The following is a 72,089-nucleotide window of genomic DNA, read 5'->3' on the forward strand; positions in this document are numbered from 1 at the left end:
AAACGCTGATAATATTCAAAATGATCGCTGTCATCGTGTGCCGAGAGAGCGAGTGCTTCTGGCCCCTCGCCGTTCAACTCAGCGCTATATTTGGTCAACTCTCCTGCCGTTAAAATGACTTCACCAGTGCAATTTTAGTTAAGGGCCTGTGTATGTATATGTGTGTTTTTTTAGTCTAATTTTCAGAAAACTCTGTGATCACCTTGCAATCGCGTTCCACAGGCCTTTCACTGGCAGCACAAAGAAAAGGGTGAGAGGGGGGGCATTAGTCCACAAGAAAAGGCCCAGCTTTGGTTCCTTTAAGAAAGCAGAGGTTTAGCTCTTTCACTTCCACTGCATTGTTATGCTAAAGCCCAGCTTGGGAATAAGAGTGAACCATTAGCATCTGAAGAAGAGCCAACATCTGAGAGAAACATGTCTTTAGGCCACACAGAAAAGAATCCATGCTGTCTATCCCTCTCAATTTCTCATTCTATCACTTGTTCCTCATTCCTCTCTATTCCAACGCCCATTCTCTTTCCCCTCAATTTCTCCTGGTGGCTCTTTTGCCGCGAAGAGAGTGAAGAGCTAATGGAGGGGTGGGTGGGGGTGTATTAGGAATTCATCAACTTGAGACACATCTAGATCAGTAGTTGTCAACGTGGGGAACAGGGACCCCCATTGGTCATTGGAGGGGCTCCATTGGGTAACCAAATTATTAATTTGACTAAACTCAATTGACTGGAAATTACTTTAATGCAATACTTACACGCGCACGCAGCACGCACGCGCGCACGCACGCACGCACGCACTCACAGTGTCATCATATATGACACTGAGATTCTATTCATTCACTGATGGTTGTATTCATGCAACAGGACATGCATTGCCCACATACTGTATAGTTACTGTTGGGCCTAATGAGATATTGAGATCTCAATATTTCAACATATCATGTTTTGTTTTGAAAATTAAAGACCTACATATAGTACAGTGTCACACAAAAATAGCAAAAACAGCAGATCGATAAGCTCACAAAGTGTTGCGATGCATTGTATAATCTGATCTTTTTAAAGTGAAAGTGGTTAAGTCTATCAGTGGGTTTTATAAATATTGACTCAATGAACAAAAGTATTAACAAGCACTGGTGGGCCTGGGCCGCGGCGTGGCGGTCCTGGCTCCCTAGGCTGCAATGCCAGCCTGACAGCGTGTCGCGGGTTCGAGTCCCGATCCCAACAACCTTTGCTGCGTGTCACTCCCCATCTCTCCCCATTTCCTGTCAGTCTACTGTCCTATAAATAAAGGCATAAAAGCCCCCCCAAAAAACAAAAAAACAAGAGCTGCTGAATAATAACTACTATAACTTGGATCGATTGGAACACAGATCCTTTTTTTTTCATTTCCTACACATACATACTACAAGTACACGTTTTGGACATACAAGGTTTCCACCGACAGTGACGATATTGTGCGTGTTGAGCCAGCCCCTCATAAGAGTGTAGGTCTGTTGTAAATACTGTGGTCAGAACATTGGCCTGGTCCTGGATCAGCTGAGCTTGGCCTGCTCCTCCAGGTCCCGAGTCAGGGGGCAGCTGTGGGATGACTCACACACACACACACACACACACACACACACACACACACACACACACACACACACACACACACACACACACACACACACACACACACACACACACACACACACATGCACACGTCATCCTGGGTGGAAGCCCACAGAGGCTCACTGGACCCGAAGTAGACATGGAGTAAGTTGAATCTGAGAATACAAACACATATGCATGAGCACGCACACACGCGCGCACACACACATGCGCGCACATACACACACACACGCGCGCGCACACACACGCGCGCACACACACACACACACACACACACACACACACACACACACACACACACACACACACACACACACACACACACACACACACACACACACACACACACACACACACACACACACACACACAGAAACCTAAAAATGCTGAGTCACTGGTTTCACAAGTAAGCTGAGAAGGTTTATCATCATAACATTGCTGTCCTGGCTGTCTGACGGGGCAGTGATGGACCAACTGATAACAGCAGCCACAGCAGTGTAGATGATAGTTCAACTGACTAAAGGCTAGTTCATAATAATACTTCCCACTACCTTGTAGCTTGACCAAAATAATAGCATCTTCACTGAGCAACATGTTTATATAACAAATTATAAATCAGGCCTAAAATTGCATACAATGCGCAGACTCGTTCAGGGACGAAAACAAAGATCAAGATGTGCACCTGCCTCCACCACCACCCCCCAACCCCCACCCACCCTCTCTCTCTCTCTCATCTGTCTCTCTTCCATGCATGGTTCAGCCAGCATGGTAAGAAGAAGAAGGGCTAGAGGGTGGACGTTTCCAAGGACAGGGAAGATGTTGTGAAACAGTATTGCGCATATGGTCTGCACAGCTGCAGAGGGAGTGAATCGCTTCATGTGTAACAGGATGAGTCACCAGTAGAGTTCCTCAGAACTAGAATCACACTTTAAGCTCTCTCTCTGTCTCCCCCTCCCTCCCCTCTCTGTTTCGCTGCCTCTGTTTTCCATGCCTCGCCTCTTTTATCGCAGGTGCGAGCAGTGAAGTAAGCTGACTAGATTATACACACATGCTCACACACAAATGAGGGCTCACACACACACACACACACACACACACACACACACACACACACACACACACACACACACACACACACACACACACACACACACACACACACACACACACACACACACACACACACCTACAACCACAAACATCTGTGCGCTCACACACACACACACACACACACACACACACACACACACACACACACACACACACACACACACACACACACACACACACACACACACACACAAACACACACACGCACACACACACACACACACGCATTCCACTGCTACCACAATGAACAATGACGGATCCATCCAAAGTCTCTTCATTGGCATGAGATCATGTGACACATATAACGCACATCGCTCACACACACACTTCCTCTCTCTCCCCCACTCGCACAGGTGGCTGACTGCGGCAGCCGGCACAACATTCCTGCTCAGTTGTTAAGTGACATCTCCTCTGCAGAAGTGTCCTCATCCTTGTCCAGGAAAACGGGATGAGTCATGGAGTTTTGTGAGAAACATCAGACATCTAGATCAAGTGAAGAAAATATGGTTCTCATTGGGACTTCAATGTAGCTTCCAATAGAACTGATGCACCGTGGCGGCTGCTTGCATCAGACACATCTATGACGTTGACATAACACGCAGCATTCATTTCACTCTGCGTGTTAAAGAAAGTCCATTTGTACTATTTTTACACTGTTAGAGTTAAAGTAACACTGAGGATTTCACTGTGTAATGATAATGGGAAATTGTATTCTGGGTATCTGGGCTTCTGTGATGAATAGAACCATGTTATTTTACAAAGCACACTCTCAATCCACAAGTGAGAGAACAGGGTATTGTAATGAAGAAAACATGGTGATAATTGGGGGCCACCAACTGCCTCGTTAAGCAGAGACTACCAACATCTTTATCTGTCACAGGCTCAAGGTTATAAATGCTGAATCAACAGCATTAGACTGCATCTTTAATGCTAATAGAATAGCTAAACCCTTTGCAGAGGTGAACTGGTCTGGAGTGTCCTTTAGGGCAGCAGTGTTATCCAGGGTCCCTAAGGACCGTCCACTGTGTGGCTCTGTGTGGTCCAGCCCCCCCAGGAGAGAGGCCTGGGGTGGGGGGGGGGGCTTCTCTAACCCCTTCTACTCCTTGTCCTCCTTTGATATCAAGGAGTACTGGAATGGAGGAACCGCGCAGAGAGGGGTGCAGCAGGGTGGGGCGAGGGGGGTGGGTCTTGGTAGTTGCCAAGCGAACGCCATATGGGCAGCTCACTGGTGTTACTGGGGGCCCAGGGCAGTTCCCAGAATTCACATGATAATGAAGCCTGGGGCCATTCAGAGCAATGGCCTAAAGCTGGGTCTAAGAGCTTTTGATAGCCCCCAGCAGCCTGTAGGCCTGCCCACCCCGCGCCCAGCCAGCCTTCCTGCCAGGCCCAAACCACCTGTTTGATTTTCCCAGGGCCCTGCCATAGTAGAGAAGAGAGGAGAGGAGAGGAGAGGGGGGAGAGGAGGGAGAGGAGAGGACGAAGCAGGGGGAAAGGAGAGGGGGGCAGAGGAGAGGACGAAGCAGGGGGGAGTAACGGGGAGGACGGGAGGGGCAACGGAGGAATGTCTGCCTCTTATTTTGTCATTGAGTGTGTACTTCCCATTCACTTCCTCTTTATAATCCTACAGCGCACCCCTCACGTGCACACATGCACACATGCACGTGCGCGCGCACACACACACACACACACACACACACACACACACACACACACACACACACACACACACACACACACACACACACACACACACACATCGAGGGAGTGCAACACACACACACACACACACACACACACACACACACACACACACACACACACACACACACACACACACACACACACACACACACACACACACACACACACACACACACACACACACACACACACGCTGACCGACCCATAGCCTCTCCCCTTTTGTTAGCTCCCTGAAACAATCCCGGGGAGAAGAATGAAGTTTAAAAAGTAGGGCACCTTCTGCTGCGCACAAAGTTTCACACAGACACATTCCTGGAAGTGAAAAGCAGGCCGCTGTCTTAGCTGAGTGTTACTCAGTCAACGTGGGAACGAGAGGGGCATCGTACCTAGCAGACTGGTGGTAACAAGGCCCGGGGGGGGGGGGGGGGGGACATAACAGGAGGGATGGGAGAGAAACCAGGGGAAGGGAATGAGGCTTGTTGGGCTTGTGGGGGGTCTGTGTTTACATTCCTTTATGGTGAGAATGCTTGATGCACAGCCGTAATACATGGACAGACCAGGCAGATGGCCCCATGCTTGGCGTAAGCTTGATTTGTACTTGTGAAAAATAGCAGATCTACAAGCTCATAACGTGTCGCACACAATGCATTGTGAGCTTGGAGATCTGCTCTTTTCGTTACTTGATGATGCCCAACCTAGTGTAAATCAGGCATTATTGTATAAGCACATTTATTCATTTGTTGCATGAGTGTTGAATGGTACACCTGTATCACACTGACAAAACCCTTGGGAAAACATGTGATTTCAATGTAACAAAATCCCATGAATAGGCTATATTATATTTATATTATATACAATTTATATTATGATCAGATAATCAGCTGCATATGGGGTATTCCTCTTTAGTTCGTGGGACACTTCCTGTTGGGTAAATCACATGACCTCATTTGAAAGATGCACCACACACTTCCTGGTTTAGCACACAGGTGTGCGGGGGATCCTGCATGCTGAAAGGCCACTTCTAGTTCCCGGCGGTGAGGCGGGGCAGCGTTCCTACAGTTTAACCTGAAATGTTGCCTTGCTGAGGGCTAAACACCTGCACTCCACTCCCTGGGCTGCGGCTGTGAGAGTCGAATGGTGGGCGGAGGATTGATACGTTGGAGCTGCTTGTACTAAACCACCTCCCTCCACCGACCAGTGTCTCTGGTTACTGCAGTCCCCTGGCTGGGGCTGTTTTCTTTTTAACACTTTTATTCAGGTCAGGTGTGGGGAGGAAGTCTGCATAGAACACAAAACAATAACCTGCACTGTAGGGCCTATTGATTGTGGTCAGAACTCACTCTCTCACTCTGTCTCACACACACACACACACACACACACACACACACACACACACACACACACACACACACACACACACACACACACACACACACACACACACACACACACACAAACACACACCTATTGCACCTGTTGCACCTGCGCTGCCTTCTCAAAGACACATGAATAGAGATACAGATTCCCACACCCAAGAAAATTAACTTCCCCCTTGCAGTGGTTCCTCTTCCATACAGCTTTGATAAATAGAAACAACAAACAAGAGAGGAAACTTGAGCAGGCTCAGATCGCAACTCAGCCGCAGGAAAGAGAGTGCTAAGGTGGAATTTGGTGTCAAGAGCATCAGGAGAGAGAAACAACAACTCCCCGAGGCCCAAATAACATGATTATACCCACTGCACAATCAAAACAAAAGTGGTGGGCCCAATCTGTTCACTGTCAATGGCTGCTCTCATTTGTCAAGCCCATCCAAGAGGTTGGTTCTCAGGCGACTTGCACAATGCCCAGTGACAAACAGGAGGGCTCTCCTTTTAGCCCTGCCTGCCACCGGGAAGCCCATCTGAAGTATTAATCTTTGGGTGGAAGAGTGGAGGAGAGGGCTCAGCCTGGCCCAGCCATTGTCCCCAGGCCTAGGGCCTCTGAATGGGGCTTTGTCAGCTCCCCAGCTGCCACTGTCCAGGCTCCATCTTTAGGCTTTGGCTCCCATGTCCCCTGGCCGTGCTGACTGGACGCCTCTGTGCAGCTGTGGGGATGTGTGTGTGCGTGAGTGAGAGAGAGAGAGAGAGAGAGAGAGAGAGAGAGAGAGAGAGAGAGAGAGAGAGAGAGAGAGAGAGAGAGAGAGAGAGAGAGTGAGTGTGAGTGTGAGTGTGTGTGTGTGTGTGTGTGTGTGTGTGTGTGTGTGTGTGTGTGTGTGTGTGTGTGTGTGTGTGTGTGTGTGTGTGTGCAGCAGAACAGAGAGAGTGAGGTCAGGTGACAGACCATTCATCTCACAAACACAAATACATGGCTTTCCACGGGCCTTCACCAATCATTTCAACACAGCACATTCAGATACAGGGGGAATCTTCGCACGGCCAGAATCACTCCATATTTTTGTCATTTGAATAATTTGTTTGACTTTTTGTATAGCAGCATTTCTATTCTCACAACATACAATAAAGGAAGCTAATGTAACTGCATCTGTATACTAGCTTGAGCACAGCATAACTCAACATGGATGATGACGGTTTCCATCCAGTTGTGCTGTGCTTCACGAGGCGTGTCCAAGCAGAGTGAAATCAGTGAATAATAGCATGAAGACTGCTGGAGGTGATCTGATGGTTTCACATTGTTTGTCCTCCAGGTCCCTCCCTGCTGTTGGGGCGCAGCTGGTCAGCAGCAGTGGGCCCTGTCCCCCTGTAGGCATCCACTGGCTACCAGCTGAGAACAGCTGGTCCCTCCCACCCCACCCAACCAGAGCCAGTGGAACTGGCCCCTGTTGAGCATCCTGGAGAGGCCATATATGTCTGCCACACAAGCACTATTCACAGATAGATGGGCCTGCTAATGAAGAGGCCTCATTAAGCTACATTTACAGGTTCTATAGAGGTGGACCTATTGTTGAGTCCATGACAGGAACTATAGCCATATCGCTCTCCAACACAATAGAGCACCTAATCAGGTTTTATCGCCCTGTGACGATGGCTCCAAAAACTGTCCCGCGGCGGCCTTCGGATGCTAACCTTATGTCAAGTCGCTCCTTCTGCCCTCCCCACTGTGTGAAGTCAACGCCACAATGTTACAGAAGTGAACAAGAGGAAGATACAGAGGGGAGGGGTGAGGTGGGGTTGTGGGCTGCGCAGGAAGAAGGGGGTCGATGTCCAGTGGACGGAAAAGGGGAGCCGTGTGTTATTAGATTTGCAACAAGTCGTAACACTGTCTCCCATTGTCTGTTTCACCTACCCTGCCAACCCCCCAAACCCCTGACCACAGAGAACACCACCCAACACCCCCTTTCTCGACCAGCCCCACCCCGACCCCCACACCCACACCCCCCAGCTAAAGCTCTCTCTCCAGGCAATTGCCACTGGAGTGGAAAGTATTCCAGAGCACAATGCCTATGCTCTCAATGGGTGCTTTAGCATGCCACCAGTGCGCTGTCACCAGCAGATGGGGAGCTAATTAGAAGCCATTAAAGGGCTTTGATAGTGTGTGTGGGAACCAGGCGGAGGAAGATGGCCATAGGGGTGTAAAGGAGGGGTAGTTTTGGGTCCGGTGACTGCACACACACACACACACACACACACACACACACACACACACACACACACACACACACACACACACACACACACACACACACACACACACACACACACAAGCTGTTGGTGGGGCAGAGAGAGAGCAGGCTGTCCTCATGAGGGAGAGGAGAAGCATCCGTCCTGCTGGCTGCACCAAGGACAGAGTGAAGGACACCTGTGAGGTTTCAAGGATGTCTGTGAGACTATCAGATAGAGATAGTGTTCCAGTAACCTGCCCCTGGCTCTCTCTCTCTCTCTGAGGGGAGGGCACCCACAGAGGAAGAATACCCACAGACAGCGAGGCTCCAGCAGGTCTGATGACACATCTCTGAACCGGGGCTGGGCCCGTCAGCCCACAGGATGTGACTCCCCACTGGACCACAGTCATTACAGAGGCTGGGCTCCCCCAGGCCAGGGCACAACAGTTACCACAAGGACTGGAGCCGGCCACTCACAGTAAAGCTGATGGGTGACGGCAGAGCGGACACCGGACTTGCTGCATAACCTACCCCCCCCCCCCCCCCCCTCCCCCAAAGCCCATTCCAAGACCGCAAATGGGCTTTGTTTGGACCTTAGGAACCCCAAGTGTCATAGTTCAATCATTGCAGTGCACGCGAGATACAAGCGGGGAGTGGAGGAAAAGTGTTTGTACTTGACGCCACGCCCCTCCCTGTCCCATATGAGCCTCTACACACACCTGCACACAGGTGTGATCATTATCAAGCAAACAGGAAGAGCCTGACTGGGAGCTGGAAACTAATCCCACAGCTGCAGGGAGATGGCCTGAATGTGTGTGTGTGTGTGTGTGTGTGTGTGTGTGTGTGTGTGTGTGTGTGTGTGTGTGTGTGTGTGTGTGTGTGTGTGTGTGTGTGTGTGTGTGTGTGTGTGTGTGTGTGTGTGTGTGTGTGTGTGTGTGTGTGTGCGAGAAAACTTTCATGTGGTTCACACACAACTTCTAATAAAATTCCATAGCAGCCTCTTTCAACATAATATATGAAGAATCATACTCAAGTCAAATCATCTGCCAAAGAAACAGCTTCATTAGATCCACCACTATTGTGGTTTTACGTGTGTTCAGGAAGTTGTATGAGTACAACTCATTGTCCCCCACCCCACCCCCAACCCCCGCCCCAGTAATAATAACAGCAGCAAAAGTGTGAAAGCATTACTGGAATGTCCTATTTCCTCTGAACAAAGTCCTGCACTAACTTTTCCCCCGATGCCTTCCTGTACACTGCTGTTGTGGAGCTATTTTCTATAGCGATAAAAGAACAAGAACGAGGGCGTATTAGCCAATACATTTCCTCTCCACCAACTGGCACCAAGTTCTACTGAAAACACCATTAAGGGAAGAAAAAAAGTTTTTGTGCTGGCGCAAAGATCGCCTATAGAGATATACAATGTTCTGATGGGAAAGAAAGAAAGAAAAAGGCGAGTGTTGCATTTCGTCTGTTTGATGGATGCAGGATGTTACTACATCGCTGATACAAACAGTAGCAGAATACTAGCTGGTCTTTACAGCCTGTTACAGTTGTAATCAATTTGACATTTAGGCTCCCGAGGGAAATGAATTCTATATCAGCTCCATCCACCAATGTCTGGAGAAGAAGGGGTTGTTTTGGGGATACGGGAGTGAGGGAGGGGAGGGGAGGGGAGTAGGGGGGGGGGGGGAGGTGTTGTGCCATTCTGTCAGTTAAAATCAGGAGCTAATATGTTTCACTTTTCTTTCCCCTCCTCTGTCTCTTCTCTTCCCTCTCTCTCTCTCCCCTTGCCTTGATGTGCTGTAAACAGGCTAAAAAGGGCCCAGCTGTGTGGAGTTATTGTTGGTGTCAGTAGGAAGTGCTGATAGCTTTTGCAGCTGAACAAAAGCTGGATGAGGGGAGTGGAGGGGCGCTCCAGACACTGTGGCTCCAGCCTAGATTCTCTCCCACAATCCCTGCACCGCACTCCCATTGTTCTGCCCACCCGGCCCTCCCTCCGCCCTGTCAGCTGCGACCTAGGACAGAGGGTAGAAAAAAAATCAAAGAAAAAAAAAAGAAAGTTTAAAAAAAAAAGTTTTTACAGGCTACCGCAACAGTTAGAAAGAAACAGTCCTCCATCGTAGTAAACTTTGTTACAAGAGAGCAATGCTAAAGTTATATATTATTGCAGTTATCTGTATATTCTCAAATCAGTGTAGATACATCATTATAGTTATAAGTTATAAGTCTAAGGAAACGATTATCAAAAATTGCTTTAAAGTTTTATAATTGTAATTATATTTTTTAATGTAGGCTATACAAGGATGGAAATTGCATGTTGTATGAGCCTTTGTGCATTATAATAAAAAATACCATAAGTAAAAAATATTCTGCAGAAAAAGTTGTTTTGCACAAAAGTGTATTTTTTGAAATTATAAAATAGTTTACAACAAGTAACCAGACATTGGGTGCATATAATTTGGGGTCTTGTAAAAGCAGGAAAACACACAAAAAAACATTATGATAATTGTTTATGAAGTTCTGAAAATAGTCTTGCAAACGCCAGGGGTAAGGGGAGTTTAAGATAGCCTGTGAAAATGCCATGTTCAGGAATGCAAGAATTGTCCTGCACATTTGTGTAAAAATGCGGCAGGAATAGCTTTGCCTTTTCAAAGCAGTCTCCCTCCCTCCCTCCCTCCCCATTCTTTTGGTTTAAGGACACTGTTCATGTTATAGCTGGTGACAATGGCCGTTTGCAGGTGCGCTGGGCGGTAATCTCATCAGAGTGATTTAAGGTGATAAATGAATGATGATCTCCGCAGCCAGTTTGTTCTCAGGGTCTGCGCGCTACGCAGGTGAATGGGGGAGTAGCGAGCCTCTTGTTTGAGGTCTCCATGGAGACCGCCCGCGCGGCGCCAGGCTGACAGGCGTCAAGGCTCGGATGAATGGGTGACGTCACCGCGCTGGCGCCTGCCAGTCTGCCTCGGCTTGTTTGGACAATCTGGAGGAAGATTCAGAACAGAGCAATGCAATTTCTATGTGCACACAAGGCTGAGCACACACACACACACACACACACACACGGAGAACATGTGAAGGAATCCGTGAAGTTGCTCACAGGGGCTTCGTTCACGAGAGGAAAAAGAGAGTCTGTGTTTTCAGAAAAAAGTGCAGTTTGTACGTATAAAGAGAGCTTTGAATGTAACTGTCTGGGCAGCCATATGTGAATGACAGTGCAGGAAATTGACTAAAATAATCAGCACACATTTCCTCGTGATTTTTGCAATGTTCCAAACTAATGCTTTAATAAACTGCGCTTTATTTTGTTTTGTATGCTTAGTCACAGTGTTGTTACACAACAAGTATAACAGATTAAATAAACAAAGATTGCATTTGCATTAGGACCTATACCCAGTTAAGCTAGCTTACTTTTTCCAAAACTGTTAATTACTTCTCTTAGTTTAATGTACCCATTATCACCCACACATCTGTGGTGCCATCCTTAATGGTGAGAGTCTAATCTAGGACGTGATGGTAATTATCATCAAGCATTCATCCTATTCATGCCTTCCCAGTTCCCATCCCACACACATTCACACACACAGGCTACATACCCATGCATTCACCACCCCTTGACTGTCCCCAGGCAATCTACACCTGCAGAGTCCCCAAGCCATGGACAGCTGGATTCCCACATATCAGCCGTAAAAGACACACATTTGTTTCCATTTGTAACGCCATCCCTCAAACAGATTGTAAATCTCGATAACCAGCCAGGCACTGCCATTGGCTGAGAAAACAGTTGTGAACCGCCCCACCAATACGAATGCAGCAACCCCATTGGCTCCTACCAGGCAAACAGGACGCAACCAGAACGCCCTCGAGCCTCTGCTTAACTATAAAGACGGGGAGGTTCACCCATGTGGATGTTTCAAACTGTCAACATTCCAGTATCAACATCTCCTCCGAGCGTAATAGGAGAAGACTTTGTTATCACTGTAACTTAAGCTACTTAAGGCTTCTCCCCACTATCATTTTATCCTCGGCATTCTTGGAAACTACACGTCAAGTACTCATCAAGATGAAGGTTGTTGGATCTACCTGCGCCCTGAAGAGCAACAAGGTCGGCGGCGAGGAGATGGTGCGCTGCCTGTCGGACCAGAGTCTGGCCATCACCAAGTGCAAGATCCCGCTGCTCGACGAGCAGATGACCGTCTTCCTCCAGGACATGAACAGCTGCTACAGCAAGCTGAAGGAGCTGGTGCCCACGCTGCCCACCAACAAGAAGGCGAGCAAAGTGGAAATCCTGCAGCACGTCATCGACTACATCTGGGACCTGCAGGTCGAGCTGGACGAGCCGGAGAAGAGTCGTCAGCACGCCGCGGGCAGCCTGCCTCGCACGCCGCTGACCACCCTGAACGCGGAGCTCGCCAGCATCTCAGTCGAGGTAAATATCTTCCATCAATGTATAGACTGTCTCGGTGAATTGAATTCTTAACACAACAAGTCAAGCCGGTGCCAGAAAGTTGTGCGTTAAAAGTTGCATAATGCCAGTGGTTCTCAAACTTTGTCAAGTCAAGGACCACCAAATTGATATGTATTTGGTCGCGGACCCCCATCTGAAAATGTTTTGTGTCAGGGATCCACAGAAGAGAAGATTAAAAATAAAAAATAAATGTGAGCTTGTAGATCTGCTATTTTTGAATAGCCATTGATTAATTGGTTAAAATTATTGTGATGCTGGGGATGATGATTAGCTGGGGACCCCATAACCTCCCCAAGGACCCCTGGGGGTCCCCGGACCCCACTTTGAGAACCAATGGCATATGCGTCATGCGTAACGATGGCACTGTCAGTTATGCATCCAGGCTATGCTTTGTAAACACTGTCCATGTATCGATGTCATGATGATGTTCTAAAAATCTGATGTTCTCTCTTTCCTTGCAGAATGGATGCTCGGACGACAGAATCATGTGCCGCTAGAATCCATGGAGCATCGTCTCATCATCATTCCACACAGCGAGCACTCTGAAGAAGAACGAACAAGGCTATTACCTGATGTGACTTTCAACCACATTTAAAAAAAGAACCTTGAACCGAGTATAGGGACGTTTCGAACTCCCATGCTATAGAAAATAACATTCTCTTATGGAGAGGATCTGTCACTCCAGGCCCTCGATTCATCCGAGGTCCTTTGGAGAAAAGACTGAGTGTCCAAATAGACTGGGTTAGCCGGGAGATCACGGCAGTTAGGCTTCCAGTGCAACATTATGCTTGTTGCTTGTATGTAGAGTTTCTAAAGAAAGCTAATATTTCTGCTACGTTTTTGTATCTTGTGTAAACAACCATGTAGTAAATTTTTTGAATTTTGTTAAAGGAAATTTACATTTCTCAGATTCCTGAGCGAAAGATCGTATTGTATATTACAATGTCACGTTATGTGAAAAGATATTGTTTCTTACAATGTACTTAATTGTGTTTTTATTAAAACAAGACAAAATATTTTTGAACAAGAATATTGATTCCTCTGAACTTTCTGTGTGTGTGTGTGTGTGGGGGGGGGGGGGGGGGGGGCGGTTACAGTGCAATATATATATATACATTTCTCCTCACATAAGGATTGTCCTGTTGCTTCATAGACTACAGCTATAGATGGGGTCATGGGGCTAAAGCACATAGTAAAAAATAAAAATCAATTATGGTAATGTGATTAGGCCTAATCTTGATATAAACTGCAGATTTGCCAAGTAGGCTATAGTCAATTGACTTAAGAGTGTAAAGAGGCTGTCAGCAACAGCTATAACCAAAGAATAAATGAAGCCAATTCATTGTTGCCTCATGAAACATAAAACCAAGGCTGGTGGCCCATAGTCATACCAGCTAAATTGGTAATTTGTTTTTGTATGGCTCATTAACGTATCAAATTACAAGAGGAAGTATCCGTTTAAAGTGTTTGGTCCAGAGATTTTGATAAATAGTGGAAATAATTAAAATGCCTAAACATCAAAATATGACAATTGCTATGCTTCTGCTATTCGTGACAAGTATTTATTCAAAAGGGCTACATATGACTGATAATTTATTTATATTTTTTAATGAGCCATTTTAGTTGGTGTATAAACAAAATAATGCATTTAGCGATGCACCTATACCAGCTATTGAGTTATTAGTTTAAAAGGTTGACCGTTTAGCCTATAGGCCAACTGCAAAACACTACACACATATTTGGAAATCAATGTAAATATAAAATAGCCTTAAATCAGATGCTTGAGTGGTCTTTCGGCAGGGCACGGGTTAAAATGGTTTGGAGAGGCAGCAATTCGTTCTAAGATTTATTCTGTCTCCCTGGTGCAATGTTTTTCCCATTTCCCTGCGGTGCGGTGCGATGCGCACAGCTGCAGGCCCGGCGTCGAGGCACGGCCAGTGTGTGATTGTGTTTGTGTGATAGCTTTGTGCCAAGGGCAGGGGAGGGCGGCGGGGCCCAGACTGAGCGGCGCCTCGGCACACCTGGGGAAGTTCAGGTTAAATAGCTCCACATTCCTCAACACACAGCTGATTGAAACATTAACAAACAGTAATCCACGAGCCAGGCCACAGATGGGCCGGGAACGCTGCCAAGAGAGAGAGAGAGAGACTCTTGCTCTCTGTTATAGATTCCCACACAGTACAGTAGTTATAAGCCTGCTATTAATATACTCTACACTTTTTTTCCTTAAAAAAAAGAAAAAGAAACCTAGGCTACAGTCTTTGGGTTCAACTCAGAGAAGCATAGCATATTGAAAAGCAGAAGTGTCGCATGTCATACACAATTATTTAACCTTTTTTTTATATATTTTTTTTGCTTTTCAATAAAACTTGTGTGGCATCTACAAATACATTTTACATAATATTCTGGTTGAGACATGACGTCTGTCAAATTAGGACAGGGCTACTGCGGTCTCCACACCTTAAAGTGCTATACATTTTATTACTGTTAAATCATGGTATAACGTCAGAAACATATTTTACAATTCTGCATGCCTCATTATTTTGTCTCCTTGCTGATGAATACAAGTCAATTGTATTCAAATTTCCCTTTTGTTAAATTGTTGTTGTAATGTAATGCCCCCTTGCGGCCGTTTCGAGAATTGCCATCTTCCATTGAACTAGCCTTCTTTATGGATAGCAAGGACACGCGTAGACAAGAGCGCCACCCTCTGTCTAGAGTGCCATTCGACATGTCGCTTGTAGCCTATTGAAGTCAATAGCGTTGGTCGGATCCAGAAATTAAGATTGTTGTCTCCGCCAGGCCGAAGGCGAAGGCCCCTGTCGAAGCCGCCAGGCCGAAGGCCCTTGTCCGTCAGTGTGTCAGTCCGTTCGTCTGTCAGCAGGAAAATCTCCGTCACCGTTGACCGATCGGCGTGAAACTGTGCACGCAGACTCATCCTTGGAGGCCAAGGAGAAACCTCTGCCCCACATTTGTAACATCAGCCTGTAAAATTACTCTTACAGATTTTGTCCAAACATCACGCAAATCGGTACACATTACCTCTATAGTAATTTGATCAAGAAGCATCGCTCATATTTTTCATATTCCACCGTGATTGGCTAATATTAAGCTTGCAGGATTGGCCCATTTTGAACAAAATGCCTCAAACCATGAACGCGGTGTCCGATTGCCATGAAATGTTGCACTTACATTCCCACTAGGTCAAGGATTGATTTGATTTGATTTTATTTGGATCTCTTTTAGCTGAGGCTAATCTTCCAAGAGTCCAGCAAGCAGAAATACAATACATTACATATATACGTACAGTGTACAATACTGATAACAATTACAATAAACATATTGCAACATACCATAATGTAAAAACAGTACCAATATACAGAGTTACACAATAAAAAGATGTAACTCATCTCACATACACACCTACTACTAGGCCTTAGGCCTGTTGCACCTAAGGGATGACCATGGATACCCATGGTGGACTATGCATGGCAGGGGCGTCCTCCTCCCTGAGCCAGGCCTAGACCTGACCGCATACCATTGTAAAAACTATTTATTACTATAAAAATAGGACACAGAAGAAAAAAGCACGAATCATTAAACAAACATCCAAATTATTGCAATGAGTTCCATATTTTGACCGCCCTAAAAATAAAAGATCTGCTTCCCATGATAGTTTTTATTTTAGGTATAACATAGTGGTTTTTGCATCTTGATCTTGTGTTGACCAGATGACTGTCACGAACTAATGTCAACCGATTCCTTACACTAACTGGCTTGTTAGACACATTAATCTTTGTAATCAGTGCAAAAGATTGCTGTCTCACACATTCAGATACTGTGGGCCATCCCATTATGCCTTGCAGTTCAACCGTACCAATTTCATATCCACATCTTAAGACCATTCTTGCTGCCCTGTTCAATGTGATCTGCAGTATCTTAATGTCTCCAAGAGCTGCATTGCCCCAGACTGCACAGCAGTAATTAATGTGACTATAAATCAAGCTATGAGATATTATTTTTAAAGTATCCCTAGGGAGAAGCCCTGCAATACGTACTAGGTCAAGGAAGAAATAACACTCACATTTTTCAAATCCCGGCCTCATGGTGGCGCTATAACAGGCAGATTCACACGTTTTGTCCGATTGTTGAACCATAGGTCATACAATCAAAATAATTTCCCCCTTGGATTCCATCATGACCACTCCCCAAATAAGCCACGGCCATTTCCACCTGACAAGTTTTCCGCCATGTTTTTTTTTTTTTTGCAAAACACACTTTTTGCTACAACTCCTAGTAGCCTACCGATTTTGTCCAAACCTCACTCAAATTGGTATACATTATCTCTGTAGTCATGTGATCAAGATGTATTTGTCAGAGTTTTCAGATTCTATTCCGATTGACTACTGATTGGCTTTCAAAGTTTGTTGAAGGGGCCACTTTGCACGACCTGCTAAAAGTAACATGGAAAATTGGCACACACACTCCCAGTAGGCCAAGGAAAAATCTCCACCGATCATGACACAGATTTTGTTACTTATGTGTTATCTTCAAAACACTTTTAGCTACAACTCAGATTGTCCAAAATTCACACAAATCGGTAAACATTATTTCTGGGGTCATGTGATCAAGATGTATGAGTTACATTTTTCAGATCCCATTCCAAGTGGCTATATGACCCAAAGTTTGCGGGCCCAGTGTAGGCAACCCTGGCGGAGACCTGTGCTCTGAGAAGCGCTTTCTATTTATATATCTCATATATCTATTTAAGTCTGACATTTATTAAAACAAGAACTACCAGACTGAAGAAGAATAGAGAGTAGTAGAACAATTTGATACTTGTGCATATGAGAGTTGGAGTTAGGCTACAGGTCTGACTTAACAGATTGCAATAGATACCAGATCATTTATATGTTATCTGATATAAATGTGCAACACAAATAAAAGCAAAGCACATAGCTATGTTCTGCCTTTTCTAAACAGAAAATGGTGTTAGAATTCTCAGAGAAAATTGACAAGCTACATCTCAAATTTTGTCCTGTGACATTGCACTAGTTGTCTAAAACCATGATTCTCTGGCATCTGACATTTTGTTTTAAGATGCACATATTGGTCATGGTTGGTATAGCCTCGACTTCCAGGCTTTTATTGTTTAGTTTTATGGTTGGTATGGGCGACTTGGTAGTATTAAAGAGGTTTGGCAAGAACTTAAGCCTAGTATTTGGAATCTTTAGTGGCAGTGAACAAGTAGGTCTGGCCAAAACTCGAAAAACATAATTTTGGGTGGCATGCACCTTTAAAGTCCCAATCCAGGTGACATACAGTACATAGGTTCATATTTTTGAGTTTCATTTGATGATAGTATTTGGAACAGTATTACCCCATCATACTGTATACAAGCATTAACAATAAACAACCCTACAGTCCCAAAATACATCAAATGCAGTTTGATTGGGCAGGACTTTTAAGGATTAAATACAGAACCAACAAAAGGACATTCTGGAGACAAAAGTGTTTAAATAGAAATTTGTATTTACATCAATATCAACATCGAGAGAAGAAAAACAAATCATCTGTAATATACATCCTATCCTGTAAAATGACAGCTTATCTCATTTCCAAGAAACCAAAAAACAGAGTGATCTCCAGCCTTAATATTTTTCTTTTGCACTTCATTTTGTGTCCAGATTTTGTTAACTTCAGGAAAATGAAGTTATTTCCTGAAAAATATAAAGGGATTGATTGATATGTAAAAAAAAAAAGAAAAAAAGAGAAAAGTATTTCATCCCATTGGTATTCGTCTTTCACAGCCAAAATCCTTAATTCTTCCAGATGTAGGACTTCTTACTACGTGGTTAGAGTTGACAGTCCTCATAGAACAGTACGGATAGCTTCCCACTGCCCCCCACCCCCGCATATGATATGTACCCATTTACCAGTGGCATAATATAATGTATGTAATAATATAAAATGTACACCAGCGATCTCAGAAACTATACAAAGATGTGGAAAAATATCTTTGGATTGTGCATGTTTAAAAAGGTAGATTTCTCAGTGAATTGAGAAGAACAGTCAAAGGAAAATAGAGGAAGGGTAAAAATACACTCCACAGCAACTGTTTGGTAGAGGAGGCAGAACGCTGTCAGGAACAGACCTGGCGGGATAGCCAGGAACGATGTGTTCCCATCCTCGTGGTACTGCAGACACGCACACATACACACTGCACCAACCACGTTCCAGCTCTCTCACTCACACACACACACACATCGCTGCGATGAATAAAATCCTCCATTATATTGAGGCTGTCCTGGCAGAGTTCACTTCTACAATCTATCAATATATGATAATATGAAAGCTCCAGCCTTCTATCCATCCGATACTTGTCAGTAATAAAAGTGTCTGATGAAAAGAAAAGGAGAAACCATGGTTGTTATCTTTTTTGGGACAGAAACAAAGTGTTTGAATTTACCAAACAAAAACCCAAGCGCCTGCTATATTTGTAAAGGTTAAATAAAACACAACTGAAAATCACCCAAAGCGGCATTGACCTATGAGCAAATACAACTTATACTCTGTGCAATAAAATGGGTCTATAAAAGCATGGATGATATATTTTGTAGCATATTTACAATTCATATTCACAGACAGGACATTTGTGACATCTAATACTGCAGTACCATTTCTTTGCTTGTGACAGGGATTATGTTGCTCAGTTTCAGCCTAAAAGCTGAGAGGCAAGAGTTTATTGCTCCAATCTGCATAACGTATAAACAACCTGTGTGCTTATAGCTTCCATTGACTTCTGTCAAAAATTAGGCGCATCCGAAAGGCTAAGAAGTGAAAGTGAAACCCATTGGTGTGAAGGCATTAAATCTCTAATAAGGCTGTAATATTTAAGAAATATTGCAACAATCCTTTTCCTTATAGAAGCCTCCAGGTAAAGTGCAGCCACAGCCAGTTGTACCGTAGTCCCAATCTGCTTGCAGCCACGCGGCTGAACACTGCCTGACAGTTCCATGTTGCTCACGCACAGATTATTACATGTGCACAGACATTGCCAGGGTCTTCTGTTAGTGCAGGGGTCAGAGGTCAGGCTAGTTAGTGAATCTGAGGAGGAGGGGAAGGCATCTCTTTATTTGTCCTTGTGGCCCAAGGTCTCCGAAAAGAAGCAGTCTGCTGGGTTGTCCCTGTGGTGTGATTTGGGTCTACTAGAGGTCTGGGATGGAGGGTGGGTGTGTGTTTGTTTGTTTGTTTGTTTGTGTGTGTATTTGTGTGTGTGGGTCCCCGAAACCCAGCTCGTCTCTTGCCTCACACTCCTCCGCCACAGCTGGGAAGACTCAGGATTCTACTGCCCTCTTCATAAGGACTCTTTCTGCCGTCAAGTGACACTCCTCAGCAATACTTCTGCAATGACAAATAAAGAGTGAGATACGTTTGAATAATCCTAAAAATATTCAAATGATAATATTAAATTCCTGCCAGAAATGCTGAATGTGCTGCTACCATCGCCATCCACCATGTCCATTTACTTATACATACAGATACAGTATATCTGTGATAGCCAGTATACAGTCCAATACCGGAAGGGCTCTATTTATTTGCTAGTCTGATAGTGTGACCCCTGTTGTTGCTAAGCAACAACTGAAACTCCATTTGAAGAGTGGCACTTTATAGTGATTGAAATACGTTTTATTTCTGGCACATGCACTTTGAGTAGAGAAAAGACAACAAGCTGTTGGCAAGGAACTCAAACAAATGACAATAGAATCCAATGCTCTGAAGAGATGTTTGAAGTGTTTTTCTTTCCTTTCTTTATTGTTCAGAGCAGGATTATAACATGGTGTCAAATCAATCACTGCCCATGTCCTCGTTATGTACCTGATCAGGTCCCATGGGCATTCGGCCCATTCCCATGGAGTTCATGCCCATTTGGCCCTGCATCTGTCCTGCTCCTGGCCCACTGACGGGCCCGGGACCGCCCATGGAGTTGTTCATCATCATAGATCCAAACTGGCCCTGGTTGCCCTGCTGGGGGAACTGCTGCTGGGGGTAGGCACTGGACAAAAAACAAAGAAGGTATTAGAAATACATCAGATACAGTATATCCACAAAAGAAAATATGAAGTTAATATGCATGAGGGAAGGTAATGCAGCGTAAGTATTCCAGTGCGGCAGGACTTTGTGTTTTTTGTATCCCCGCTTGGGGCGGAAGGCAAGGGATTATTTTGCTACCACTCCTACAGATTTTGTCCAAACCTCATGCGAAAACGGTACTCATTATCACTGTGGTGAAGTGATCAAGACCTATCTGTCAGATGTTTCACATTCCAGTCAGAATGGCTACGATTGGCTTCTAATGGTTCCAGCGGAGTGGGTGTTTTGCACAAAATGCCACAAATCATTAACAGTGTGTATGTGAAATTGCCGTGAACCTTTGCACGCACACTCCCACTAGGCCAAGGAAGAACTGCCACCCTGAATTATTTTAATCAGCCTCATCATGGTGGTGCGATAACTGGTCAATCCACATTTGAGCCCATTTCCGCCTACAAGATTAACAAATCCTACAGATTTGGTCCGAAACTCACCCAAATTGGTACACCTCATCTCTGCCATGTGATTAATATGTAACCGTCATATCTTTGAGATTCCATTCTGATTGCCTTTCAAATTTCCGGGGGGGGGGCTCATTTTGCACAAAATGCCACAAATCATGAGCGCAGTGTCCAGTTGGTGTGCAATTTTGCACGCAGTTAGCCAGTAGGACAAGAAAGAACTGCCACCCCACTCTCAACTTACTTGTTGCGTGGCATGCCACCCTGTGGCCATGCCACGCAACCCTGTGGCTCATTTTGCACAAAATGCCACAAATCATGAGCGCAGTGTTCAATTGGTGTGCAATTTTGCACGCAGATAGCCAGTAGGACAAGAAAGAACTGCCACCCCACTCTCAACTTACTTGTTGCGTGGCATGCCACCCTGTGGCCAGCCCTTCATCTCAGCAGACTGGTACATAGGTCCTCCCTGGGGATGGGGATTGCCCGGCATCCCTGGCATCATGGCATTCTGAGGAGGGCCTCCCATTCGCCCCGGTATCATGTTGCCTGGTGGGCTGCCTGGACCAATGAATGACGACTCCCCCTGCTGGTTCATGCCTGCACATGCACAAAGAGAGCACAGTCTTACACACTGTAACGTGGGATGAATAATTCACATGGAAATTGTACAGTACATTCTAAGGTAGGTTAATATTAAACAAAGATGTATACACCAATTAAGACACAAAAGAGGAAATATGCCATAGGTTCACACAGTCCAAGAGGTGCTCACTGGAGGCTGTTGTATCAGAATTTAGTAGATTAAAAAGCCTAAAGTATACTGAAAAAAAGTGGTGTCTTACCATAATTGCCCCCATAGTGTAAGGCCTGTTGTCCAGGCTGGTTCATTGGGGGACTACCCATGGGGTTATCCATGCCTCCTGGAGCTGTGACATTAGGTGGTGGGCTGAAGCCTCCAGCTGGCCCCTGGCCTTGCTGCTGCTGTTGCTGCTGTTGTTGTTGTTGTTGTTGTTGTTGTTGCTGCTGCTGCATCAACATCATCATTCGCTGCCTTCTTAGCTGCATAGTCATCATCTCCCTGCTGCGCTGAGCAATCATCTGGGCGTTCAGGAAACCAGGCTATGGAGGAACATGAGCAGTTCACAGATCAGCTACTTGGTAAAAAAAACATTTGACCTGTGAGACATTCAGCCGATTGTCTTTTCCAGAGCTTAACTGTAGAATAAACTTTGAAGTATTTACATCTGCTTTTACTTAAGAGTGTGTGGATGTGTATTGCATTACACATCAGGGTGTGGTGACTACATACCTGACCACCCATGCCAGGTTGTTGCATGCCAGGCTGCATGCCAGGCTGCATGCCAGGCTGCATGCCTGGGCGCATGGCAGGGTTTCCTCCAGGGGCAGTTTCCATCTTCATGCCCTGTCGAGTCTGGTTCATAAACTACAAGACAAATATACAAGGTTCAATTTGACACGTGCACTGATATTTCCCAAACAAGCATCATTTACTGATGACTTTTAAAGCCATGAATGGACAGGCTCCAAGTTATATCTCAGACATGCGGACTCCTTACGAGCTTGTGCACAGCCTTAGATCCTCAGGTAAGGCTCTCTTGGTCGTTCCCAAAGCCCGCCTCATTACAAAGGACGACGGGCCTTAAGTTCGGACTGCTAGGCGTTGGAAAAGCTCTACCTGAGGATCTACGGCTTGTAAAATCAGTGCTGTCTTTTAAATAAATTCTGAAAACTCACCTCTATGTTTATTTCACATTTCTGTGTTTTTTGTTTTAAATCATGCCATTTTATTCCCTGATCTTATGTTGTAGTGTTTGGAAATGCGCAAACAAATAAATTCATTATCAGTAGCTAACCCAGCTAACAAACAATGGATTCTGAGATCAATCACCTGCTGCCCTTGTAGTCTCTGTTGTAACTGCAGTCGGAGGGGCTTGGTGGCGTTCATCATGCGTGGTCTCATCATGTTGGCACGGGGGTTACCCATGCCGGCGATGCCTGGGAAGCCTCCCGGCTGGCCCATCATGGGGTTGAAGCCTCCAGGAGACTGGCCCTGCATTGGGCTGCCACTGTAGTTGGCCTGCATACCCATGGTGGAGCCACCAGGGGGGCCAGGGTAGCCCTGGCCATACATGGGTTTCTGGTCCATGCCCATGGAGGAGTCAGGCCCTGGAAAGGGCTCTGATGGTTGACCCCGAACCTGCGGTTGGTCCTCACGCCCCGGACTCTGTGGGTTGAAAAAGTCATGAATCAGGCCAGTTCAGTTCCACTCCCGAGTTTTAAAGTGAAAAAATGGTCTTGCATGACAATTCCTAAATGGATATGCTTTTCTGAAATGTCCTCTATTATCAATATGTACAACTACCCATTAGGTTACCTGTACTATAGAACTATATACTGTATATAGCATCGGTTTTGTCTAGTACCTGGCTCACAAGGTCAGGGATGCCCAGGGCTCTGTCGATTTCCTCCAGAGCAATGACATCAGTGTTGTTGAGCAGAGAGTCAAGTTGGTCCAGCAGCGCACGTTCGTCACTCTGACCCTCACTGGTAGACGGCGGCACCAGGAGCTCATCTAGGGGGTTCCCAAACTGGCCCCTGGAAAAAACACACATGTTAGACTGTGGGACAGTGGTTATGCAAACTGAACTCGATACTAGAAACTAAATGACGGCAAAACTCAGACCTGATCAAGGAGATCAAAGGGAAAGTGAGTAGGAGCGAATATGGGAGGACCACATGTGTTACAAGGACTCTTGCAAGGACTCAAATCACACACGTGTGATTTCTGATTATGAATCAGCAATCATAAACGCTGAGGGATGCAGATAGTTGGACTACATGGCATGCATACATCTATTCTTGAAACCCAAAATATCTAGACTAACAACATGACTACATCTAGTCTCTGATACACACAACCGTGTTGGAGAGCAGTCTGGGAAGGGACTGTTTGGAATGTTGTATGCATAACAATCCATTGTGTTTACCTGTTGGTGTTATTCTGTGGTCTGTCCATTCCTATGGCAGAGTCTGGCCAGGAGGGGGACTGAGGTGGAGGACCTTGTCCACCATAGGGACTCATACCCATATTAGCTTCATTGGGGCCTACAGAGATGGTAAAAAGTATATATCATTCAGGAGGAGATATAGACACAATAAAGGAAACATCAAGCATAGAATGATTAATGCCAACGTGAACAACATGTAGACATGGATTAAAGAGTAGAACTGGTGTTGATGTGGCAGGCCTGTAATAATGTCTCATCAACAAACTGCTAATAAAGATCTTGTAATTACATCAAACTCAAACGCACATTGTTTTTGCGAACATTTGGGGACATTGCCTTGACTTACATTCATTAACCATAGTCAATCTAATCGAACAAAACTGTGGAGGAACGTGTTGTGCGCTATTTTCGGTGTGCGACACCAGTGCGCAATGAAGTATACTAAAGCCTAAATCTAACCTATAAATGCTTAATCCAAACCCTGAACCCAACCTGAAGCCCGACTCCCCAAATCTTTTTTAAATATACAACCACCATTTATCTTTTGAGGACCAGGAAAATGGTCCTCAAATTTCTGAAATTCTACTATAGTCTTGGCCCTCACAAGTACAGTAGAACCAGTACACACAGACACACACACACACACACACACACACACACACACACACACACACACACACACACACACACACATACCCATATCCAAGAGTTGCTGCTGCAGCATGGACCTGCTGTTGCCAGGCACACTGTTGGAGCGGTTCATCATGGGTCCTCCCATCATGCCAGGACGGGCCATACCAGGGTGCCCGGGTGCTCCCACAGGGCTGGCACTTGCACTTGACCTGGACATTCCCCACTCCCCTGGCCCCGTCATAGGTGGGCGCTGGGGCATTCCCATGCCTCTGCCCATACCTCCTTCAAAACAAACAGATCACTTGTCATTCATCTGGCCCACTTGGCACTAGTCAGAGTCAAAAATGGTTTATTTGATGATAAAGTGACACTATGAACATTACTATTTGTTGTAGGGCTAATACTCCTTTAGCAGGCATAACACTAAGCAGTCTCCTGTGTCTCTCTGTAATACCGCTGAAGTTATGTGGAAAAGTTGATCCATTTACATCACTGGGATAAAATCCAACCCGTACAACCCTTAGTTCCTGTTTTTTAACCGCTCCTTGTTCACCGTTTATGGCAAAATTGTGGTAACCACCCTATAAAGTCCTGCCATAACACCCTCCCCAGATCCCTACTGTATCCTAAACAATGCCTAAACATAACCTACAAACAGTGCCTAACCATAAATAATGAGACTCATGCCTAAACGCAACTAAACTAAATGTCTGTCCATGGAATGCATTATGGAAATAATAGGAATAGCGAGAAAGGCCGAAAAAGACAAAAAGGGGTATGCTCTCTGTGAATATGAATTATACATCTTAAATAATGTTTAAAAAGACTATGATTGCCATCAACAATGAACTAACATGCACATCAGTATTACACATACTGCCCTTTAAGAAAGGTCATAGGAGATCTAATGCAGTTTGTTTATTTGGGACAGTGGTGAATAAATAGTTCCAGGCATGCATGCTGAGAGGAAATTAATGAGTCAGTTACTTGTGGCGCCACCCCGTGGTGGACAGACCCCCATGCCTCCAGGGAAACCGTTAGCCATGGCGCCGGTACGGATGGGAGTGTCCATGTTCTCATGTTTGACCAGGGTAGGACAGGGGACATTCCTCCTTCCAGCCAGCCCTCCTCCTACTGCTGCTGCTCCTACTCCTCCTTCTCCGCTGACAGGCTTGGAATCCATGGAGAGGGCCCTCTGGTAGGCTCCTCTCTGACCGGCTGCCATGGGGCCTCCTCTATCTCCATCTGAAATTCACACAAAGTTAGGTTACAGTTTTCAAAGCATACCTGGTTTGTTTAATTTTGGAGGAAGACCACTGGATTCAGGTGTGGAAATCAACTTGCAGACACTTGAAACTTGCTTGAGATAGATAATCCCAAATGCGAAATATAATTATTTGTCAAAGTTAGGTTATACCTGTGTGTTTTAATGCATTTTGAAGCACAGATTGACTTGTAAAGTCTAGCCAAAGATAGTCCCTGAAGGAAGGATGCAGTTCTATGATTTATTAACTGCACATTTACTGAATTATAAGAATTTGGTTATGTTTTAATCATTTTGTAAACAAATGTAAAGTAAAAACTCTTCGGTTTTACACGATTATGTATGGCCAAAGTTGGGAATACACAATTGATAGTGGCATGGACCTTTAACCACTTTCAACCTAGCGTCCCTGTTTTGGGCATATCATTATAGGTGAACATTAAAATGTTTTAATTAATAAAACATTTTAAAGTGTAAATGTTTAAAAGCAAATTAAAAATGGTCAAATATAACTCTCTACAAACAAGTCTATACGCTCACAATGTGTCGCATCGGCTTGTAGATAAGCGATATTGTCGTATGACAAATATAGGGCTTAAGTGGTTAAAGGGCTTAGAAACACCCACCCAACATGAAGGTCAAGCATTTGTTTTGTTCATTTACAATAGTTGTGCTAAGGATAAAGGTAGGCCATTTTACCATGTAAACTGTCAGGAATATTTCCCTGTTTGTTTGCTCTTTCTTTTGCAGCTCTGGAGTCTGGTTCAGGGTAGAAGGCAGAGCTGCTGTTCCTGGGCCCTCCCAGAATCGTCTCCAGAGTCTCCAACTGTAAGAAGATGCAAACATCATGAGGAAACCGTGCATCTACAGAGAGATTTCAAATGTTTAAACTATACAGGTACAACATTTACAGCCGTCTCTTAATGTTGGCAAGTATGTGTACCTCATCGGTTGGCTCAGTCTTAACCTTGCTGTCCATCGAGTGAGCGTCGGAGCTAGTGACCCCTGACCCCTGGGCTCCCCCCCTGCCCTCCAGGTCCTCCAGTTTTGGCTTGACGTCGCCACCTTCTTTGGAGTCATCCTTGTTAAGGAGGTAGTGGAGGAGGGCGTGGGTCTTCTCCTTCTTGGGACTGTGCTGCTCCTGCTTCACATCTGACCCCCTGGACGACCCTGGCGCTGTTGTCGCAGACTCGACCCCTCCGGCTTCCAGGGAGGTCTTGCCTGTAGCCTCGGCCGTGATGCGGGCCACCTCGTCGGGAGTGTTCCCGTTCTGCAGGAGTTTGTGGAGGATCTTGTGCTTCTCTTGCAGGGACTGGTTGCCGAAATGGCCCACCCCTCCGGAGGAAGACACTGCCCCCAGACCCTGCTGGCCTATTCCGGCCGTGGAGGAAGACGGGCTTGTGACCCCGGGACCGCCACCCTCCTTGGCCTCGGCGGTGGATCCGGGACCGGAGCTCGGAGCGGGGTTTGGCAGCTCGTCTGTAGGGGAAGTGAGGAGCTGAAGAAGCTTCTTGTGACCCTTTGCGTCAGGGACCCGTCGGCTGGGCTCTAACCCGGTGAGACCCGCCTCTCTGCTGGCCTGGTTGTCCAGCTTTTCGGGGGGACCATCGGTGGAGGTGGTATGCGGGTGCTGCTGATCCCCTCCGCCTCCCAGCGAACCACCTGGACTCTTAGAGTCAGAGTGGACCGGGATGCCCGTTTTACAGAGTCCTCCTGGGGCCTGGCCCTGGCTGCTAGAGTTTACGCTAGGAGAGTTGTCAGGTTTGTGGGGAGGAGGAGAGGTGAGGGGGGAGGGCATCGGGTTACCCACTCCCTCACTGATAGCCTGGAGAGCGTTCAGGGAGCTGCTGGAGAAGGTCGCTCCTCCTCCACCTCCTCCTCCAGAGCCACCCGGGTGACCAGAGCTCATGGGAGAGTTCATACCTGCAAAACACACAACCATAAACTTAGTGCAATCCATACCTATACCAGTATCTTAGTATCTAAAGAGAGTTTTCACATCAGTGTCATACCTCCAGGTGAAAAGGGGCTGGATCCCATCTTGGGGCTCCCCCGGACTCTGGGAGAGCCCATGACGTTGTGTTGACCGCCATTCATCCCTTGACTGGCTTGGGGGGGGCTGGTCATTCCCATGCCGTATCCCCCTCCTCCGCTTCCGTGGAACTGACCCATCTGCTGGTGTGGATGCTGCTGCTGCTGGTGCATGCCGTGGTGCTGGTGGCCCATCTGGTTCATCTGGTTCATCTGACCCATGGGCCCCATTTGGTTCCCGGAGTTCATTGGATGCATGGAGCTCATTGGATTCATCTGATTCATCTGGCCCATGTTATTCATCTGGTGCATTGAGTTCATCTGATGCATGGGGTTCATCTGGTTCATTGCATTCATTCGGTTGCCCCCTGCGCCATGGTACGGAGGTGCACCTCGCTGTGGCATGTTGCTCTGTTCGGCCATGCCGTAGCCCCTGTTCATGCCCATACCCCCTCCTGGGCCCACGTTCATCTGGGGATTGGGATTGTTCACCACCATGGCTTGTTGAGGCCTCATGCCGCCACCCTGGTTGTTCCGGTAACCATTCTGCTCCCTGGGAGAGAACAAAGGAAATTATCCAAAATGACTTCAATAAACTCCAAGGTAAACACACTCGACATTTCCAGACAAAAATAATAAATCATGAACTTTGACAATCAATGTGTTCAAATATTCTGTGTTAAGAGGCCTCGAACCTTTGGAGCAGGTGAGTGGACAGGAAGGTAGGCGGTTCGTTGGAGTTGGGGTTCCTGCAGAGGTCGCTTCTCGTTTGGGCCGTTACCGGGGTGCCGTCGGACAGCGAGAAGCGGTAAAGAGGCGTCTCCGAGTGACCGTGGATGAAAGCTGGAGCATAGACAAGTACATCACTTAACATTGTAAATATAAGGAGTAATGTAAAGATAAGGAGATGTTGTTGATTGAAGTTTGACCATGTGTATTGAGGTAATAAATACTGCAGGGGTTGGAGGGGCAGAGAAGGGTAAAAGTCTACAAACCGTCATGGTAGTGGCGCTTGTACGACCAGGGCTGTCCCTCACTGCGATGGAGAAACATCTGCATGCAACGCCTCACCAGGTCCTCCCAGCCCGGACGCATAGTGGTGTGGAGGGTGTTCTGCTGTTCAATCTCGATTAGCTTACCTGGAAAGTGGCAGATATACAATTAAGCTTTACATGGCAGCTGCCAATTGTAAACACGTTTCTATTTCTAGTTACAAGGAAAACTGAAACAGATTGTGCAGCTCAGTTTGTGCATGTCTATGCAAATTACTGCAGAGATTGTACGTACAATACATTAAGCTTCAGGCAATAATCTAACAGAGCAAGTTACATGGCTTCAGTAGAGACAGAATCATGGGGAATTACTTTTATACGGGGCAGCAAGGCCTGAAATATTATACATAAATTGCTGGCATAGGTAGTGGAGAGTCATTCCCACATTGCCCTCTTTAATGGTTATGTATCCTCGGACAGACATTCTGTCTGTCTGTATATTTGTTCCCACGTTATATGAATATAACATGTTCAGTACATAACCACTTAAACCCTATACTTGGTTGACTGGGGTCCCTCATGGCTCTATACTAGTGCCTCTTCAGTTTTCGCTCTATATTCAATATCTTTGCTGAAAATAACTGATCTAACAAGCTCACAACACGTCACAATGCGTTGTGAGCTTGTAGATCACTGCTGACAGTTTCCGCTCCCCGACAACTTCCGGTATTCCCCGCAGAGCCACCGTCTGCCCGACTGTTGCATGCTCAGGGCGAAAGCCATTCTGTGAGTTTCTCAGCAGAGGGTCTAAGACGGGTCTTAGATAGTTGAGGATCATCCGGTTAGCCGGACGGATGATGAAACTGAGTAAAGTAGAGTAGAGGTGTGGGGAGCTGGGACTATGTATGGAAAAGCAACATAATATTGATGCTCATGATAAGATGCTTACCAGAGAGTTCATGGCGGGTGCTGAACCGTTCCGTCCTTTCTACGGTGGTGATGCGACGTGCCACACAGATCATGCACGACTGCAAGTCTGGAGAAACAAAAAAATATGTTTCCATTTTAGACTGGAAAGCTTAGAAAATAAATGTATATATTTTATAAAATAAATTATTTAAAAATGGACTGGAATTAGATAGAGATATTCTGTCTGTCCGTATACTTGTACTGCAAATATACATACACACAGCCATCAGTGCACTCCTATGGTAAATAACAAAGATATTCATAGCTATTTGCTCCTACCTTCTCCCTCTTCCATCATGGCTCGGGGCTGAGTCAGGGCGAAACACTGCATGGTCTCATAGCGGCCACCAGGCCCTTCCTGCGTGGGCCCGTGAATCTGACCATGGCTGAACTTCACCAGCATACGACAGTTGAAGGTGTGGCTCTTCTGCCTGGGTGCCTCTCCGCCCCATGAGCCGCCATTTGCTGCTGGGGTTGACAAATATGGGAAGATACAAGTGTTAAGTTTCATAATGAGGGGGGAGAAGGAGAGTGCAGCTTAAATGTAAAGGCTCATTTATACTTGACATTAAATATGGATATGAAAACGGACGGAGAAGCTCCGTCGGTGCTTTAATTTCATCTGTCTTTCTGCACGTTGTCTGAAAGCTTATGGATGTTTCAGTAGATACCAGGTAGACACATCCACAAAATCTCCTCCACAGTCGCCATGTTTGTGTCAATAGGGAACGGGAATCGACTTCACCTTGTTGCATTGGGGATTGCATTGTGTTGCAAGGGGATTGTGTAGGTTACTAGAAAATGCTGCCCTCTAGTGGCTGAAATTGGTGAACCTCCATTAATACATTAAGAAAGGATTCAAGTATGTGAACAATGCCTTTTGAACATATACATACATAATTACTATACATACATACTGAACGGGAATATTAACAGGCCTTAATATACATTATATGAGAATGATGACGGTGTGCTCATGAACGTATCATTGTGCTTTCAAGTCACTATTAGCTCACAAATAGGTATGTGTTCATGAGGTTCAGGGTTAGACATACAATAAGGAATGCATTGTAGTATTATTGTGTGTGTGTGTGTGTGTGTGTGTGTGTGTGTGTGTGTGTGTGTGTGTGTGTGTGTGAGCAAAATTCTGCTCGATATCTGTGATAATAGGCAGCCGCCACATATGGAGGAGACGCTGCTTCCTATATCCATAGACAGATCAGACATGTCAATGAGATTCTGAGCTTGTATGTGCATCTACCACTATTTGTGTTCAAGAATCTCTCTTGTAAAATGTGAACATAAATAAATATATTAAATGTGTGTGTGTGTGTGTGTGTGTGTGTGTGTGATAATAATTAGACGTTATTGATCCCAATTCAGTTTTCAGCTTGACCCAGCTGATGAGTGGTTAGATTGAGCGCAGGGGGAGGGCAGTTAGGGGTTGCTCAGGGACACATTGCTGGGGTCGGGAAACCTACCATTTCCCAGGCTACCTCTCTACCAATTCAACTATGGCCACCCCGTATGTGTGTGTGTGCGTGCGTGCGTGTATATATACACACGTTGTATACATGTCTCACCATTGGTCTTGGGCAGGTTCTTGTGGAACTCTTCCCGGTCGTCCTCATGGAGGATGTTGTAAACGCTGGTGTTGATCAGCTCTTCCTGTTTGTACTGCAGGTACTGCGTCACATTATCTGACACAAACACAATGCTGCCCTCTCTGTTCACCACAAAAAGAAAGCCATCCAGAGCCTGAAGAGGACAGAAAGGGGTGAGTTGAATGAGAGTTATTGATGCACATGTTTCAATTACACACAGCCTACTCGATGACTAGCTGACCCCTTCATCCCCCTGGAGACCTCTCTATAAACTTGGCCTACATGTGAGTGACACTGCCAAAGCATTAGTCTAATGTATAAGTAGGTTGAAGCTAATTGGCCTTTTGGCCGCTGGTGAGTGTCACCCGGGCTGACCTGGAGAAGCAGTGGTCCCAGATGGTCCTTGTCGATGACTCCCTGGCCGGTGGACGACACATCCGCCTTCTGAACGTCATCATCATTATACGAGCTCTTGCCTGGGGCGGGAGAATACACAGACACGGTGTGTCAACTACAGGAGGGTGTTACGTGTCATTCACGTCTTAGTGCTTTACTGTGGTGAATTTACAGCAATGAAAGTGCCTGAGAGGGTGACACTTGGCTGTGAACCCTTTGTACATCGAGACAGCGGTAGGTTATGCTCCATGACACATTTCCATGTTAACGGATACATTTAGGGGACAGGAGGGCTAATGAGCTGAGAGAAAAACGCAACAAGAAAAAAAAAAGCAGCATAAGCTAAGAATATAAATAAAACAATATTTGCGGGAATATCATCTTGTTCACCAGGCTACCTACAGTAGGACTCTTGACTAGCAACTATGCATAAGCCATCTCCAACATCATTCATTTAGTTGAATTGTTACTTTGAAGAATCTCTTTGACAACATTCCTTCCATTTATTAAATGGGATAATTTCCAGTCTGATAGAAAGCTTCAGTACTCTTGTATTATCTTCTGAGGTTGACTACTGGAACCCGTCACTGACCATAATGGAATCAATCTGGGAACCCATCGCCAAATGAAAAGGAAAAACAGCGCTCTCTGCTGTTTTTTACTCTCTCACTTGGCTCTGGGAGAGGGTATATGGTGGACCCGTGCGCAAGGAAACCGGGGTTTTGGTCTGCCTTCAGCCTTTCACTTCCGGTGGTGCGACTATGTTTTCATTCCCACTAACAATATTTCTACACGGAACACTAACACCACTTCTCCCAGAGAACATGGATCGTTTTGGTTATAAGCCCACTTGTTTCTATGATGAAAGAGCAAGTTAAAATGTGAATATCTTTCCGTGGTTGTCTGCTCCGAGGACGCTATTGTTAAATGAGTTTCCGTTTTGTTTTTAGTGGGAAGCAGAGCACAGACAGTAAATCCGGCCCACTACATTTGATTGGGTAAAGCATGGCCTGCTTCCTGATCTGAAGGCACGCCCACTTGTAGGTCAGTGCGTACACGTTATGACGAACCCCCCCCCCCCCCCCCCCCCCCACAGATTCGACAGATTCAAACGCAGAGCAGAATCTGTTCTTGAGAGATTATAATGGAATAAATTACTGCCAGTGGCCACCTGGTGGCAGCAGGAACCATAAGCGCATGCACACAGCTGACACATGTTTCCATTTTTCCATTTTGTGGCTGAAGCTTTTGTCAGACACTGCTCTATATGACATGAGGTGGGAATTCTGGGCAACTTGATAAGGGGGACATCAAACTGAATTATATTGCATTTCATTTGTTGGCATGTCAAAATGACAGATAGAGCCCGATAAGGCATAGGGAACGGAAATTATGCAAGGGAAAAAAAACACAAAAAATCAACTAGAAAAAAGAAGGGAAGAAGAGGTTTGTGTAGAACAGAGCGCTGGTGAGAGAGAGGAGAGAGAGAGGCCCATCATTCCTCTTCTGTCACTATGGCAACCTGGCTCCACAACGCTGGGAGCAGTGGTAACCAGCTGTGACCCTCTGGGTAGATTCCAATATGATAGCGCTGCCTCTGTCTTCCTTCCCCACTTAACCTCGCAGATCTCATCTGGGGCCAGCTAAACAAGGTGGGAGCAAATAGCCCTGCTTTTGCCTACCCAGAGTCATTTCAGATCTGCACAACTGACAGGGAAAAGGGCCTCGGGACGGGATACGGAACACATTTCTACTGGGACTGGGACGGGATCCTGAGTGGCCAGTGTCATTCTTCTCTGAGAGAGAGAGGTTAGCTCTGGCGCTATTATACTACTAGTGTCACTGGCAGCCTTGAGCCATCGTCACCACTGTGGCTGAGGCTCAATTACTGGTGATGGTGTTCATTTCCCCTGGTGATGCGAACAGCCAAAACTGTCTGGTTGAGGCTGCCTGGCCTTGAATATGGCACACCGTTTAATCACTGCCATTATTCCGTCCTATTAAAAGATAGCTGGATAAGACTTTAAATGATTCATTATTTACTCTCCCAAAGAAAAACATGACACAATGTAATGTGTTTGCAATGCACAGACCATTGATGTTTAGCTTCGGTAATAACTGGGTAGTAATATGGCCGTTGTTGTACCTTGCTCTTTGATTTGTCTGATCTGCCGTACAGTCTCCTTGAGGATGGCACACTTGTCAGGTTTGACGTTAAAGCTGTCGATGTTGGAGAGGTTGGCAGAGATGAGCTCGGCCAGCTCTTCGATGTACTTGCTCTCCTGCTCTCTTCGTCTCTTGTCACACCTGCTGGGGCATCAAGGGTTGGGGGAGTTAGACGTGCTGCTATGACAACCACAACCCCTACATCTATCATGGTCTGCGCGTAGCCAGGGCTCAGATTCTCCAAATGTTTGACTTGCCGTTAAAGAGGGGCTTTTAAATGAGGGGAGGAAAAAGTATCTGCACATACACTTACTAGTCCATGTTATGCACATAACATTTACTAGTTCATGTTGTGCACATAAAAAGAAAGAAATAAGAGGAAAAAACAACAGTAATTCTAATAATTATCCTTGCCCAATTCAAATGTATCTGAGCACCCACTGCCTAAACTAAGAAGGCATCCAGAGGAAGCGCACTGGCTTTTCTTTCTTATCCTTGCCCAATTGTTAGCAATTTATAATATTATGTGACTAGGTGTGCAGTTTGTGAATAAAGCTGCACAAATCACAATGCTGTGTTCAGTGGTGAGGCAGCACTATACAGGCTGGCTGCTTGTGTGCATGTGTAATGAGGGTCTACATATACTTTAGTCACATAGTGATCTTTACAAAAACCTCACCTACACAAAAGTGCTTCGCAAGAACAATGTTGGTGTAACAACCCAACTTTGTCACTCCTTTGAGTCTCACTTTCACAAGCACTTCCTGGTTGTGCAGACTGTTGATGCTGCATTAATTTATGACCGAAGGTGGTACTGTGCCATGACATCATGCACATAGCGGGTTGTTGATTGGCCTACTTTTGAGGGGTCATACAGTACATACACACAAACACTGTTCTAATTGAAACAGTCCACAAATGGCACTCGCCAGGCTCTGCCACTCACCCGAGGCCTGGTGTGTCGCAGGTGGACAGCTTGCGTTTCCGGTCGGAGCACAGGGGCTCCAATGAGTTCTCTCCTACTCCACTCATCTTCAGCGCATATTAGCACCTGTAGATAAAAGCCTACAATTAATGTTTATACACACACACACACACACACACACACACACACACACCACACACGATATTTTTTGTTTAAATCTGGTCTTGTGTGTAACATAAAATACTGTTCAGGATGAGCGTGGGTAGGGCTGGTCGATATTGTCAACAACAACAGAACAAAAAAAATATCACAATATATATATAATATATACCTCAATAATGTGAAGTCTAATTGCATATAATAATTATTATTATTATGATGATTACAATAACCAAATAACTCCGGAGGGTGTACTAGATTGTTATTTTTGGTAAGACCACTCAAAAATAACACAAATTCAACAAATTCATGTTGTTGACCTTAAGTGTCGATGATGTGAAGATCAACAGACACCTCAAAGCCACTCGGTATTAATAATACATTTGATTCCCGGGACGAACATTTTTTATTTTCATTTCGACAGATTTGTGAAGGAAGACTAGCTGGTTAGCCCAGCAGCCCTTGGTTTCTGCCCAGTGCCTGATGGGAGTGAAATCTCATCTGTTCCACTGTGAGGAGCGACTGATGATGATGTAGTGATTTGGAGCCTCAGGGGAGATGGGTCATCCTGCGTTCAGCCAGCCAGCCAGCCTGCCCGCCTGCCTGGCCACTAGAGCTGCTACCGGCTGGCTGAATGATACCACTACAACAGCAGAAACACACACAGAGTTCCCAGAGCACATACATGCTCAGGCATGTAACAGCACAGTCTGTGAGAGAGATGAGTCCTTAGCTACGGTATGGGCAAGGCAGATATTCACCAGTCAACCTGTACCATTACAAGCAAGAATAAAAAGCTCTGCCAGCGCTTTTCGAGCCTAGAAACAACTCAAGCGAGACGGCAGACTGTATTCCATCAGCTAGAAGGAGTTCTGCCTTTTCCGCATTCTTCTGTACTTGGCATTCTCCATAGTAAGCTACATCCGTTCTTTCTTCCAGTAGGTTGTGACTGCTATCCAACCACCCCTCCCCCCATCTCTCTCTCTCTTTCTCTCTCTGGGTGTAGCAGTGCTGGGCCGGGGACCCTGCCCTTGTTTTCCTGCTCTGGCCTTGCCCTGTGAATGACCCCCTCAGGGTTCACGCGAGAGGAAAGCCTCTTCTAAGGTCACTGCTCCTTCCAATTCCCACCCAGAGATGCATATACCACAATCACACACACAATTGGCATTAGCGTGGATCGTGTACAAATGGACTGATCCAATGCACGTTATCCACATGTGCATGTGTGTGCATCTAAAGGCATGCGCACACACATTTGTAAAATGAGCTCATGGCAGAATGGAAAAAAGCAGGACGGATGAGAGTCGTTATGCAACTCCCGACTCCACAACTGCAGGTTGAGACGTGCAGCCCATTTGCCTACTACTGTTACTAGTAGCAAAATCTGTGTGGTAATTTAACTCTGAGGGTAAAAATTAACCCTCAGTCAGAGTTAAATTAATACTCAGGACTTTGCTGTGTACTAATATTGCAGTGGTTACTATATTTTCAGCTCAAGACTCAAAAAAAGGTACATTTGGTGTTCCGGGACCACAATTTTCAAAAATATATTATGAATTCACCAATTTAGCCCTATCAATTTTTTTGTAGTGAAAATAGCTGATCTACAAGCTCTACTACATTCACTATTTCATAAATGTTTTTTTTTCTATTTATGGTATTCTTTACGTTTTCTTTTAAAAATTATAATAATTAGAAAAATGTTTTATTTCAGAAAGTTTAGAAAAATGTTTAAAATCTTTTGAAATTCTAATGAATTTACTCACGACCCATAAAAATGTTAAATGGGTCTGTGACCAAAAAATGGGTCCCGCCCCATTGTTTGGGAAACACCGTAATAGAGTACCAAGCCTCAGACACGCTCCGCACGCCATAAATCTAGGCTGCATGCTCCCTGTCCGTCTACCTTTCAGCACCTCTCTCTCTAAAGCCTGATTTATACGTAGCCGTACGATGGTGTCCTGCACCGAAAATAGCCGATTCACAACGCAACGCCTCACCTTCTATTTTCGGCGAGCAACACTATCGTACGAGTATAAGTAGTACATATTAAGCATAAATCTGACTGCCCCCCTTCTGACTTAATTTCTCCCCCTCTCCCATTTACCTCACTCCACTATTCCACTCTCCCTCTTCCTTCCCTTCCTGGCCTACGGCTCACCTCTGCAGCAATGGAGAAAGATGACATCAGCCTTCAGTCAGACCCACATCCTGAACCAGACAAACAGCAGAGCTCCGAGGAGCCGCTCTGAGGCCTTTTTGAGAAGGTGGAATTGGAAACGTAGCAGCAGCGTACTCTTATTTTCTACATCGGGGGTTTTCAAACTTTTTGTGCCCAATGGGAAAGCCAAAAACCTCAAGGCACATCTGTATTTATAGCAAAAATGACAATGACAATGATCTACAAGCTCACAGCACATTGCACTGTGACACATTGAGAGCTTGAAAATGTGCTATTTTTGAAAATCTGTTAAACTAATTTAAAATAAAATGCCATGCCCAAAATAGGGATGCCAACTCAAGGTTAAAATATATTTTTTTGGGTATAGAATTTGCCTAGATGGAAACTAATATGCACAAAGTACTGATACCTATAGTAAATTAATAGGAAATGCATAACTTTTTGTATATTAATATACAGTATATTGTTATAATAATGTGGTCGTCACAAAATCCCATACACACCTGGACTTGTCCCAATGTGCCTCGGCACACCATTTGGGAACCACTGTTGTACACACAAGACAAAACAGGCCTACAAATGTGTGCTCACTAAAACACATTTGGTTTTAAAGCTTTTATTGTTGACCTGATAAGACAAAACCAATCTTCATGCGAAGTGGGGTGAGAATCTGTGAGAAGCAGTCCACCTTGCCACAGATGAGTCACAACAGGTCTGACATTATGCAAATGTCCCTGAATCTGTCACTTCTGACAATGTGAAACTTGCCCAAAGATAATATGATATGTGTTATTCAAACACAATCAGATCCACACACAGCTATTAAATCTCGCTGCTAGCTAAAAATAAAATGGCATTAACCTATGAAGGGTTGGCTGGTGTGTGTGTGTGTGTGTGTGTGTGTGTGTGTGTGTGTGTGTGTGTGTGTGTGTGTGTGTGTGTGTGTGTGTGTGTGTGTGTGTGTGTGTGTGTGTGCGTGCTCATGCATATGTGTTTGTATTCTCAGATTCAACTTACTCCATGTCTACTACTTGTGATATTCTCAAAAAAAAAATGTAAAAAAGACTCACCTTTGCCAGTCCAAGCCCCAATCCACCTCCATCCAGAGTCGGTATGGAATTAATGGTCAAGCATATCCTGAAAGAGAAAAATTCACATAATATTAACTGTGCCCTGTATACACATTACGTGCTTGTGTATACACACACACACACACACACACACACACACACACAGACAGAGGGTGGGTGTCAAAACGTATCATGCCCACTCAAAAACCTAGTAAATATTCCCTTTCCCTCTCCTTTCCAATTACCCCCCCACCCCACTTTGAAAACCTAAAGCCTTGTAACATCCCATTATCCATCTCGTTAGTGCCTAACATATATCTTATATCTACTGGTGACCTGTGTATTTGAAATTATCCAAAGATGGGCTCTTTGATTGGTTGAATAAAAAACATTCTATGATGAGGACATGACACTGATACACTTGACAACATTTTCCTCTTCCATTTTGTGGTTACCTTAGAAATTAATGGGAATAAAGTGATTTCTAAAATTGCACAGGAAGCGACAGCAGATAGCATCCTGTTTGCGTCCTCCTTCAGCCTGTCCCACTGCGTCATCACTTCCCCTTCCTGGAAATGTGGCCACCCATCCACCCTATTTACATATTCTGTTTATGTTGCCTGCTCACTGTCTCTCTGCTTCCTGCACACACACCTTGTACGGTTGCCGTTAGGCACTACTAGAGCATTTCCAGTTGATTGTCTTAACAAGTTATTCACTACATGTCTATGCCTCTCTAGAATAGGGGTTCTAATCAATCTGCTAGGAAGGTGACCCCACAGGGAGTTCAGAAAATCTCTGTGACCCCGGCATTTAAAAACACTGAATGTAGCTAATACAGTGAAGGGAATGAAAATGTAGGTGCTTTTCTGATATTATGACAGTGGTTTGATTCAAACATTGTCATGGCCTGAACCCAAAGTTGGGGTCTCTGGTTACGTACTGGCCCCACAGTCATCTTACCAGTACTACTAAGTTATTACAACAACCACTAGGGCAAGAAGCTGGTTATATGATACGCATAATGATACAGGCCAGGGTCACCTTTCAATATATTGCAATATATTGTGATAGTGTAAGCAAGGCGATATATAGACATTTTATTTGTAATCTAAATTTAGGAAAACTACAATAGCATAAACCACTGGTTCTCAATGTGGGGTCCGGGAACCCTCAGGGGTCCTTGGGAGGATCCAAGGGGTCTCCAACAAAACGAGGAACAGTTTAAACACTTAAAGCTGCACTATGTAACTTCACTCTTCAACCCCAGATTTGAACCCACGTCTCTCACAACACGATGCTTCGCGCTGTGAGCATGTGTAGATCAGCACAAAATGTTGACAAATCTCTTATGGGGTCCCTGGCACAACGTCTTGTCAAATGGGGGTCTGTGGGCAAACACATACATTTTGGGGGTCCTTGACATAAAAATGTTTGACAATAACTGGTATAAACATCCCACAAATGCATACTGTAGACTCTGTTTCCTTGCAGGCAGGGGCCTTCATTCTCTACAGCACTGACAGGGCCCATACCATTGCAAATGAAATAATCTAGGGCCTACTCTGGCACCACGTCAGTCGGGAACGATGTAAATCGGGAATGATGCAAGTTGGGAATGCATGCCCCACCCGGTTATGCAATACCCATTGAGTACTTGCTGTACCCGACGCCGTTGTTAAGAGTATCCAGTGCGGTACCCGTGGGCACTGGCCTACTCAGGAACGATGCCGGTCAGGAACGGTGCATGATGGGAGGGAATACTTTGCAATACCTGTTGTACTTGTCAGAATACCTGTTGCTTCTCAGAGTACACAGTACAGCATCCACTACCATAGGACCAATGGGCTGAATATGGATAAGCAGGGATCCCTGATGTCATCCAGAACTGCCGATGTTGTGTATTCGCGTAGGCGAAAGGAGCTTGTACACGCTATCACTTATACTGGTGACGCAGCACAAACATGATGCAAAGAAGCTCAACCAATCAGTGAAGCTGACGGTGTGGGTTGGCCAATCAGGGAAGCCAAACACACAGCGATTCCGTGAGACCTCCACAGACTTGATGACATACAGATACAGACAATTGTTGTCCTTGGTAACTGTTAGTCCGACCAAATTCGGTCGGACAACTCTCCACTTCACACCCCCGGGTCATATAGGACACACACTAAGTTTGAGGTCAATCGGTCGGACGGCGCCCAAGTTATCCCCAAGACAGACAGACAGACACACACAGATACTGTGAATGGGAATGTATAGATAGATTATAGACTAAAGCGTAATTCAATTAGCCTGATTTATACTTTGTACAATGACCGTGTCCAAACATCTACAAACATCTACAAACAACTTGTAGATCAGCTAGTTTCGGGTGCAGGACACCATAATACGACGGAGCATAAATTAGGCATGTCGCACTGTAGTGTGGCTGTTGTTAGCTTGTAGATCTGATATATAATCACGATGTGACGCGTTGTTAGGAACGATGCAGGTTGGCTGCACGCCCCACCGGGTTATGCAATACTCGTTGTACCCATTATCAGAGTATCCGTTGTACGTCTCTTGTCTGTCTGTGTCCCTTTTATGCCCATACATGGAGATCTATGTATCTGTCCGTCTCGTCCCCTTTATGCCTACATATGGAGAGATGCCCATAAATGGTCATATGGGTCAGATCGGCGGTCCTGGACAACCACCGATCCGACTTACTTTACCTCACGCACATACACGAAGATTTAGCACATTTATAGTATATTATTATACATGACGATAACACACACACACATATAGTGTTATCACTGTTATGCCTTCATACTACGCTACATGATGTTGGACAGTGTGTGTGTGTGTGTGTGTGTGTGTGTGTGTGTGTGTGTGAGAGATTTTCCTCCACACAGATCACACCAGAGGCCCCTGCTACCGAGCTAAAGCTGCAGCTGAATAATTAAACGGACACAGCGTGCCTCATGCCATCAATGGCAGAAGAATCCACAATTCGTCCTTCAGACAAATAAAAGTCAAGTGAGACAACATGGAACAACGTGCTCAACATGAACTACACTGGATCAGTCAACCAAGAGAGAACTGACACACATAAGAAGCACGCACACACACACACACACACAGTTTCTAGGCACTTTATTGGTACACAAGACTCATTAATTTCCAAATGCCTTGCTGCCTTTTGCCAATGGATATTGCACTATTGCACACCACTTAAGCCCTATTTCTGCGAATTGTATTTATTTAATTTTTACAATTTTCGCCTGTAATGATGACATGCCCAAAATAGGGACACCAGGTTGAAAGCGGTCAAAGAAATAAATGAGGTGGAATCCAGAGCAAAGCCGGAGAGGTACAGGGAGGGGAAGAAGAGGTGAAGAGGAGTCAATGCAGATCTAGTCGTGGAATAAAGGGAGGAGGTGGAATGAGAGAGAAGGGGGAGGGCCGTGTGCTGGGTTGAGTCCCAGAGCTGCAGCAGTGTCGCTCACTCAGCAGTGTTGCCATGTCCCCTTATTATAAGTGACTTTGGGCCGTTTTTTCTGCTTGTAGATTATTGGTAGTTGTGGGTTTTTGGGCTCGTTTGTAAAATGTAGTTACTTATTTCGATTTGTTTCCTAGTGTTGTTTAAAACCAATGGTTCTCAAACATGTCAAGGACTCCAAAATGTATTTGTGTTTTGAAAAATATTAAAAAAAATGTTTTTTCTCCAAGATTTGTTTGAAAATAGCAGATCTACAAGCTCACAACGTGTCGAATGGCGGCGCGTTGTCACATGGCGGCACGTTGTGAGCTTGTAGATCGGCTATCCTCAAATAGCCGATGTATATAGGTTTAAATAGACCTGGTTTGCTTATTTCTCTCGCAAAATGTGGCAACACTGTCACTCAGTCAGGACCAGAATAGTGAGGACATTCCAGCCGAGCCTGAAATAAAGCCTGCAATCTGAGCTCCCTGAGAGGACGACCCACAGGCCCGACAACAAACACCGGCCCACCCAAAACAAAGATCACACACACACACACACACACACACACACACACACACACACACACCAAAACATACAAGATGCATAGGCCCTTATTCTAAAGCAAGAGGTGTAGATAGAGACAATTACATTAAAACACAAACCTTACTAACTTTAAAAATGGCGGCAGATACAGGCTATTGGAGACAATTAGGGGTGGCTCATGAATCCTTGAACACACACACACACACACACACACACACACACACACACACACACACACACACACACACACACACACGGCAATAAAGCAACAAAAGGTTCTGCTGGAGTTTAGAACATCAAGTGCAAAGAGGAAACAAGAGGAGAGAATGACTTCCTGTTTTTCTTCAAAGAGCTGTCCCGCCAGCACTGGCACATTAAGTGTTCATGCCAGGCTCGAGTGTTGACATTGTCTTCGCTCGAGAACTATTATAACCTGCGTTATATCAAAGCCAAAGTTGGAGCGGACAGCCATTGTTGTGTAGACACTGGTGCCTGGTGGCTGTTTTCACTCCAGACCTGCACATGATTCTGATGAACAAGCGGGACCGAGAGCTGGGCCTGGGAGGAATAATGGGTGAGACGGAGATGGTCGATGCACAATGGGACGCAGGTTTTTTCTAGTGGGGAGGAGGACATATGCCAAGCATGTGTGTACATGTGCAGACTTCTAAAAACTTGAGCAGTAAAAAGTGTAAGAAAGCCTCCATTATCCATCCTGAAGCGTGCTGGCAGCTCTGAAATTCCAGCCGCACACGCACGCACGCACGCACGCGCACACACACACACACACACACACACACACACACACACACACACACACAGTGGACTCATCATCAATATTACTTTTACCTCCATGTGAATATGCAATCAAATCAAACCTAATACCAAAATCAGGCCTAACTGAGCTCAACTGGTCAATTTGGTTAACAACATCCTATCCTAAACATAGATTACAGACAGATCACAGAAAAGTCAGAAAATGTACCTACACAATTTCCATTTCACCCAATTCTTCTGCCCTTTTCACCATCCCCGAAGCTCAAGACACAGCCTTTCATGTGAAATAAATGCCTGAGCCTCAGAGAACAAAAGCTACAGTTTACAGTCACTATTAAATTCCCATGGGGAGACTGCTTGTGTTGGTGTAAAGCACACCTTTCAACAACCAACCATGGTGACGCAGTGCGGGAGAGAAGATATAGAGCAGTGATTCTCAATTCTTTTTCCATTTCAAGAGCCACCAGTTGGATATGCATTAGGCCACAGACAGGCCATTTGATATGATTCTAATATCTGGGACCCGAATCTGCAGTTTAGATTCTGCACTGTTAAAATGATTGTTTTAATCTGAGAGCGTAAAATGAACCAAATGGACCCTTACATGTCCATTTGGTTCCATTTGTTTACCCTCGGAATTACAGACCTGTCTGTAAATGTCCATTTGGTTCCTAACCATCAGTCAGTTTGCAGGGGACCTCTGGAACCCCCTCAAGGACCCTAATTCATCGACCTCTGGTCTAGAGGAGAAGCGGAGATGCGAGAGCTAGAGACCTCACTGTCTTATTGGTGTCAGCAAAGCATTGGAGAAATAAATATATTGTCACTGTCGGGCAGAAACCTTGTATATCTATATTTCAATATTTTATGTTATTTCATTACTTAATGGCCCAATGTGTCGTATAAGAGTGTCAGGCAGACCAATTTTAACTAGGAGTAGGTAGGTAGGTACCTACCGTCGTATCAGACCAGGGTTTCTATCTCTGGGCCATTAAAGGTCTAACTAAAGTAGGAGATATGATGTGAATCTGATGTCATTTGAACAAACTCATATGCATAAAATGTGATCTTCCAAATAGCTTTTCGTTCCATTTCCTGAAAAGTAACGGTTTTGGACATACATGGTTTCAACTCGACAGCGACGATATGCAAGATTCAATTCCACAGGTTATGAGGGCCTCAGTGCTGCTAGATCACAGCTTTATTGATACACTGCTCAGCTCGTACTGTGATGCTAAATGCTGCTGTCATTTCACTGATGAAAATGATTGACAAACACAAAGGCAATTTATTGTATACAAGTGCAAATGTGCACAACAGCTGCTGAGTCACGTCACACATCTGCTGATTCGTCGTAAATTGGGGGAAAGTAAAAAAAAAAAAATCGACATCCTGACTCCCTGCATATGCCAATGGTCAATGCCCGTGTGCAAGTTCAGATCGATTGTTCAACCCACTGGGGAGAAAAATGTTCATTTTATAGTAGGATGAAGTCATGCTGACTATCCAGAAACGTAAAGCTTTAAACCATTAGACAGGATTTTATAACTATACATTATAAAGTAAGGCAAGAAGGGTGCCTGGTGGCTAAGCCAGTACATGTGCTCCTTGTGAGCACAAGGACTGACCCGGGTTTGAATCAGACTCCCATCTTTCAGTCTCTCCTCTCCCTGCCCTTGGTTTAATTAAACCTTTACCTTTTAAATTAATTGAATTAAAAGGTCCTATGCGGTCCACAACCACTGAATGTGAATTTATTTAGCAAAATTGTAAAAATGTACTGAGAGGTTCCTTAAGAACACTCTCCCTCTCACACACACAGCAAACATTGTCTAGATAAAAACACCATTTTGTTGTACCAGTATCCCTCCCTACACACACACACAGCTTACATATGGATGAAGGTGGTGAGGGAGAGAAGGTAGTTCAAAGCAAAGCAGAGGGGAAAATGCTCTCAGAGCATTGCCTTTTCCTCAAGAAAACATCCCCCACCCCTTAGCAATCCACCCAATGTGCACGCACACGCACTAGCTCAGACAGGCTGTGTGCATCTCCCCATTTTTCTCACACAAACTGCAGCGTGCAGAAAAACCAGGGAAAATAAATGAAGGTGCAGACAAAGAGATGACAGATTCCTCTGTGTGTGTGTGTGTGTGTGTGTGTGTGTGTGTGTGTGTGTGTGTGTGTGTGTGTGTGTGTGTGTGTGTGTGTGTGTGTGTGTGTGTGTGTGTGTGTGTCCTGCATGCATCTTCCACCACGATCCATCATTAATACAGACAAAGAGCCAAGAGGGGCAGGACAGGAATCGCGCAAGCACGCATACAGACTCACCTACACACACTCACAGAGCTGCATAAAGCCACACATCCCTTCCAGTGATGCCTTCATCCTCTAGAAGCGCTATGTGTGTTTATGTGGGAGCTGTGCAGATATGATTTGACCACCCCAATAAACACGGCATCTTCCACGGAACACTGAGGCTGTGACCAAACCCATTGTGAAAGGCTGTGTGATCTCACAAGGCTAATATTATGGAAATGAGTTAATTAATCAATGGCTACAACAGCCTTTTATCTGGCGAGTCAGAGCGCCAGGCCTGATCAGCCTCCATGCTGCCCAGTCTGATAACACAACACACATCTTCTATCTGCAGAGGCAGTGGAGAAAGCCAATCTAATCTAACCATGGTCAATTTGGCGTGAAGATGCCAGCCATTGTAAACACTTGGAGATATCGGAAATAAAATAGACCTCATATCGACATCATGGATACATGTACAAAGGTTCACCGTCTACAGTAACCGTCTTTGTGTGCATGCTTCAACTGTGTCACAAAAAAAGAGAAGGCCACTATTCATTTTCAGAATGCAACGCAACTCTTTGCAATGATTTTCCCCCTCTTGCTCGCTCGCCCTCTCCCTTCCCTCTCTCCCGCCCGCCCTCCCTGCTCCATCCCCCTCCCTCCCTCTCTCCGTCCCTGCTGGATTGGCGGAGTAAACACAGGAAGAGAGCAGGCTCTGTTCCACCCAGCCAGAGCAGGGGCTGGGCGTTCCTGCCAAGCTCCTGCGCTGGGGTCAAAAGTTTACTGTGGTTTTTGTTTCACCTTTCCTCAGCCAATCGCAGCGCCACGCTGCGGCGGCCTGAACTCTGACCCCAGTGAAGAATTCCACTCAAAAGGAGGGTCTGACGCCAGTTTCACAACTAGATCCCTCCCCTCCTCTCCATTTTCCCCTTCTACTCTTTTTCCTTTTCTTTTTTTCCCCCCCCAACTGGCCAGTTTCACTTGTTGACAGAACTTAGGTGAAAGAGATTCCAGGAGCGAGGTATGGGGAGCCGTATGAAAGAGGACTGCAGATACTTACACGCTATAATCAAGCATTGAAATGAAACATAACGAGTTTGTGTAAACATACCCAAGCCAGTGCTCTTCATATAAAAAAAGAGGGAAATACTGAAAAGCTATCTGAATCCTCAAAATCTTAAGGATTGGCGAAGATTTCTATGTATTTATTTTTTACAGATTACATTTTTAAACAAATTAAATGTTTACTCCACGAGCAAACTCAAAATAAAAACAAAAAAATAAAAATAAAATAAATATCCATATCACTTTAAATCGTTCTTAAGTGGATGGGTTCTCTCTATTCTCCCCGCAGGGCCATGCATGTATTCTTCCCACCACATGCCGCCCAGATTCAGGTTAACACTATTAAAAGCGTGTTTAAATGACTTATGAGGACAAGCTGGATACAGGGGTCACAAAGACCAAGTGTTGAAAGACAAGACAGACCGAAAGCCAACGACGGTGGAAGACAGACAGCGAGAGAGAGAGAAGGGAGGAGAGGGGGAGGGAGGGCGTACTATGCTAGGCGGGCGGCCGAACGCTCAGGAATCATTTCAGAATCAAATCAGAGTCACTCAGTCTGACTGGACACATGCGCACACGTCCTGAGCCATAATCCAACTGCGGGTTTGTTTACGTCTCTGTGGCGCTGTGCTCTGCTCCATCTGCTGGGTGATTAAGCGTGCACGGCTAATCAAGTCCCTCGCACAACAAAGCACCACGAGAAGGCCTGCAGGCGCTGTGGTAGGAGCTGACCGTGTTCAGGTCACCAACAGCTTACATCCACAGGAAAAAGATACGAGGCCGCCGTTCAGGCATTCTTTTAATATCTGCCTACTTGATCAATTAGGGGGGCTCGATAAGCAAATTTGAGAATTGATGAATAGGGTCAAAAAGATTGATAAATATCTATTTGCTGTTATTCTAATTTAACACACATGTATTCCACAACATCAGTGTTGTTGCCTGTCAACAGGTAATTTATTGCCCTCCAACTTCTAGAAATGTTGCCACACCAGATGGCATTTTCCTTACTCACACTAGCAGCATGGCAGCACTCAGTAATGCAGGTCGTTAGGATCATCACATTGCAAAAACTGTGCAGTTCTCTGCTCGTCAACAGTTACTATCAGGACCGGAGTGTTTGAAGAACTAAAAGGGGAAAAAAATTGCACAGAATGTTGAACTTAAAAACGTTATTCAAACATTGAAAAAATAATCATCATTTTACGTGATTATTGATAAATCAATGAGTGGCTGCAGCCTTTGTGTCAATATCAACTCCTACAATACATGGTGAAAGCTAATGGTCTTATGACAGGAGTTCCTTGAACACTGTCCAGAGGTTGAAACGTATCCTCACTTGCTTCCTTGAGGCAACGTGTTCAGCTGCATGGAAAGAAGTGAGTGTTCCATAAAAGGCCATCATGGGTCACATGTCCTTAAAAAGAACATATTGGACGAGATAATTGTGAGTGACAGCCATTTGCATATGTTTACAGTTTAGGGAACAACTTTAGCCAGAACTTTGCTCCAGCTGATAAGTGTCCCTATATGCTTTTATCTGACAGGCATTGAGATGTTGTGAAGTTTCTATTATGAATAATGGCCAGCCTGAATATGCTGCCCCCACAGACTTTAAATTGAGCCCCTGGATCCTGATTTCTGGTTTTGTCAGTAACATGTCATTGCATCAAGTGATTTATTTTTTTATTTTTAAGAATTAGGCCTATTTTAAGATATTATATTTATTTATTTTTGAACATTCCAAATACATGCTATGTGCCCAAGAAGTAACTCTAGCCACTAGGAACTTGTATCATTTATGGACACAAAAATGTTGTCGTACACCTGTTGTTGTACTGTGAAACATGACACAAGGAACACAGAAGTGGATACTACTACTGTAATAACATGAATTTATGCCTGAATATGCCCGTTTCTGTTCATCTGTGTTAACAGCATTCATGAACATGTCAAAGTTTTGTGTGCTGATACAAAAGTGCCCGCTGGACTGCTCATGTGACTGACTGCTGCCCTTTTGGGACTTTCAAGCATTCAAATGACCCTTCCTTGCTTAAACCAATATCTAAATTAAAATCAGCTTTCATAAAACCACATGGGTTATGCCACAATAACGCTGCCCGAGACTTGGGACAATAATATTTCACATTGAAGAGGGGGCATGCCGCATATGTATATGCCTGGTGAGAAATAATCCAAAGTGAAAAACGCAGTTGCTTGCCCAATATTAACGTCATTTTGGACTAGATTGACAGCTATTATTTGCGGTGTGATGTTTTGGCAATTAAACTCCACTATCGTCAACATCAAGTTTGGAATGATACAACATCATTGTTACCCAAGTGTCAGCTCAGCTCTTTAATAGGGACAATGACAGGGATCAGATGAGCGCCTCTTTGCTAGGAGCGTTGCCTTAACAACTGACCACATGAACAGGAGTGACGTCGCTGTGCACAGTCAACAGAAGTAAATGTCAGGAGGAACATTTTCCACTTCATTCAGTTTAGGGGGGTTCTCAATTAAGAAATATAAAATAGTTTGGAAGGGGGGGGGGTACTAGGCTAGCATAAATTAGCTGAAACGTTCCTAGCCGGTGTTGACGGCGCACTGTAGTAAATCTGGAGCCCACTTGTCTCCTCGACCCAGAATAGCAGGGGCCTCTCGCTTCGAACCTGGAATTCTGTGTCACTCAAGAGTCGACTTTGCTCCACACTGAAGGGGGCGGAGGCAGGGCAAACACAGGGCAGGAAGAGGGTGGGCAAAATGTAGGCAGGAAGGGAGGGCAAAATGAAAGCAAGGTGGCCACTGTAGTAGTTGAGAAGTTCATCCAGAAAAGACATGCTCACAGGTTTTCTCTTGTCCTTTTTTTCAGACCAGAGAGAGAGAGAGCGCGCATCTGGCAACATTTATCTCACTAACCAAACTTTTTTTTTCTTCACCCTCCCTTTCTGCCCTCCCCAAACTTTATAAAAAGGGGCCCTAAACAAAACACAAACACCGTCTTGCTAACATTTTACAATGGTAGCAAAACCGGGACAGGGAGCTACCCTGCAGTTGGCTTGTTCAGGTGAACCCATTTTACGAGCATTCTTCAGCTGAGGGAGAGAAAGTTAAAGGGGGTGTTGAAGTTAAAGAGGAAGGGCAGAGAGGGGGGGGACAAAGCTCTTGGCACCCCCCTTCCCTAATAAACCCTTACTTCATCCAATCAGCAGTGACTGCAGAGAGTGAACTTTTCCAAAGGCTTGCTGGTTATAAACTGGAATTGGGTGCAATGATTGCTTCAGGCTGCCCGTTTGGCTTTCAGACGTGTGCATGGCTCACATATGGCTCAACTAGCCTAGCATTTGGGTATTACCTCAGAGTTGAAGAAGAGGGGAGCGAGGGAATGAATGAGATGTGACTTCAAATACAGCCAGACTCCAAACTGCACAGGCTGACTTGGACCACAGCGATGCAGCTGGCTGGGTTTCTCTAAATAGTGAATAATAATCTAGATTCAGGCCCTCTCATTTTTATTCTCTCACTTTCACTTATTCAGGCAACATTACAGTGAATATATTTCAACAGTTGAAACAACTATCTTGTTGAGCAAAGGCTTCTATATTTAGCCTTTTAGGAGTGGGCAGCTAAACTAAACATACCTGTTGAGTAGTACCATCAGGGCACTGGCATGTGATGTGCGTTCTGCTCTGCTCTGCTCAAAACAACTGTATGAAATGTTTGCATTATAAAAAAGGGATTTACATGGTGACAGGTATTCTAATTTCTTACATTTTGTAGTCTGCACAAGAACGGTTTGAATCCTCTTAAACACACAGCTAAAACACAGAGCAGTTTGAAGCTGTCACTCTAGTTTTGGACTCCAATTCAACCAACCCCCCACCTCTTGTCTTGCAGCCTGACAGAAAGGTACGACAGGGAGAGGAATCATATTTCAATTAGGGAAACAATCAGGCTTTCCTTTCAGCACACCACGTCTTCAGGACTCCTCACATAGCCACCGATACTCTGCCCACCAATTAATGTTACATTAAACACACACATACCTCGTGATCATTGGCAGCTAACTCGAAACGAAACTTATTATCTCACTCTCTCACTCCCTCTCCCTCTCTCGACAACACGCACACAGACCCTGACGACACACTGAAAGAATGCCATCTATTCAGACATCAATGGGGCAAAAAATGCAGCTCGACAAAGACAGAGTGTAGACAGTTATCAAAAAGTGGCCTCTCTGCCACACAAAAATTGGTGACCCCTGTGGGTCCATTTGGTTGCATTTGTACACAGATTAACACTCAGAATTTTACTATGTATTAAACGTATTTAAGAGTTAAGAATATATGCTAGGGCCTTGTTTACCAGAACTCTAGATTGATTGTTTGGTCAGACAAAATGTGTGTTGAAATGCTAGACCAATCTTCTTCAATCTACAAACATTTGAATTAAGTTTCTATTTTACATTCAAACCAATGTGCAGCCGTTATCAATAATACCACAAAATCAATACCCACTAATTATCAATCAGGTGGTCTGCTCTGACCCCAGTAAACTGCCACCACAGAGTCTTCTCTTCAATCCCATGAGAAAAAAAGTGATAAGTTAATGAATTATTGAGAGCATAGGGGCTGGCAGACAAAGACCAAAAGCCATGCATCCAAGTCACTTCTTCACCCCATCTGCAGTCAAAGAATCCCCTCAAAGATTGATTCATTGTTAACACATCCTGACACCCTGTGTGAGGGAGAATGAAAGGGGGAGATAAAGGGACAGAGAGGGGGGCTCCATTTGCCAAGAATATGAGTAGAAGCAGTTCATTGGACGGGTTCCCACAGTGGTCATTCTGCCACCTACAAAAATACCACATACACAAGCTTGAGTAATGACATTCCATCAGACCCAAAATAAAGACAAATTTACCCGCCTTGGGATTGATGTTCCATTCTCAGTAGCTGCACCCATTCCGAAATTCATGCCAGACATGAGCCTATATGTTACTGCAATGGCACAGGCATGCGTTGTAAAATAGAAAAATTATATTATAAACACGTCCAAATATATCAGAGAGAAGACAGCCGACTGACACAAATGCCTGGAACAAACTAAGCCCTAGAAAATATAGCTACATCGTTTTAGACTGCTTTAGCTTGTCATAGGCAAGAAGAATAAGTGCAGCACTGTAGATGCCTGCAAGTATTGGCAAGGATGCCTCCGGGCAAAGAGAGCGACAGGCAGCACACCTAGACCTCAATCGTTTCATTTAAATGACTAACCTGCCTCTTCGCTGTCTGTCTATACATGAGCAAGCTCTCAAAGAATGTTCTCTCGCTGTTTCAGAAAGTGACTGTTCAGCATGCATGCACGGCACGCACATAGTGAACGAGACAACGAGTAAGAATCCTACCTGAAAGCTGCTGGGTGTATTTCATGTAAAATACAGTCTGATTGATTGATTGAAAACTGTATTAACAGTTTGCAAAAAACACAGAACGTACAGTTCTATACAAAAGGATGCTAAAAAGGATTAAACCCAAGAAAGCACTATGGCTTGTTTCCATTGGGGTCCTGTGTATTCAATTCATCAATTCATTCACACACACACACACACACACACACACACACACACACACACACACACACACACACACACACACACACACACACACACACACACACACACACACACACACAGAGAGAGAGAGAACAGCCAAAACATGAACATGTAACCACACACGATCGATCACAGATCAACACATTAAACTGCTACATCAAAGCAATAAACGATGTGGACTGACTGTCCAGACTAGAGCCAGCCTGATCATCAGTGTGGCTCATTTACAATTCAGGCAATAACAACCCAGTTCAAGTTGGGTTGCCATCAGCCAGTCAGTCAGTCACATCGTAACGTTAAACCTTGACATTTCTGCACGGGAAACTTCACAAATAACAAAACTGCTACATTGTGGCTCGCGGTCCGCGAGCTACAATGTAGCAGTTTGTTATTTGTCAAGTATGTTGCCAGTGAACACATCGACACATTTCGTGCGCGCGGCGGTCACGGCTACTAGTCTACAGTACTGGCTGCTGGTACAAAGCAAATGGGCAACAAATCTACGAAAAAGTGGATAGAAACGTCTTCGGGGAGGAGAAGATGATAAGGAAACCCATATGGTTCTCAAAGTTAACATGTAAATGTGCTTATAAGACGAGATCACCTATGTGATAGTCTCGTCCATAGCAGCAGGCAGCCCATCCGATCATAAAGCATATCTATCAAATTAACCACTTAAACCCCATATGGGTAACTGGGGTCCATCAGGGCTCAATACTAGTGCCTTTGCTGTTTTCTGTTATTGTGGGGAAAGCTTTCGCCGATAATTTCCGATCGACAAGCTCACAATGCGACGCGTGAGCTTGTCGATCTGCTATTTTCAGCGAAAGCTTTCCCCACAATACCGATGCTGGGGTTTAAGTAGTCAACTTTGAAGCAGATATAAGCTATATTAGATATATTTAAACCACCAACCGCCAACGCCAGAATACATAAGAAGGACATATCAATCAGGAAGATATCAAAATGATGCCTTGTTGTTGCAATAAAGCAAATCGCAAACATTCCACAACAAATAGGCACTCGTCAGTGGTTCGTTGTGTCGCGGTAGAAACAGAAACACAGCTCTGTTCAGCAACGGAGCGACACATTAACTGCATCGCTGGAAAAATGCACAGCAATAACAAATAAACACAATAGTGTTCAAAGAACTTGGAGGTTTCAACAAAACGGTACCGAATATAGCAGAAAACTCACCGGCTTCGATGTTTTCATTGAGTAGGACCAGTTTCTTTTATCACCTCTATAAACTCTCCGCCATCTTCAGTCAGGACCGTGTTTGTTTAAATGGGAAACACTCCCCAAAGCGCAAGTCGCAAGAAGCGAGCCAGCGTTGCCAGATCTTGTGAGAGGAATAAGAAACCAGGTCTATGAAAACAAGCCCAAATGAAGTGACTTCACATGAACACTTTGAACCAGGATATTTCAAAATAGCTGATCTACAAGCTTACGTTGTGAGCTTATAGATCTGCTATTTATAAAGAAAAACTTTGAAAAACAATAATGTTTTTGAAACATTTTAAATACACAAATCTTCTATGGGGGGTCCCTGGCACCAAATATTTTCAGATAGAGGCCAATGGGCAAATACATGTTAATTTTGGGGGTCCTTTACATGAAAATGTTTGAGAACCACTGATTTAAACAACATTTAGGAAAGTAGCCCAAATAAGCAACTACACCTTTAACAAGCCCCAAAAAACCGCAAGCAACTTTACTAAAACAAGCCCAAAGTCGCTTCTAATAAGCGGACATGGCAACACTGAAGCGAGCCTGTAGTGGAGCCACTAGACTTCTGGGTAATGGAGTTGTATTCAACCCTAGATCCTCAACGAAACCGAACGACTCGTTCGGCAAATAAACTACACGTACACGAATACCCATAGGTGATATGAGCAGCATTCAAGGATATTATTAGGGGACAGAAGTAAAAAAAAAAAAAAAAGAAGAAAAAAAAAACGCATGGATGTGTTTACAGTGTAAAATATATGTTATGCAAAGAGTCGCAGCCATACAATGCCTATTAGGACAATTGTATTCAAATAATCAATGATAGGCTACTCAAACAAATATCCTATCACGTATCAAGCACCCCCCCCCCCCCCCCCCCCACACACACACACACACACACACACACACACACACACACACACACACACACACACACACACACATACATTATTAGGCTACTATATTGCCTATACTACTATATTGCCTGATATGTTATTATTTTCTTATAGAGATAGACTTATAGGTTTCTTTTTCTATAAATATATTTGTTCAGTTGCAACATTTGAAAACATACAGTTAATTGTACAGTGTCAAAACAGAAGTGTTTGTTTGGTATGAACAAAATAAAATAATGAATTACTCCCAACACTCACTTTCACAGTTATGATTCTTATGTCAGCTATGAAACATGATGCTTGCTATTGACATGCAAGTATTGTGTGCACTTTATGCACAGTAGCATAGCCTAGTAAGTAATTCTTGTTTTGGTCCAATTGACAGTATCTGAAGTTACTGAACCTATAAAGGTGCGTGCCCTGGCAAACCAACAGGAGATTGTGGGGAGCCATGGACGATGGAAGAAACTGTCTCCATGGTGATCTCGTAGGCACACTAGTGTAGAATTTCAACTGCTGGGGAAGGAGTGAGGAGGGCCAAAGATGGAGGGAGGGCATGAGGAGGAGAGGGGGGATGGGGGAGTTACTGGGTTTGAGAGGGAGAGGAGGCGGTGTAAAATACTAGGTAATTAGCTCCTTACTTGCTCTTTCCTGTCTGGACATAATTCTATCCACAATCAGTACCAAAAGGTTTGAGGTGGAAAAACGAAAAGGGGAATGGAACAAATGACAGAGTTGAGGTGGACATAAAAAAAAAAAAGTTTAGCTCAAAACCTTTGGGAAGCATTGTCTTGAATGGAGAGTTGTTGAGAAATCCAGTGAAGTTCATTACCTTTGGCAGAAGCTTTTTAATACTCATATTCATAGAAAATGCCCGTTTATTGGCAATGGACATGTCATTCTTGTAATTGTTAAGTTACTCTACATTGATAACCAATCAGCACACGACTGACATATGGGTCACTTGATGCAGGCATGATTGAGTACAAATCAATAAAGAATGTTAGGTCATTTGTCAGCTTCTATGTGAAGCTTTAATAATAATGACACATGACATATTGAGATATCTTCATAACAGAAACAACACTAAACAGGAAGCTTTGTACATTCCTGTTGTGCGTGATTATTTTATGTGTATGTATGTGCGCATAAGTGAGAGAGCCTCAATTACATTCCACATAGACCAAAGGGGGGGGGGGGGTATGTTTGTGCCCCTTCCCCCACAAAACACCAAAAACTGACCTCCCCCTCTGACAGAGAGTGTGAGCCACTTCATCCCATCCCCCCTCCTCACTCAGCCTCTCCACTTTGAAAGGACAGAAGATAACAGTTTGAAAGGACAGGAGATAGCCCCATAATCATTCATGTATTTAGATTGCTTTACCTGCAAACAACTAATGGCATGCCTTTCTTTGATCCAATCCCCCACCCCACCCCCACTTCTTCTCAGCACACATATACAAAATGTATAGGACCATCAAAATATAACATGCCGACTTACAATAAGTGTGTGTGTGTGTGTGTGTGTGTGTGTGTGTGTGTGTGTGTGTGTGTGTGTGTGTGTGTGTGTGTGTGTGTGTGTGTGTGTGTGTGTGTGTGTGTGTGTGTGTGTGTGTGTGTGTGTGTGTGTGTGTGTGTGTGTGTGTGTGTGTGTGTGTGTGTGTGTGTGTGTGACAAGATTTTATGAAAGTAGAACTCTGGTGTTGAAAGAGAAGCCCTTCAACGTAGTGTTCACAACACTTAATGCTATTCCTTGTTACTAATCTGCAGCTGCAGTGTGGATTTGATCACAAATAGTTGGCTTACATCTAGGATTTCTTCCAAGTAACAGTAGCTTAATATCAGGACCTGCTGGCATGGTTTCTGTAGTTGTGTCTGTAACCTCCTGGTTGGGAACTTTTGGGCATTAAATCAACTGAAAATCACCCTCAAAGTCATAGTCATAGGCAAGAGCTTCAGGCCTATGATTCAGGCTTAGAGTCAACAAAAAACTAAGTGTGTTAAAAGAAACATTTCATTATTCTTTTTTTTATAAGGGGCTGTCCTAGTAGGCTACATAGTTGAAGGTGGTGCATGAAAATGCTTTAACCTGGTAGCTCCATCTTCAGCATCATTCTCGCAATGTACCCTTCATCCCTCCTTTTCACATGTCCAAACCATCTCAACCTCACCTCTCTTGCTTCTCCTCTTACCTCATCCCTCCTTTTCACATGTCCACCTTTCTGATCATGTCCTACCTTGTCAATGAGAATCGTAGCATCCTCAATTCTGCCAGCTCCAGCTCTGCCTCCTGTCTTTGTCAGTACCACCGCTTCAAAGCCATGCAGAATAAAGCCATGCAGAATGGCATGGTCTCACTAGTACTGTTTTATACTTCCCTCTCACTCTTGCTGGTACCCTTCTGTCACAAATAACTCCTGACACTTTCCTTCATCTGTTATCCTGATTGGATAAGTGTCCCAAATTCTGTTTACTAAAGAGCTGGGGAGATGGAGCGACCCAAGTTGTCAGTAACAACTTGTTACTGAACAAACACTCTATATAGCAATGATTACTATAATCGGAATATCAGTAGTCCGCGCACACACACACACACACACACACACACACACACACACACACACACACACACACACACACACACACAACACACACACACACACACACACACTCTTTAAACACCACCTTTAACTTTTCCCCATGCAATCCTCTGCTCTGCTGCTTCTAAATTTGAAATAGATAGTTCAAATGATTGCGTCTAAAACCAAACCAAACCACTAGCTTCTGTGCAATGGTGTAAAAAAAAAAAGAGGCCTTATATTTCAGATGATTGATCACAAAAGGCTCATTTTGTTGTACATGTAAGTAAGGTTATTGTCAAGGTAACAGGATAGGTGGGCACTAGGGAAATGATCTGGGCACGTAGAATTGGCTATTCTGATAAAAAAAAAGAACATGCTAAAACATTCGACAATTAAGGTCTAATAATTCTACAATTGCTACAAATTGCTACACAACCTGTATGTCATTTTGGGACATAAACAAGAAGTTGAAGGATAGATTGGGTCTGATAATGATACACTGTGCATGTTTACATCATGTATACTTTACATTACTTAATTTTCCAATGTTTTTTTTTAAACATTTTGGACAAAATAGCCAATTTTACATCGAGGTCCCCAGATGTCCCTAGTGCCCACCTATCCTGTAGCCATTGTCAAGACCACACAAGCTCGAGGGCGCCATCTAGAGGACAACTGTTCAAATTACTATCACGCTCAAAGACGTGGGAAGAAGCACCTGTCCTGTCCTGGTAGTTACTGTCGGAGGGGGAGAGACGCCGTCGTCTATTATCTGATCCGTGTTCTGGACATGATGCAGCAGAGAACTGTGGTGAGCGTAATACGATGTGTTAAAGCGTTTGGTTAAGATATGAGCATGCGAAATATGATCTGGCAAATGGACACTCATCACACTTCACTGTGGGGAAACGTACTCGGACCGGTCCCCGGAATGCATTGCATTTGCACACCTTGGGAGGAGTTGGTATTTCCTGCAGTGTTGTGTTCTCTAGCCTACTAAGATAAACTTAGAGGTATTGGAATTTACCCACGATATGTGTTCAAAATAAATATGCCAAAAAAGCCACATTATTAAAATAATGTGTCTATGGAGAGAGGTCGTCAGTCAGTGTCGACTTGTCATGAACAACACTGTTGTATTCAGTGGTGTAAAGTAACTAAGTACATTTACTCAAGTACTGTACTTAAAGGTAGGGTAAGTGATTTTCTTTGGTTAAAATAAGTGTTAAATAGCTCTATATTCTGATAGTACTCATTGCTATAGAGTGTTTGTTCAGTAAAAAGGAGTCTCCTTTGCAAAAAAAAATGCATTTTCGTTTCAGTTTCAGTTTCATTTCCAATTTTATCCAATCATGATAGAGAACTCAATCAGGATATAGATTAAACAAGTGAAATTGGAAGTGATGACACTAAGAAATGAGCAGACAAAATTGGAACTGGAACACTATAAAAATGAAGCTTAAAAATTGGTACTTTCTCCTGATTGGCTGAGATTTTGACACCTACCGGAAAATGTATTTTCTGTTTATTAAAGATCTGGAGAGGGGGGAGACTCCTGTTACTGAACAAACACTCTATAGCAATGATTACTATCAGAATATAGTGCTTTAACCTTTTAACAAAATGCTTTTTGTTTTAACCAAAAAATATCACTTACCCTACCTTTAAGTACAATTTTGAGGTATTTTTTTACTTTAGTGGAGTATTTCCAATTTTCAATACTTTTACTTCTACTCCTCTACATCTCAGAGACAAATATTGTACTTTCACTCCACTACAATTATTTGAAAACCTTTGTTACTAGTAACGTTTTAGATTTAGATTTGTATTAGTAAACATACATACTTAACATACTTAAACTCTATATATATTTCGGCTATTTGAAAATAGCCCATACAAGCTCACAACGTGCTATTTTCAAATGATTTTTTGAAAACTTGAAAAGGGACATTCTGCGTAATGAGTACTTTTACTATTGGTACTTTAAGTATATTTTGATATATGCTTTTGTTTACTCAAGTAAATTCTGAATACCATACTTTTACTTGTAACATTTCCAAATTATGGTAGGCCTATTGATACTTTTACTCAAGTTAAAATGTGAGTATTTTTTTCCACAACTGATTGCAGTCATAGAGTTATAATAGTCACTACAACCATATTATAACTATGTAGTCACAATGCACATGGATGGATAGCACTGGGCACATATTATGTCGTTGTTCCTCCACAAGAGGTCGTTGCTATCAAGGTTACAACAATCACCTGGTGTATGGTCGGGACCTTATACAGTCTATGGTCGGGACGAAAATATCTAGCTCCGTTCCGTGAGCAGAAATAGGACATCCGGTCTTCGAGCTAGCAGAAATAAGGTTTCCGGTTGCCTTCAAAATAAGATCAGCATTTTGTAATGTTTTTTAAAAGACACATCTATTTTAAAAATACATTTATGATGTATGTCTTTTAAATGGCGCATACTTGAAAACTTCTAAGTATTTTTTTTTTTAAAGAGACAAATGTATTTAAAAAATACATTTATGATGTATGTCTTCTTAAATGGCTTATACTAGATCACTTCTAAGTGCTAGGTTGTTCCTGATTTAAACTGGCTATTGATCGCCATTAAATGTGCACTTAGCACAGTTTCTGATCCTGTTTTGAACTTTAACTGGATATTCATTTGTGTTTGTTACATATGTATTTATTGTTTTTGTATTGTTTGTCCATTGTTGTAATAATGCTGCCTCTAGACCAGGTCACTCTGGAAAATTATCATGATATAATATTGTTTATTGCAGAAGCAAATAAACAATGATAAAAGCAACAACAAAATATGCTACAAATAATAATAGTAGAAAGTGCAGGTGAGATTTAAAAAATAAAGCATGGGGGGTTTATAATGCTGATCGCAACTATTTAAAAACTAAGCGGGAGAGGTGTAAAAAAAAGTGTGGCGGGCCGTCCAGTGAGGTCAGAGGTCAGAAAAGTGCCCTTTTCTGCCATTTTCAGACAATAGTGGACACTGGACTGGAGACTGCTGCCGATGCCAGCACTTGTGACATACACACGCGTTCGGGGAGACCCCCTCTACAACGCCACACTCTCCGCTATGCGGGAGAGGTGTAAAAAAAAGTGTGGCGGGCCGTCCAGTGAGGTCAGAGGTCAGAAAAGTGCCCTTTTCTGCCATTTTCAGACAATAGTGGACACTGGACCGGAGACGGCTGCCGATGCCAGCACTTGTGACATACACACGCGTTCGGGGAGACCCCCTCTACAACGCCACACTCTCCGCTATGCGGGAGAGGTGTAAAAAAAAGTGTGGCGGGCCGTCCAGTGAGGTCAGAAGCCCGAAAAGTGCCGTTTTCAGACAATAGTGGACACTGGACAGGAGACGGTTCTTGGTGCCAGTACTTCTGAGGTACGCACGCATTCGGGGAGACAACCTCTACACCGCCACACTCTCCGCTAAGCGGGAGAGGTGTATTTGGAAAAGTGGCGGACCGTCCAGTGAGGTCAGAGGCCCGAAAAGTGCAGTTTTCAGCCAATAGTGGACACTGGACCGGAGACGGCTGGGGATGCCAACACTTGTGACATACGCACAAGTGCGGGGACACCTCCCCTACAAAGCCACACTCTCAGCTAAGCCGGAGACGTGTAGATAAAAGTGTGGCAGACTGTCCAGTGAGGTCAGAGGTAAGAAAAGTGTCTCTTGGCAGTCTCTGTTGTTGCTTACAATTGACCTCTGATCTATTCAGGCTACAGTCACAATTTAACACAAAAATTACAGTGTGAGCTTACCTATTGTTTTCATGTCACTGTGACGCAGTGTTCATTTTGACAGCAATTTTTTATTTAGTTTTAGTCATAGTCTTTTGAATACATTTTCATTTAGTTTTAATCAAATTTTACCATGATTTTGACTTTGAGCCATTTTTCTAGGGTAGCCTAGCCCTAGAGATCATTTCTATCAAGTTCCATGAAAATCTGCCACTCTCTTCTGGAGTTATTTTCTTTTCAACAGACTCGCGCACACAGGAGTATTATTTTGTGTTATTGTGCTTGTCATAATTACAAACAATTGCTGGCTGTAGGCTATTAAACACTCAAGTACAGTAACAGTCTTGCTCACTAAGAGTTAAATAAAGTGAAATGACGGTGATAGGTATTACTATATAAGCTACATTAATAGATTGTGTTAAATATGAAGACATGTTTATCCAAATTATTTAGGAGCAAGTGAATTAATGTCCACTGATGAACTAGTATTTACTAGATTTGTCTTGTACCATGTTTTGACCTGATTTAAATGGGAGAACTGCAGTATATTTGACACAAACCCAGATTGACTCCAGTAAACAACACTATCATTTAACATTAAAATAGTGCATACAGTTTTTTAAGTGACTATAACAGAACCCCCACATTGTTTATTTTCACAATTATAAAGAATAATATAAATAATGAATGAAAATAAACTTTTAAGTGCATACTTTTAGTGGCATGTCTATTACATCATGTGTACCAGCTTAATATTAATCAGGCAATGGAAGTGGATCCATTTCAAAATGTGTGACATTTTCAAAGAGAACTCTGGAACTAATCTGAACAAGAATCAAGAGGGATTTATTTGTCACTTACTCGATACAGGTACAAGCAGTGAAATGTTGGGACCTGTTTCTAACCAAACAAAATATGTCTTTTTAAGTAACAATACTGATGTAATGAAGTAGAAATACAATAATAGATAACAGAAATAAAATGCAGTGTAGAGGGGGTCTCCCCGAACCCGTGCTTATGTCACAAGTGCTGGCATCCCCAGCCGTCTTCGGTCCAGTGTCCACTATTGTCTGAAAACGGCACTTTTCTGACCTCTGACCTCACTGGACGGTCCGCCACACTTTTTTTTACACCTCTCCCGCTTAGTGGAGAGTGTGGCATTGTAGAGGGGGTCTCCCCGAACGCGTGCGTATGTCACAAGTGCTGGCATCGGCAGCCGTCTCCGGTCCAGTGTCCACTATTGTCTGAAAATGGCAGAAAAGGGCACTTTTCTGACCTCTGACCTCACTGGACGGCCCGCCACACTTTTTTTTACACCTCTCCCGCTTAGCGGAGAGTGTGGCAGTGTAGAGGGGGTCTTCCCGAACGCGTGTGTATGTCACAAGTGCTGGCATCGGCAGCCGTCTCCGGTCCAGTGTCCACTATTGTCTGAAAATGGCAGAAAAGGGCACTTTTCTGACCTCTGACCTCACTGGACGGTCCGCCACACTTTTTTTTACACCTCTCCCGCTTAGCGGAGAGTGTGGCAGTGTAGAGGGGGTCTCCCCGAACGCGTGTGTATGTCACAAGTGCTGGCATCGGCAGCCGTCTCCGGTCCAGTGTCCAATTTGTATAGGCTATGCAGTCCTTTGAACAGCATTTATCCATTTAGATAATGTTTTAATGTTTTAAAAAACGTTTTTGTTACACAGAAACATAATATGTGTTATATAGCTTCGTTTAAATGCTTACTTTATAGTTTTAATGTGCAAATGAACCGTTTTTCAATGATTTTCAATGGTTTCTTTTTACTCTAGAGGGTACTCTTATTCTGAAGAGATCGTCAACCGGAAGTCTTATTTCTGCTCCGTTATTTCTGCTCACGGAACAGCTAAAATATCTCCATTTGTGGCTGTGTGTGCGTACCCTACCCATGTTTATCTTAGGAATGAAATAAATAGCCTATACATTTTCATGCAACACTTGTCATACAAGTGTTTCAAATGTGGCTTTTGGTAAGATAAAGTTCAAAAAAAGAAAAGAAAAGAATGATTACACACTAATCTTGGACAGTTCTCTCTTGGTTGTCAAAACAGCTCAAAGCGCGGATGTGGTCGACAATAGCCGTGGATCAAGAAGACTGTCTAGATTGTTCTTGCCAAGGACCCCTAAATTGATAAACATTTGGCCGCGGACCCCCATCTGAAAACGGTTTGTGCCAGGGACCCCCAGAAGCAAAGATTTGAGTTAAAAATATATATTCAAAGATTTGTACACATTTTCCAGGATTTTTCAAAAATAGCAGATCTACAAGCTCATAGCGCAGCACTTATGAGCTTGTATATCTGCTATTTTTGAATAGCCAAAGCTAGGTGGTTAAAATGATTGTGATGCTATGTTAACTAATTTAGCTTGGGACCCCCTGGTACCCCTCCAAGGACCACTGGTGGTCCCCGGACCACTGGTTGAAAACCACTGGTCTAGATGTATTTTATAGAGTCTGACTTTTAGCTTTCGTATCTAAAGCAAAAGTTAAACTCAATAAAATACATCTATGACATGATTATCCAAGGCTATCATTCATGACAACAACATGGGACTACGTTTCTAACATGGCCATACATGTCGACACAGCTCCGTTTGGAACCTCTTGCAGGGGTCTTCAACGTTTTTCAGCCTATGAAGGACCCCTTAGCTGAGAGAGAGATGAAGCAGGGAGGGACCCATCCCCACTAAATTGTATACATTTGTTTTTCATATTGATCTTTTTCATATATTCCATTGTTTGACAGCACTGTCATCAGTGTATGACTGTATGTTGGATTAATTTGAATGTGTATAAACTGTCAATTTGTAAACTTGACCTTTAACTCTGTACTTTGTTTTTGGCTAATGTTCTCCTCAGAATAGAGATGCTAGGGTTGAAGTGGTTAAAACAAATATACTATCACACAATGATTTGGACCCCCTGTTGAAGACCCCTGCTCTAAAGTGACGAAACGTAGATTACACGTTAGCGTGTGCTCAGTGGCTCGTGCTATTTGTAACAGGTTTCTATCCCCCTCCTTCCTGTCAGCCGATAGTTTAACTTCAGGGTGGGATCTACTACTGAGACAAAGGCCTCCTTGAGCACATAATACCGTAGGCCTGAGGCCCATACTTTTATCAAAACATCTGTTGCTGGCTGCCTCTCCTTGAAAAATACAAACACATTCCATATCGAATAGCAAGGTGAAGAATCTGACAGCTGTGCGCAACAATTTTGGCAGTCTGATTTATTTTACTTTTTGTTTTATTTGGACCTAAGTTCTTCTCTCTCTGTGTGTGTTTACAGCGATTCATTCAGCCTGCCTATGCGGAACAAAAGACGAGCAGCCAGGAAGTGAACTAACCAATCAGCTGCGGCCTTACATCTCCTCTGTGCGAGTGGCCACTCCCGGCGCGCCTTGCTTCTATCAGAGCAGTGAATCACACACACAGCCTGGAGAGAACCGTGCTCTGCTGCTGTGTGCTCTGTCTGAGCAGGGTGAAGGCTGACAGGGCTGTCCTCCATGTTTTAATAAGCATTGACATATATCACACTGAGTTTTGTTAGGCATGCATCCACAGAGGTAAGCCTGATTTTCATTCTTTCACATATAACTGCTCTGTTGATAAAGCTACCCTGCCACCATGTGAAATCTGTGCCCGAGTATAAGAATACAGGTTTGTCTGGAAGGGAGAGAGGGGGAGAGAGAGAGAGAGAGAGAGGGAGAGATTGCCTCTCACCCCCACACAGCACAGGAATGGAGCCTGGAAGGGGTGCAAAGCACAGTACAGTGCTTCTCCCAACTGGGTGACTGCCTGGACACACAAAGAGGCATGGACAAACTCACTGAGACATTCGCATGTCATAGTAGTCCTGTTTTCTGTTGTCATGACACAAAGAGGATTGACTTGTTAGGCAAGTGAGGTTGTAGGAAGCAAGAGGCTGGCTGTCACAGGCCTGTGCTGTCAAAATGGCAGGCCTGAGTAGGAAGGGGGCACACGGCTGTTTGTAGCTGCAGGGTGAGAGAGGGAACACAGAAAGAGGGGAACGCCTGGTGGAATTAACAGATGGTACAACTGACAGCACAGCAGGAATAATTTAGGCCTCACAGTGGCACCAGAGCAGGGAAAGAGGGGAAGCGCTGTTAATCATATGCCAACCTTAAGTAATGATCATGAAAAGAGCTCATAGCTGTGTTGTGTTCTATCAAGGTGTTTTTAACGCATGGCATCCAGAGCTCTGTTCATCCTTAACAGAATGAAATCCTTTTTACATGGCAAATGACAAAAAAGGGAAAAAAGGGGGGGGAAATAGTAGGTCCTGTCCAGTCAAATTCCTAAAATAAAAACAAGACGAATGTTAAACGCAAAATAAGCTTATCCTTTCATCGCATGGGGAGAATTGACTGGTTTTGATGGTGTGCTCTGCTGCTCAGTTCTCTGCTGCTGAGCGGCAGCCATTTCATAGAGCTTCCCTTTTCTGTCCCTCGGTTTCAGGCATGCTGGGTATTTGTATGTGAGGGAGAAGGGAAGAAGAGGGGAAGGACTTGCTCTTGAAAAGACACTGGATAGAAAGCCCATCCTGCACACAGAGACTAGAATATCCGTTTGATCTCGACCAGGTTTGAATGCATGTTATTGATACATCATTATATGTGTATGCTTTGCATTTTTATTTCCAGGATGTATCAGTCCTGAGTGAGTTCCCTTCTCTGTGTGTGAGGTTTACAGTTAAATGGTTTAGATCAGTTTCGACATTTCGTTCATTTATTCCAGTTTGGTAAAGATAATGATTGTTATACTCCCAACACGTGAAATGTGTCAAGGGCATTGTTTAATGCATCACTGTTGTATGTGAGGTTGCCTGCTGACAAGAATGCATATATGACCATGGGGGAATAATGGCCCAGACATAATGTCACACATGTAGTATTGCCCAGCCAGGGATTCAGCAGCCTTCTGCAATTTATTGAGAGCAAATCTTTTCACCCCCCCCCCCCCCCTGGCTTTTTTTGTGTGAATGGTGTTTGGTAATGCCTCTAATCCCACCATTCCACTCTGGAGTGTGGACTGGCATTGCTGCACTAGAATCTGTTTTGCATCGACTGTTCGTGGGGTAAGAATGTGAAAATCCTTTTCATGGCATTTTCTAATAATTCCCCACTAGACCCATATACCATCTGACCTTTCCAAATGTCCTGCTTAACCCATCCCCCCCACCCCCACATTTGTTTTCCTTCTTTCCCTTGTTATTATGTGTACCTACCTGTTCGTCCAATAGCATTGTTCAGGTTAGTGTTGTGTTGCAGTGACATAAGGAGTTCAAATACTGAATAGAAGAGGTCTGTCCGAAATTAATTCTCAAGAAAGAATCATACACTTTCACAGCTGGGTCTGTGTATGTTTTTGATCAACTCATAAAACCTCAAGCCAGCATTGATTTTTGTGAAGGTATGCTAATGGCAGAAGAGAACACACACTGATGAAAGAAAAGGATTGTTGGCAGCAGCCTGTATTGCGTAAATCGCAGCCATTTTGACTCGGAGGCCTGTGACATTTGCAATCCTGTCTTTGTGCTCGGTGGAAAGGCCCTTGCTGCATACCACCCTGCTGGTCTTCCTGTAATGCACTCCCAATAGCACAGTTGAATTGAGGTGTGTTTATGTGCTGTGTGTGCAGCAGCAGGGAAAGTGTCTTCAAAATGGACGACACACACATAGAGAGGCTCAGGGCGCAGTGAGGGAGGGAATATGATCTGCACCCTCTCAAGCCTGTGGCAACTGCATCTGCTGTTTGATTAGAGCAGACATGCTCATGCTGTCAAGGTGGCCTGGGTTTTTAGGGAAGTGGAAGGTTAGTTTCAGGCGTTTCTCAGCTGTAGGTGAGCAGCAATACACTCTGCATTGCAGCACTATCGAGAGCGGGGAGAAGAAAGCCTGTGTGGCACACTGAGCCCGCACCCAATCAGGCTCCTCCGTGTGGTGCTCAAACCAATCGGCAGCCCACAGCTGAGGTTAAAGATTGACAATCGCAGGGAGAGAGAGAGAGAGAGCGAGCAGCAGGGAGAAAAGGCCTTCTGGAAAACCTGCACCCATCCATGATGGCTCATACCCCCCAACGACCTCAATAACTGAAACCAAAAAAAGAAACAGATTAAAGAATAAGCTGAAGAATCTGTGTGCGAGTAAGGCAAAAAAAGGAAAGGTATGCTGTTGATTTCCTATTGAACTATATACTATGTTGTATCAATAGTGGGTGTGGGAATGTCAGTAGGATGCAGTTGGTTATATTGTGTGCTCTGTGGTGTTTTTAAATGTCAGCTCAAAAGTCTCTTGTCTGAATGAGCAGCATTGATTTTCATCTGTTTTTATTTTATTGTTATGTTCTCGTTCCTGTATTCCTGGCCTGGCCAACAGGAGATGTTGCTGAGGTTGTGATTGTCGGGTTGTTATACAGGGAGGATAGATGAAGAGGAGGACAGTGATGCTATTTTGTTCTCCTCTCTCAGCAGATGTGTTATTCTTTTCATGATGCTAATTTTCTCTCCCTAGTGATGGGAGGATCAAAACATGGAAAATGCAGTACTTATCAGGTTAACAAGACACTGTCATTGTTTTTAACATGTAAGACTATTGTAACAGTGCTCTCAGCAAGAGCTAAATAAATACATTGAAGCCAATTCCATGTGCTGTGACACAATTGATACATCAACAATGGCGTTTGTTTTGCCTGAAAAAAAAAAAGACAATGATTCACGTCTGAGCTGATAATGGGTAAAACCTGTTGGTCTCACTTATGTTATGAATTAGTTAATGTTACCCAATCATTTTCTTCAAGCACTTGAAGCACTTGCTTTTCTTTAAAGGCCCAATTAATGTAGACTTGGAGTTTGAGTATATGTCTGACTGATATATCTGAAGAGTGTGCATTCACTTACCAAGGTGCCAAGAGGTCATAACACAGGAAAACCACAAGGGATGGTTGTGCTGCAGACAAGCTGCCTTTGAGAAGAACTGAGCTCACTGTTAGTCAGGGCCCCAGTGCCCTGACTAACCTGGCTTTTCAGCGAATCCCGTTGAGATTGAAGACTGAATATGACCATTCACTGTTGCCAATATTGGCTTGTTCATGTTTTCAACCATTATTATAGTTTTTATTTTCAAAGTAACAGTGACAGAGAGTAAATTATCTCTTGTATGCAATGTAATATGCAATGTCTTGGGGTGAAAATTTCCAAAAATTAAAGCAAAAACTCTACAAAAGTACAAACGTATCGCAATGTGTTGTGGCTTGTACATGGGCTATTTTTGCTGCGCAACACTGTCATACGACAAAGTTTAAAATAGGGCTTAAGTGGTTAATACCTTGTTTGTTTTTTAGTAGAGTCCCAAACGGCACTTCCGTGTTTCTGAATCATCAAATTCACCCTTCTCTGCACATCATCATCTCCCTCATCTGCCTCACTCTCGTCTACCTCGCTGCTCTCTTCACCTGACCCTGTTGCTGGTAGATGTGTTGGGAGATCAGGTTGTGTGTGGTGGACAGGGCCATAGCAACCACCCACCAACTCCCAGCCATGTCCGAGTGGCGAGGGGTGGTGCTTCAGGGAGGAGTGGCACACTAGATATGCCAAGTAGTTGGCATTGTTTGTGGATATCTGCATCTGGAGGGGATGATTTCTTGTTTGTCCTCTTTACAGCACAGGCTTTTGCCATGGTGCTACCGTTCTTGTCACAATAGATAGATCACATGTCGTCCTTAAGGTCAAGGCTATCTCCACACCGCAAGAGTTGCTGTGGCTCCACAGCGCTCTTCACCACCTTGTCATAAATTGGCGACTTCCCTTTGCCATAGAAGCCTGAGTTGGCATCACAGCCTGTAATACAGTGTAGCTGCACAATACAGTCTGCCATCTCCTCAGTCACCATGCCACGGCAGAGGACTGTGTCTTTCTTTCTTTTGATACACAGCATACTGGGTAGCTGCTGTGAGATGACCACTGCCGTGACATAGGCATTGGTATTGGCTGTATCAATGACAACAAGGCCACTGTAGCCTGACTCATGTAGAGCTGCATAAACAGAGAACAGGATGGTGTGTCAGCCTCAGTCTGGTCAAAGCTGTAATTCTGCATCAGTTGGTGCAGTGGAGTCAATAGAGTAGATAATCTCTGTATCTTCATTCTGCACAAGTTCAGTCAGGTAGCTACATACAGTATTCTTTTTTGCAGCTGCCCCTTGTTAATAACGCTACACGGCAGCGTTTTGAATACTCTGACAGAGGGGAAGGGATCGCCCAATTTCATATAGGTGTTGAGGACATGTGTGTCACCGTCTGCCGATCTTCTGGAGTTGCCATCTTCCAGATCATGCCCTTGTCGATGAGAGCAATGTAGGGTTCTTTCAGATCTACAGATTGGAGAGAGAACTTATGGATGAGCTTGCTCTTCTGCGTCTTCCTGTATGTGCTGTTGGAGTTGAATATGGCCTCACACTCCTCAACAACACAATTTTGTCCCAGCATGTCAGGGAGATTCACAAGTTGACTGACCTCAACCCGGTTGATCACTACCTTGAGAGTATTTCGCTCATCTCTGCAGCTCTTGCCTCGAGTTCCTCCCCAGGCTTTTCCCTGCATGGCCCCTTTGAAAATGTCAATTGTTTGCTCTGATGGATACTTGCATGGAGCTGGACAGTCTGTATGGCAAGTCAAGTTGAAGAAGATGGTCAACTTCTCCTTTCCTGCAGCATGGGCTGATTTGAGGTCTGCAATGGGTTCCTCAGACGCAGGCATAGCTGGCTGTAGGGTGCAGAGGGTGGGTGAGGCCAGGTCAAACGGATAGCAGTCAAACTCATGCATTCATGTGACCAGGTCCTGCACAGTGCATACACTACTCATCTTCTCACATCCGTTTTGGGCCGTTTGCTTCTTGGCTTCTTTTTGGTTGGCCAGGGTCTTGTGAGCTGCCCGTATTCAGCTCATTATATAAAAAAGTGTGATACATGATTCTAGGTTCTCTGGTTCCCTGTAGAAAAAAATGCCGGGATTTTTGCGAGGGACCTGGGTGCAAAATCTTTTTTAAAAGGTCCATATCAGTCAAATCAATCGTCAAAACATCTTAGCCAGAGAATGGTCATGGCCGTTTCGGACTCTACTGTACTATTGTGGGTTATAACTTCTAACTAGCAAAAATGTGCTTGCTTAAATATCAACGATGTCTCTGCTTTAAGGAAATGGACATAATGCCTATTTTATATGCAAGGTACGTTTCAAGTGCCAGATATGCTATACTGCAGGCTGTAGTGGTGAGTCTATATTTAGACATAAGCCCTAAATTATGAAACCTAAGATGTGCTGATGAATACCTACCAGGTGATATTTTAGGAGTTGTTTTTCAGTTGTCAGTTAAAGTGTACTGGATTCCACTAATCACCAGTTAAAACTATGTAGATTAAAGATCCTAGAAAGTTGATGCTGTTGAAGTGGTACAGTAGCTGGTGTAACAGTGACAACATTTAGCAGCCTTTAGTTTGTGGTTGCTTTTAATTTCAAACGTCCTGATGAAGATCTAATCTGATTGAAACGTTGCAAAATAAGATGAGTTTTTTCTCTACCGGCGTGCAGACGTTTTCCATTTGTTGAATTGCCTTTTGTTCTGCACCTGGGCACTCATGTGGATGTGCATGCTTTTCATTTGCCATTCTTTGAAATGACTACTGATATCACTTTGTTTCTTCTATCGCATGGGTCACATTGCTCAGGAACTGTACAAGCTGGGCACTTTCTGGTCATAACCTTCACACTCAAAAATGTATAACTAGTTTAGTGTGACAAAAGAACTATCTCACAGACAGTAAAAAAAAGCATAAAATGGTAAAAAACAAAACAAAAAGCACACAAAAGCATGTGTAGCCACATGACTGTAGCCACATGACTACTAGCCTGACCATCAATGACATTATTTTAACCACAAATGCAGATGCCAGCTGTTCATTTTTGAAACATTAATATTAATAAGGTAGGTTGATGAGCAGATTACTGATCACTGCTACCGTTTGCACTTAAATTAAACAACAACAACAAGAAAGTAACATACAGCTGAGCTTAAGGTTTTGAGCAGAACAGGCAACATACGGAACTTGCTTTGCTCTGATAAGGCATGATTTGTGATGGCATCACACTCTAAAAGCATATTGCTAATGTTATCAGTGTAAATCATTTACTTGAATCAGACACTAAATCCAAACTCATGGATGGTTGTTACAGTTTGCAATAGGTTTTGTCACCTTAAGTCATAAGGACATTGAATGTACTGTACGTACGGCTATATGAGGATTCTTAAGGTTATATTGTGGATAAATCCTTGATGATGCCTTTCTCTTCTCTGTCTGCGTCAGTGTGGCTGAGGAGGAGGGGAGGACAGAGACAGATGCAGCAGAGGCAATGGAGATCTCAACACGATCCAAAGGTAAGAAGATACCACACAAGGTTGTTTTTAGAAAGCTCAGCAGAGCTGTTTTTATCCCTACGGGAGTATGCGGTAATAGTGACAGTGTTTGGTTTTCGCTTCAGGGGTGTGTACATGCGTTCAGTGTGGTTTGCGTGTGCATGCATGTGGCAGTGAGCTGCAAAATAAACAAGATGGAGGATTGCTGTCTATACTGCTGCTTTTTACATTGCTTTTAGGTTTATATCATTATGGTTACTAGCTGCATGAGTATGTATGAGTACTGCAACACTCTTGTGTTGGATATCTGGTGTCAGCGTCTCTTTTTGGAAATCAGAACTGTCATAATAGGTTTATGTGAACTTTGACCCCTGTGTGTAGTTTCAGACCCAGGGTCAGCAGAGAGGATAGTCCAGAAACGCAAGATGCCCAGTCCCTGTCACTCATCCAATGGTCACTCTTCTGCTGAAACCTCCCCTAGTCCAACGAAAAGGAAGAAGAAACCAGGGGCAGTCGGCAGTAACAAAGACCAGGTACATCTTTTATATTTATTTATTTTATACAGCAAATGTATAAAATTGCAATAGGCTCCAGTTTCAAGATTCCTTGAAAAGGTGTTTGCAGTGTGTACAAAGCCAGACCTACAAATTAAGCCTAGCGCCACTGTCAGAAAGAAAAAAATCCCTTCATTCAATCCAGGCAAATCTTATGAATGACCAAACTCTTACCCTCATTTAGTTGTTATATCTTTCACCAAAAAACACAAATGCTGCATCCATAAAAATAGACTTAAAATCAGATTAATGCACATGACTCGGTATGATTCGTTAGACCTAATCTGTTTTCATTCATTTCCATCACAATAAATTATGACAAACTACAGTTTGAATATACTGTATAACACAGCTGTTGCAGTATAT

The 72,089-nt window shown here is 44.1% G+C and overlaps 3 protein-coding genes across 7 annotated transcripts in view; 2 read left to right on the top strand and 1 right to left on the bottom strand.

The window, feature by feature from the left end:
- Positions 1 to 11,910: 11,910 nt before the first annotated feature.
- Positions 11,911 to 13,511, top strand: id1 (inhibitor of DNA binding 1, HLH protein). Its single transcript, XM_084063114.1, has 2 exons — positions 11,911 to 12,442; positions 12,943 to 13,511. The coding sequence occupies exons 1-2, from the start codon at positions 12,077 to 12,079 to the stop codon at positions 12,976 to 12,978; spliced, it is 402 nt and encodes a 133-aa protein (XP_083919240.1). The 5' UTR covers positions 11,911 to 12,076; the 3' UTR covers positions 12,979 to 13,511.
- Positions 13,512 to 17,993: 4,482 nt separating this feature from the next.
- ncoa3 (nuclear receptor coactivator 3) lies at positions 17,994 to 53,519 on the bottom strand. Of its 2 annotated transcripts, none has more exons than XM_084063057.1 (23): positions 53,429 to 53,519; positions 38,460 to 38,526; positions 35,070 to 35,174; positions 34,104 to 34,264; positions 31,937 to 32,037; positions 31,541 to 31,715; positions 30,237 to 30,422; positions 29,938 to 30,024; positions 28,992 to 29,135; positions 28,692 to 28,839; positions 27,978 to 28,549; positions 26,909 to 27,888; positions 26,665 to 26,791; positions 25,689 to 25,946; positions 24,765 to 24,983; positions 24,048 to 24,165; positions 23,484 to 23,655; positions 22,949 to 23,284; positions 22,349 to 22,483; positions 21,882 to 22,158; positions 21,441 to 21,636; positions 20,360 to 20,537; positions 17,994 to 19,885 (listed from the first exon to the last, which is right to left on the bottom strand). In XM_084063057.1, the coding sequence occupies exons 3-23, from the start codon at positions 35,153 to 35,155 to the stop codon at positions 19,874 to 19,876; spliced, it is 4,668 nt and encodes a 1,555-aa protein (XP_083919183.1). In that variant the 5' UTR covers positions 35,156 to 35,174; positions 38,460 to 38,526; positions 53,429 to 53,519; the 3' UTR covers positions 17,994 to 19,873. The 2 variants fall into 2 exon arrangements, with proteins under 2 accessions (XP_083919183.1, XP_083919182.1); XM_084063056.1 differs by having other exon boundaries at positions 30,237 to 30,425.
- Positions 53,520 to 57,646: 4,127 nt separating this feature from the next.
- The window catches only part of zmynd8 (zinc finger, MYND-type containing 8), a 28,183-nt gene continuing 13,740 nt past the window's right edge, over positions 57,647 to 72,089 (top strand). For 2 of the 4 annotated variants that reach the window (XM_084063058.1, XM_084063061.1), the window contains exons 1-4: positions 57,647 to 57,750; positions 64,030 to 64,306; positions 71,120 to 71,190; positions 71,551 to 71,702. In XM_084063058.1, coding sequence (XP_083919184.1) covers positions 64,293 to 64,306; positions 71,120 to 71,190; positions 71,551 to 71,702 — 237 coding nt within the window. In that variant the 5' untranslated portion in view covers positions 57,647 to 57,750; positions 64,030 to 64,292. Of the gene's footprint in view, positions 57,751 to 64,029; positions 64,307 to 65,219; positions 65,345 to 71,119; positions 71,191 to 71,550; positions 71,703 to 72,089 lie in introns of all 4 variants that reach the window. The other 2 variants (XM_084063059.1, XM_084063060.1) reach the window with 2 other exon arrangements.

This window comes from Gymnoscopelus microlampas, assembly GCF_963454915.1.
Source record: "Gymnoscopelus microlampas genome assembly, chromosome: 7".
Lineage (NCBI taxonomy): Eukaryota > Metazoa > Chordata > Actinopteri > Myctophiformes > Myctophidae > Gymnoscopelus > Gymnoscopelus microlampas.

Coding starts and splice junctions, on each gene's coding strand:
- id1 (XM_084063114.1), top strand. CDS start 12,077: ATGAAGGTTGTTGGATCTACCTGCGCCCTGAAGAGCAACAAGGTCGGC. Junction 12,443..12,942: donor TCGCCAGCATCTCAGTCGAG/GTAAATATCTTC, acceptor CTTTCCTTGCAG/AATGGATGCTCGGACGACAG.
- ncoa3 (XM_084063056.1), bottom strand. CDS start 35,155: ATGAGTGGAGTAGGAGAGAACTCATTGGAGCCCCTGTGCTCCGACCGG. Junction 28,550..28,691: donor TCCACTCACCTGCTCCAAAG/GTTCGAGGCCTC, acceptor GTTCTCTCCCAG/GGAGCAGAATGGTTACCGGA. Junction 27,889..27,977: donor CAGCCCCTTTTCACCTGGAG/GTATGACACTGA, acceptor TGTGTTTTGCAG/GTATGAACTCTCCCATGAGC.